The 72,089-nt window shown below is 48.1% G+C and overlaps 1 protein-coding gene across 1 annotated transcript; it reads left to right on the top strand.

Annotated features, from left to right (window-relative positions):
* Nucleotides 1–16,711: 16,711 nt before the first annotated feature.
* On the top strand, nucleotides 16,712–63,411 carry PGM2L1 (phosphoglucomutase 2 like 1). Its single transcript, XM_075851304.1, has 14 exons — nucleotides 16,712–16,968; nucleotides 29,026–29,193; nucleotides 40,086–40,192; nucleotides 41,213–41,297; nucleotides 41,842–41,925; nucleotides 42,838–43,031; nucleotides 43,377–43,566; nucleotides 44,513–44,610; nucleotides 45,078–45,255; nucleotides 45,879–45,972; nucleotides 47,126–47,255; nucleotides 54,009–54,198; nucleotides 55,694–55,827; nucleotides 57,457–63,411. The coding sequence occupies exons 1-14, from the start codon at nucleotides 16,864–16,866 to the stop codon at nucleotides 57,557–57,559; spliced, it is 1,860 nt and encodes a 619-aa protein (XP_075707419.1). The 5' UTR covers nucleotides 16,712–16,863; the 3' UTR covers nucleotides 57,560–63,411.
* The last annotated feature ends 8,678 nt before the right edge of the window (nucleotides 63,412–72,089 follow it).

Genomic DNA, 72,089 nt, shown 5'->3' with positions numbered 1-72,089 from the left:
CAAGTGAGCCCTAATCTAGAATAAAAAAAACGCCGTCATTGAAGTCCTCAAATCCGAAGTCCAACAACCGAACCTGTAAAAAAAACACAAACACACAAAAATAATCAGTAACACATAAAGAAGCAAAATTATTATTTTTACCTATCCTGGGTCCAGCGCTGGAGCCGCAATGTCAGCGAGCTGAGTCCTGTACCTAATCCAATCATGTGTGATACTGTCTGCTGGGCCCTGTATCTAATCCAATCATGTGTGATACTGTCTGCTGAGCTGTGCATCTAATCCAATCATGTGTGATACTGTCTGCTGAGCTGTGTATCTAATCCTATCATGTGTGATACTGTCTGCTGAGCAGTGTATCTAATCCTATCATGTGTGATACTGCCTTCTGAGCCACTGTATCTAATCCTATCATGTGTGGTACTGTCTGCTGAGCCACTGTATCTAATCCTATCATGTGTGGTACTGTCTGCTGAGCCACTGTATCTAATCCTATCATGTGTGATACTGTCTGCTGGGCCACTGTATCTAATCCTATCATGTGTGATACTGCCTTCTGAGCCACTGTATCTAATCCTATCATGTGTGATACTGTCTGCTGAGCCACTGTATCTCAGGGTATGTGCACACGTAGTGACCAAAAACGTCTGAAAATCCAGAGCTGTTTTCAAGGGAAAACAGACCCTGCTTTTCAGACGTTTTTTGACCAACTCGCATTTTTCGCGGCGTTTTTCGCGCCGTTTTCGCGGCGTTTTTTACATCAGTTTTTGGAGCTGTTTTCATTGGAGTCTATGAGAAAACAGCTCCAAAAACGTCCAAAAGAAGTGTCCTGCACTTCTTTTGACGAGGCTGTATTTTTACGCGTCGTCGTTTGACAGCTGTCAAACGACGACGCGTAAATAACAGGTCGTCTGCACAGTACGTCGGCAAACCCATTCAAATGAATGGGCAGATGTTTGCCGACGTATTGTAGCCCTATTTTCAGACGTAAAACGAGGCATAATACGCCTCGTTTACGTCTGAAAATAGGTCGTGTGAACACAGCCTCATCCTATCATGTGTGATATTGTCTGCTGAGCTGTGTATCTAATCCTATCATGTGTGATACTGTCTGCTGAGCCCTGTATCTAATCCTATCATGTGTGATACTGTCTGCTCAGCCACTGTATCTAATCCTATCATGTGTGATACTGTCTGCTGAGCCAATGTATCTAATCCTATCCATAGTTTATAGGGTCGTAGTGCTATAGATATGCTATGCTGTCTCCTATACACACTTTTTTTTGGGCGGACACATATGTATTGGGGCTATTTCCCCTGACATTTTAAGCCCTGAGGGTATGTTCACACGGCAGCGTCTGTTATGGCTGAAATTACGGTGCTGTTTTCAGGAGAAAAGAGCACCGTAATTTCAGCCGTCATGGCATGTTGAGGCGTCTTTCGCTGCGTCCATTACGGACGTAATTGGAGCTGTTTTTCTATGGAGTCCATGGAAAACGGCTCTATTTACGTCTGAAGAAGTGACAGGCACTTCTTTGACGCGGGCGTCTTTTTTACGCGCCACCTTTTGACAGCGGGGCGTAAAAAAAAATGACCGTCGGCACAGAACATCGTAAGACCCATTCAAATGAATGGGCAGATGTTTGCCAACGCTTTTGAGCCGCATTTTCGGACTTAATTCAATGCTAAAACGCCCGAATTACGTCCGCAAATAGGGTGTGTGAACCCAGCCTTAGTGACGCCCCGGCTGCTAGTGCTGCATTGTTGGGTCACTTAGGAGACCCAGCGATGCAGATGAAAGCTGCGGACCGTCGGCCATGAGAAGTTTGCGTGGGGGGGGGCCCAGTAAGAATATTGCATCGGGGCCCATGAGCCTTTAGCTACGCCCCTGGTAGTGAACAAGCCTAGTCAAACCAGGAGTGTACGAGGTACCAAACGCAGAGCAGAAGAGTAGTCAGTAAGCCAGAGTAAATATGAAGCAGGGTCAAATAGTTCAAGAAGCTGCAGCAGGGCCAGGAAACCAAACGAGAAGAATCACAAGCAAGGAGGAACAGGAAAGGCAGGTATAAATAGACAGAGGGCAGGAGCTAGCTCCGTCTGGCCAGGCTGTGATAGGCTCTCCCACTCCTAAGCCTGCCATCCTGAGTGGTGGAAGATGGAGTCAGTCTCACAGACATAGAAGCAGGTGCAGACTGATTACCTAAGGGCATAGACACAGAAGCTGAGCCTGGCAGATCCTTAACAAAATAGCAGTATTATGTGGGAACTATATGACAGTATTATGTGGGAACTATATGACAGTATTATGTGGGAACTATATGACAGTATTATGTGGGAACTATATGAAGGTATTATGTGGGAACTATATGGCAGTATTATGTGGGAACTATATTGCAGTATTCTGTGAGAACTATATGGCGGTATTATGTGGGAACTATATAGAAGTATTATGTGGGAACTATATAGCAGTATTATATGGGAACTATATTGCAGTATTATGTGGGAACTATATTTCGGTATTATGTGGGAACTATATATCGATATTATGAGGGAACTATATTGCAGTATTATGTGGGAACTATATTTCGGTATTATGTGGGAACTATATAGCAGTATTATGTGGGAACTATATTTCGATATTATGTGGGAACTATATGGAAGTATTATGTGGGAACTATATGGCAGTATTATGTGGGAACTATATAGCAGTATTATGCGGGAACTGTATGGCGGTATTATGTGGGAACTATATAGCAGTATTATGTGGGAACTATATGACAGTATTATGCGGAAACTATATAGCAGTTTTATGTGGGAGCTATATGGCAGTATTACGTGGGAACTATATGGCCGTATTATGCGGGAACTATATAGCAGTATTATGTGGGAACTATATGACAGTATTATGTGGGAACTATATGTCAGTATTATGTGGGAACCATATGTCAGTATTATGTGGGAGCTATATGCCAGTATTATGCGGGAACTATATAGCATTATTATGTGGGATCTGTATGTCAGTATTATGTGGGAACTATATGGCAGTACTACGTGCGAACTATATGGCAGTATTATGTGGGAACTATATAGCAGTATTATGTGGGAACTATATGAGAGAATTATGTGGGAACTATATGGCAGTATTATGTGGGAACTATATGACAGAATTATGTGGGAACTATATGAGAGAATTATGTGGGAACTATATGGCAGTATTAAGTGGGAACTATATGACAGTATTATGTGGGAACTATATGTCAGTATTATGTGGGAACTTTATGACAGTTTTATGTGGGAACTATATGGCGGTATTATGTGGGAACTATATGACAGTATTATGTGGGAACTATATGACAGTATTATGCAGGAACTATATAGCAGTATTATGTGGGAACTATATGGCAGTATTATGTGGGAACTATATGACAGTATTATGCGGGAACTATATAGCAGTATTATGAGGGAACTATATAGCAGTATTATGTGGGAACTATATAGCAGTATTAAGTGGGAACTACATGACAGTATTATTTGGCAACTATATGGCGGTATTATGTGGGGACTATATAGCGGTATTATGTGGGAACTATATAGCGGCTATAACGTGTATGGCCACGGTCTGTCGGTCTAACTTACCCCTTGAGGACCGCGGCCATGGACGTCCTGCTGCTGTGCTGCGTCGTCCCCCTGTGAGGCGCCGGCACTCACATCCGGCTATCGAGCCTGTGTCCCTTGGGGTGCGCGCAATCGTGCCTGCTCTTAGCGCGCGCACCTGAAAATCATTATCATCATCAACTCCTGAATTCCTGAACTATAAGAAGGTCACCGCCCTTCTTATCCTCGCCTGAGCGTTGTTGTTGTTTCCCTTAGTCTGTCTTGCAATTGGTCTCCTAAGTGTCTTCCAGCTTCCCAGTGTTCCCCGTTCCTATATCCTGTTTCCCGTGCTATCAGTACCATCCTGGTCTACTGCCGTGCTGAACGGTTGTCGTGTTGGGCTGCATTCCATGCCTGTTCTACTACTCCACGTCTGACATCTACCTGCTGCCTGGTCCCAGCCGAGCCTGCCTTGCTACTGTCTACATTGCCTCAGGTACCCTTTTCTGGACTATAGACTCAATACCTTACCTGTTTCGCCAGCTGCCATCCTGCTACGCGGTATGGCCCAGTGGGTCCACACTCCGCTTCGTGACAGTACGCTCAGGCCATGGACTCCGCTGGTCAATTTAAGGGCATGTCACCCTCCCAAGCCATGCAGGCGGACCTGCAGGATCTCCGAACAAGACAGGATCAATTTCTTGTGGCGGTGGACTCCATGGCGCAGCAGCTAGAGGTGCTAGCTGCTTCCATTCCTGCCTCTACAGTATACAAGTTCCTCTGACCGACCCTTCTGCTACATCTCCTGGCGGTTCCGGTTCGGATCCCCGGTTCTCGCAGCCATTACCTTCACGGATCCATGGAGACGCAAGTACGTGCAGGGGATTTCTGAACCAATGCTATATCCATTTTTCCTTGCACGCCCGAGCATTTCCGTCGGACGGAACCAAGATCGCCTTCATTATGTCTCTACTTGCTTGCAAGGCCCTGGCATGGGCGAACCCAATCTGGGAACAACAGGGACCCGAGACTCAAGACTTTTAGGGGTTCGTGCGGTTGTTCCGTACTGTTTTTGAGGAGCCAGGACATGTCTCGTCGGCAGCCACGGCTACCTTCAACCTTCGCCAAGAGGATACCTCCATGGGCGAATACACCATCCAGTTCCGGACCCTGGCAGGAGAGCTGTCCTGCAACAATGAGGCCTTGGTGGCATCCTTTTGGCATGGCCTGTCGCCCAGGATAAAGGACGAACTTGCTGCTCGAGACCTACCATCTGCCTTGGACAACCTGATTCTGCTAGCTACTCAGGTAGATATAAGGCTCAGGGAGAGGTCTCATGAGGTGCAACAGGAGAGATGACTTCCTAGATTGGCGCCCAATTTCCAGCAACCCCTCTTGCCTTCACCTACTGCTACGCCCAAGGTGCCGAAAAAACCCCAATGCCTAGGTTTGATTGGAGAGACAAAACTGGGCGCTACTGCCTTTAATCGTGAACTCTCTTCCAAACTGTTTATTTCCGTGACCATCGTCGCTGGCGAGAGGCTCCACCCGGTTTCTGCCTAACTGGACTCTGGCTCTGCAGCTAATTTCATTTGTCAAGACCTTGTGGATCTTCTCCAGTTGCCCACTGTCTGCCTGGAAAGGCCGTTGATCGTAGCCTCGGTTGATGGACTGCCTTTGCGTGACCCAGTTGTTTCCGTGACCAAGCCATTGAGACTTCAAGTGGGAGCTCTTCACACTGAGCCCATCTCCCTGTTTGTTCTGCCCAAGGCCGTCAACCCCGTGCTGCTGGGTTTGCCTTCGCTCCGTTTGCACGCCCCAGTCCTGGATTGGAACTCCAGAGAGGTTCTCCAGTGGGGTCCCAAGTGTCTCGACCGCTGTCTGGTTCATATGCATCCACCGCATCAGTCATTGGCAGGGTTGCCTCCTTCTTTCTCTCAGTTCGCTGATGTCTTCGACAAGAAGGAAGCTAAGACCTTGCCACCTCATCGTGCATATGATTGTCCGATCTACTTGGTTCCTGATTCATCCCCTCCTCGCGTTAGAGTATACCCTCTCTCCTTGCCAGAGACCCAGTCTATGTCGACCTACATTAAGGAGAATCTGGAGAGGGGCTTCATTCGTAAATCCTCATCACCGGCAGGAGCCGGGTTCTTCTTTGTCAAGAAGAAGGATGGATCCCTTCGTCCCTGCATTGACTACCGAGGTCTCAATCGGATCACGGTAAAGAACAGGTACCCTTTGCCTCTAATTTCTGAACTGTTTGATCGCATACAGGGGCAAAAGTTTTTTTCTAAACTGGACTTGCGGGGAACCTACTACCTGATTCGGATTCGTCAGGGTGACGAGTGGAAGACCGCATTTAATACTCGTGATGGGCACTATGAATAGCTAGTGATGCCCTTTGGCCTGTGTAACGCCCCCGCAGTGTTTCAAGAATTTGTCAATTACATTTTTCGTGATCTCCTCCATATTTGTGTTGTGGTGTATCTCGATCACATTTTGATTTTTTCCCCAGATCCAGTAACTCATCAGAGTCATGTCTGCCAGGTGTTGCTTCGTTTAAGGGAGAATCATCTTTACACCAAGCTGGAGAAGTGCATGTTTGAAAAAAGGTCTCTTCCCTTCCTGGGCAAAATCATCTCTGATCAGTGCCTCAAGATGGACCCTGAGAAGGTAAAGGCTGTCCTGGAGTGGCCACGCCCCCAAGGCTTAAGGGCCATAAAACGCTTCCTGGGATTCGCCAACTTCTCCCGGCTGTTCATCCCCAACTTCTCGTCATTGACAGCCCCCATCTCTTCTCTCCCAAAAAAGGGTATGAAGGCCAAAGTGTGGACTACGGAGGCTGAAGCCGCATTTGAGACCTTGAAAAAAGCCTTAATGTCAGCCTCTATTCTTCACCACCCTGATGTGTCCCTACAGTTTTCATTAGAGGTGGACACTTCCTCTGTTGGTGCTGGCGCACTTTTATTCCAGAGAGGTTCATTAGGCAAGACTGTGGTATGTGGCTACTATTCCAAACTGTTTTCTTCCGCAGAGCGCAACTACTCGATTGGGGGTCGGGAGTTACTGGTCATCAAGCTGGCCCTGCAGGAGTGGAGACATCTACTGGAAGGCGCAGTCCACCCTATCCTGGTCTTCATGGATCACAAGAATCTGACCTATTTACAGACGCTCAACGGTTGAATCCTCGTCAAGCCAGGTGGTCGTTATTCTTTGCTCGATTCCGGTTCGAACTCCACTAACGACAAGAATGTGAGGGCCAATGCCTTCTCTAGGTCTTACGAAACAGAGGACACTGTGGAGTCTCCACAGAATATTATTGATCCTTCCTGCATCTTCTCTGTGAACCCTCTGCAGGTTAGAGACATTCCCCCGGGAAGAACTTTTGTACGTTTAGCAGACAGAGGAAGAATCCTTCGCTGGGATCCCAGCTCCAAGCTGGCAGGTCATGCGGGTACTCATAAGACCAAAGACCTAATCGCCCCTCACTTCTGGTGGCCCACGCTGTCCAAAGACGTCATGGACTTCGTCTCCTCATGTATGGTATGCGCAGCAAATAAAGTTGCCCACTCCAAACCAGCTGGTCTGCTTCAGCCACTGCCTGTACCCGATGCCCCCTGGCAGCATGTTGCAATGGACTTTGTCACGAACCTCCCTCTCTCTGTGGGTTGCAGTGTGATATGGGTGGTGATTGATCGATTCTCTAAAATGGCTTATTTTGTTCTCCTCACTGGCTTGCCTTCTGCTGCTTGACTGGCTGAACTCTTCATACAACACATGTTCCGTCTGCACGGCTTGCCCCTGCATATTGTTTTGGATCGATGGGTCCAGTTCACTTCAAAGTATTGGAGAGCACTCTGTGGTCTACTTGGTGTAAAGTTGGACTTCTCTTCGGCCTATCATCCTCAGTCCAATGGACAAGTCGAGAGGATTAACCAAATTATGGAGAACTATCTGCGGCACTTTGTTTCCAGATGACATGATGACTGGGTGCAGCTGCTCCCATGGGCAGAATTCTCCTATAACAACCATACTAGTGAGTCCTCCACCTCCAGTCCATTCTTCATAGTCTACGGCCCACACCCTCGAATACCTCTTCCTGTCTCTAGTATGTCCCAGGTGCCTGCAGCTGACTCGACTTTCAGGGACTTTTTACAAATATGGCAACAGACCCGATCTTCTAGTTTGCATGAAGAGAAAAGCAGATACTAGAAGACGGGATCCTCCTCAGTTTCTTCCAGGTACGATGGTCTAGTTGTCCTCTAAGAATATCTGGCTGAGGGTGCCGTCCTGCAAATTTGCTCCCAGGTTCCTCGGACCCTTCGAGATCCTGCTACAAATTAACCCGGTGTCTTACAAACTGCGGCTGCATCCTACACTCAAGATCCCTAATTCCTTCCATGTATCCTTGCTGAAGCCCGTGGTTCTGAACCGCTACTCTAGAATTCCTAGTTCCACAGTGGGGACTTTCGAGGCAAGGGAGATTCTAGCCACCAAGAAGGTGGGAGGAAGGATGTTTTATTTGGTGCATTGGAGGGGATTCGGCCAAGAAGAGAGGTCTTGGGAGCCAGAGGAGAACATTGATGCCCCTGTCCTCATAAGGAAGTTTCTTTCCCGTTCTGGTCCCAAGAAGAGGGGGCGTAAGAGGGGGGATACTGTAACGTCTATGGCCATGGTCTGTCGGTCTAACTTACCCCTCGACGACCGTGGCCATGGACGTCCTGCTGCTGTGCCGCGTCGTCCCCCTGTGAGGCGCCGGCACTCACTTCCGGGTATTGAGCCTGTCTCCCGGAGGGTGCACCTGGAAATCATCATTATCTACTCCGGAATTCCTGGAATATAAGAGGGTCACCGCCCTTCTTATCCTCGCCTGAGCGTTGTTGTTGTTTTCCCTTAGTCTGTCTTGCAAATGGTCTCCTAGGTGTCTTCCAGCTTCCCAGTATTCCCTGTACCTGTATCTTGTATCCTGTTAACCGTGCTATCAGTACCATCCTGGTCTACTGCCGTGCTGAACGGTTGTCATGTTGGGCTGCATCTCCACGCCTGTTCTACTACTCCACGTCTGACATCTACCTGCTGCCTGGTCCCAGCCGAGCCTGCCTTGCTACTGTCTACATTGCCTCAGGTACCCTTTTCTGGACTATAGACTCTATACCTTACCTGTTTGGCCAGCTGCCATCCCGCTACTCGTGACAGCAGTATTATGTGGGAACTATATGGCGGTATTATGTGGGAACTATATAACGGTATTATGTAGGGACTTGTAATGCTGGGGGTAGGGAAACAGACAAGTGAGCCCTAATCTACCCACCACTTGCAACGACCCGCCCTAGGCGACGGGGTACAACTGGGCGACGGTCCCTACGCTCAATAAGTGCACGACAGACAAACAGACAAGGGTACACAGAAGCAAGGGAAAAGGGGCAGTTGCCCACGGCAACACCGTGAGCAACCAGAGTGGTGAACGAGCCGAGTCAAACCAGGAGTGTACGAGGTACCAAACGGAGAGCAGGAGAGTAGTCAGTAAGCCAGGGTCAATATGAAGCAAGGTCAAATACTTCAAGAAGCTGCAGCAGGGCCAGGAAACCAAACGAGAAGAATCACAAGCAAGGAGGAACAGGAAAGGCAGGTATAAATAGACAGAGGGCGGGAGCTAGCTCCGTCTGGCCAGGCTGTGATAGGCTCTCCCACTCCTAAGCCTGCCATCCTGAGTGGTGGAAGATGGAGTCAGTCTCACAGACATAGAAGCAGGTGCAGACGGATTACCTATGGGTGTTGACACAGAAGCTGTGCCTGGCAGATCCTTTACAGTACCCCCCCTTTTATGAGGGGCCACCGCACCCTTTCTAGATGGACCTGGTTTATTGGGGAAACGAAGGTGGAACCTCCTGACCAATACCCCAGCGTGAACATCCCGGGCGGGTACCCAAGTCCTCTCCTCAGGCCCGTATCCTCTCCAATGGACCAGGTACTGGAGGGAGCCTTGGACCATCTTGCTGTCCACAATCTTGGCCACCTTGAATTCTATCCCCTCAGGGCTGAGAACGGGGACAGGAGGTTTCCTCGAAGGAGCCAAGGACGGGGAGCAGCGTTTAAAGAGGGAGGCATGAAACACGTCGTGTACTCGAAAAGATGGGGGCAACTCCAGTCGGAAGGAGACAGGATTGAGGACTTCAATGACCTTGTACGGCCCTATAAACCGGGGAGCAAACTTCTTGGACGGGACTTTAAGGCGCAAGTTCTTTGACGATAGCCACACCAGATCCCCGACCATAAACAAGGGGTTAGCAGAACGTATTCTATCTGCCTGAAATTTTTGTACGCTCTGGGATGCCTCTAGGTTCTTCTGAACCTGGGCCCAGACTGTGCACAGTTCCCGATGAACGACCTCTACCTCGGGATTGTTGGAACTACCAGATGAAACGGAGGAGAACCGTGGATTAAACCCAAAATTACAGAAAAAGGGGGAGACCCTTGATGAGTTACTGACCCAGTTATTAAGGGAAAATTCAGCGAGGGGAATGAATGAGACCCAATCATATTGACAGTCAGAGATAAAACACCTTAAATATTGTTCTAGAGACTGATTAGTCCTCTCAGTTTGGCCATTAGTTTCAGGATGGAAGGCAGAGGAGAAGGACAGATCAATCTCCAACTTTTTACAGAAGGCTCTCCAAAACAATGAAACAAATTGTACCCCTCTGTCAGAAACAATATTGACAGGGACCCCATGGAGACGCAGGATGTGTTTGACAAACAAGATAGCTAACGTCTTAGCATTGGGTAGTTACTTGAGGGGCACAAAGTGGCACATCTTACTGAAGCGGTCTACTACAACCCACACCACCGACTTGCCTTGAGATGGAGGCAAATCGGTGATAAAATCCATGGAGATATGGGTCCAAGGTCTCTGGGGAATGGGCAAAGAACGTAGTAAGCCCGCAGGTCGGGACCTGGGAGTCTTGGACCTAGCACAAACCTCACAAGCGGCGACGTAGGCCTTAACGTCTTTAGGCAACTCAGGCCACCAATAGTTCCTGGCAATGAGGTGCTTGGTACCCAGGATGCCTGGATGACCAGATAGTGCGGAGTCATGATTTTCCCTAAGTACCCTTAGCCGGAATTGCAGGGGAACAAACAGCTTGTTCTCAGGAAGGTTCCCGGGAGCTGAACCTTGATCAGCAGCAATTTCAGAGACTAAATCAGAATCAATAGAGGAAATGATTATACCTGGAGGCAAAATACAAGCAGGATCTTCCTCCGAAGGAGGGCTGGCCATGAAGCTACGCGACAGTGCATCAGCCTTAATATTTTTAGACCCAGCCCTATAGGTAACCAAAAAGTTTAATCTGGTAAAAAATAACGCCCATCGAGCTTGTCTCGGGTTTAGCCTCCGGGCAGATTCTAGGAAAACCAGATTCTTGTCGTCGGTAAGGACCGTTACCTGGTGCCTAGCCCCCTCCAGGAAGTGGCGCCACTCTTCAAATGCCCATTTAATGGCTAAAAGTTCGCGGTTGCCAATATCATAGTTACTCTCAGTGGGCGAAAACTTCCTGGAGAAGTAGGCACAGGGACGGAGATGGGTGAGGGACCTGGTACCCTGGGACAAGACAGCCCCCACTCCCACTTCGGACGCGTCAACCTCCACGCTAAATGGCTCCATTTGGTTGGGCTGAACCAGCACCGAGGCCGAGATAAAGCACTTCTTAAGGACCTCAAAAGCCTGGACAGCCTCAGGAGGCCAGCGGAGGAGATCAGCACCCTTGCGAGTGAGATCCGTAAGAGGCTTAGCGATGACCGAGAAATTAGCAATAAAGCTCCTGTAATAACTAGCGAACCCCAAGAAGCACTGTAACGCCTTCAGGGAGGCAGGTTGGACCCATTCCGCCACAGCCTGGACCTTGGCGGGGTCCATGCGGAATTCATGAGGAGTGAGGATTTGCCCCAAAAATGGTATCTCCTGCACCCCAAACACACATTTTTCGGTCTTCGCAAACAGTTTGTTTTCCCGAAGGACCTGGAGCACCTTCCTGACATGCTCAATGTGGGAGGACCAGTCCTTGGAAAACACAAGTATGTCATCAAGGTACACTATAAGAAATACCCCCAGGTAATCTCTTAAAATCTCATTTATGAAATTCTGGAAGACCGCGGGAGCATTACACAACCCAAAGGGCATGACGAGGTATTCGAAATGACCTTCGGGCATTTTAAACGCAGTCTTCCACTCATCCCCCTCTTTGATGCGGATAAGGTTATACGCCCCCCGTAGATCAAACTTAGAGAACCATTGGGCCCCCTCAACCTGATTAAAGAGATCAGGAATCAAAGGAAGGGGATACTGGTTCCTTACAGTGACCTTATTCAAGTTACGGTAGTCAATGCATGGCCTAAGACCACCATCCTTCTTCCCTACGAAGAAGAAGCCAGCACCTACCGGAGAAGTAGAGGGGCGAATGTAAACCTTGGCCAGGCATTCCTGGATATACTCTCTCATGGCTTCACGTTCGGGACAAGAGAGATGAAATATCCTACCCTTAGGGAGCTTAGCTCTTGGTACCAAATCGATAGCACAATCTTATTCTCTATGAGGAGGTAACACTTCGGAGGCCTCCTTAGAGAAAACATCAGCGAAGTCCTGAACAAACTCAGGTAGCGTGTTCACCTCCTCAGGGGGAGAAATAGAATTAACAGAAAAACATGACGTCAAGCATTCATTACCCCATTTGGTAAGATCCCCAGTATTCCAGTCAAACGTGGGATTATGCAACTGCAACCAGGGAAGGCCTAAAACCAAATCGGACGATAATCCCTGCATCAACAGTACAGAGCACTGCTCCAAATGCATGGAGCCAACAAGGAGTTCAAAAACAGGGGTATGCTGTGTAAAATATCCATTAGCAAGAGGAGTGGAGTCGATACCCACTACCGGGACAGGTTTAGGCAAATCAATCAAAGGCATAGCTAGAGACATAGCAAATTCCACAGACATGATATTAGCAGAAGACCCTGAATCCACAAAGGCACTGCCGGCAGCAAACCTACCACCAAAAGAGACCTGAAAGGGAAGTAAGATTTTATTACGTTTCATATTTACGGGAAATACCTGTGCGCCCAAGTGACCTCCCCGATGATCACTTAGGCGCGGAAGTTTTCCGGCTGCTTATTCTTACGCCTAGGACAGCTGTTCACTTGATGCTTGTCATCCCCACAATAGAAGCAGAGACCATTCTTCCTGCGGAACTCTCTACGTTGTTGGGGGGACACGGAGGCCCCGAGTTGCATAGGTACCTCCGAGTCTTCCGTGGAAGAATGAAGCAACGGAACCTCGGGAGGCATCATGGGGGAGTCAGAGGAGAAAACACATAAACGTTCACGTTGTCGTTCCCTGAGACGTCGGTCAAGTCGTACCGCTAAAGCCATAACCTGGTCTAGGGAGTCAGAACAGGGATAGCTAACTAGCAGGTCTTTCAGGGCGTTCGACAGACCCAACCTAAACTGGCACCTTAAGGCAGGGTCATTCCACCGAGAAGTTACGCACCACTTCCTAAAGTCAGAGCAATACTCCTCAACAGGTCTCTTACCCTGACGTAAGGTCACCAGCTGACTCTCGGCAAAGGCAGTCCTGTCAGTCTCGTCATAAATGAGTCCGAGAGCAGAAAAGAAAAGATCAACGGAGGAAAGTTCAGGGGCGTCAGGAGCCAAGGAGAAGGCCCATTCTTTGGGCCCTTCCTGGCGCCGGGACATAATTATACCCACCCGCTGTTTCTCAGAACCTGAGGAGTGGGGCTTTAGGCGAAAATAGAGCCGACAACTCTCCCGAAAGGAGAGAAAAGTCTTCCGGTCCCCTGAGAACCGGTCAGGCAACTTGAGGTGGGGTTCAAGAGGTGAGGTGAGGGGCGCTACCATGGTGGCATCAGGCTGGTTGACCCTCTGAGCCAGGGCCTGGACCTGTAGGGAGAGACCCTGCATTTGCTGAGCCAGGGTCTCAAGGGTGTCCATAGTAGTGTGAGGGACCAGGGTAGACTAGGTATATGGGCTTGTGATTATGTAATGCTGGGTGTAGGGAAACAGAGAAGTGAGCCCAAATCTACCCGCCACTCAGTCACTGCCTACTTGCAACGACCCGCCCTAGGCGACGGGGTACAACTGGGCGACGGTCCCTACGCTCAATAAGTGCACGACAGACAAACAGACAAGGGTACACAGAAGCAAGGGAAAAGTGGCAGTTGCCCACGGCAACACCGTGAGCAACAAGAGTGGTGAACGAGCCGAGTCAAACCAGGAGTGTACGAGGTACCAAACGCAGAGCAGGAGAGTAGTCAGTAAGCCAGGGTCAATATGAAGCAGGGTCAAATAGTTCAAGAAGCTGCAGCAGGACCAGGAAACCAAACGAGAAGAATCACAAGCAAGGAGGAACAGGTATAAATAGACAGAGGGCGGGAGCTAGCTCCGTCTGGCCAGGCTGTGATAGACTCTCCCACTCCTAAGCCTGCCATCCTGGGTGGTAGAAGATGGAGTCAGTCTCCCAGACATAGAAGCAGGTGCAGACTGATTACCTATGGGTGTTGACACAGAAGCTGTGCCTGGCAGATCCTTTACAGGACTACTTAGCAATATTATGTGGGCTCTTTAAGAGAGTATTATTTGGATACTTCTTATAATTTGTGCACTGTATGGTGGTGTTATGGGGAATGTATATGGAAGTATTATCTTGGCACTATATGGCTGTATTTCGTGAGCTGAAATTTTGTGAAAAAAATCTGTTGGCAATCTGGTAGGGACGGGGACTGATGTGAATGATTACATGCTGTGTGCAGATATCACCCAAATATCTGCGTTGTGCGCACTTGACTTATTATGGTTATTCCCATATTTAATCTGTCACCGCTACCCAGCCACCATCCTGATCACCACTGCCTCAAATACAACTGAAAAACTTCATAAGGAAAGTAATGTGATATGTTGGCACGTATGCTGCCGCCGTGCCCTACGTTTCTCTCCTTCCCGCCATCTTAATAACCCTGATCCCTCCTTATGTCCTCAGGTTCAGTCGCTGAGATTTACCAGGAATTCCCTGGAGAAGAGTTATGTAAAGTCTAATGAGGATGATGAGTCATGAGGTGCTGACGGTCTGTTCCTAGACAGCGGCCGCCGCACTAACAACACAACCGTCTCAGAAGCTTCACTGTTCAGAGACGCAAAACCTGACGAGTCCTCCACCCAGTGGCGTAACTATAGGGGTCGCAATTACTGCCGGGCATCGAAACCCCCCCCCCCGGACCACATCAATGAAAAGTTACTATAGTAACTGTGGCCTATGTAATAAACTACACGGGTCCCTGTTACTATAGTAACTGACAGTAGTTACCCTCCCTCTTTCTAGCGGTGGTCCTGACGTCATGACGCTATGCGATGCGCACAACATCCCGACACTTCATGGAGTGAGGATCTCCGCTGCGGCCGAAGAGGGGGGTAAGATTAATATTACTTTAAAAAGCTGATGGGTCGGGGTACGACTCCCGGGACCCCCACCAATCAGCTGTTCTGAAAGGGGTACAGAGCTCGTTCGAGCGCTACTTCCCCTTCATTTCTCACACTAAATCTCCGACACGGAGGTGTCAGCGATTCACAGTGTGAGCAAGTGAGGGAAATGAAGGGGAAGCAGCGCTCGAACGAGCTCTGTACCCCCTTCAGAACAGCTGATTGGCGGGGATCCCGGGAGTCGTACCCCGACCATCAGCTATTGATGGCCTATCCCTGAGGTTAGGCCATCAATGTTTAGGGACTGGTCAAGCCCTCTAACGTGTGTTAGGCTTAGATACGGGGCCCCAGCTTATACTGTATAAGTTTACTGTCTACTGGACCCTGTATCTAAGCCTACCTTAGGCTTAGATACAGGGTCCAACAAACAGTATCCCACCTGTGCTCTGTATCTAAGGCCCTGTTCACATCACGGCTGCCCTTCCGTTGAGGGGTTCTGTCGGAGGCTTTCGTGGGGTTAACCCCTCAACGGAAAGGCAAACGGAAACTTTAGCTTCCGTTTCCCTCACCGTTGATCTCAATGGTGATGTAAACTTTGCTAATGGTTTCCGTTTGTCACCGTTGTGAACGGGTTCCGTTGTCTTGGCGGAATCAACAGCGCAGTCGACAATGCAAAACAACGGAATCCTGCCACAGCGGTGAAAACGGAAACCATTAGCAACGTTTCCTTCACCATGGAGATCAACGGTGAGGGAAACGGACGCGGAGGTTTCAGTTTGCCTTTCTGTTGAGGGGTCACCCGACGGAACCCCTCAACGGAAGAGCAGCGGTGATGGGAACGGGCCCTTACTAAGGTTTTATTTTGTGTTTTTTTACAGGTTCGGTCGTTGGACTACGTCGGATTCCAGGACTTCGATGACTTCTTTTTTATTCTCAATAAAATGGTTAATGAGGGTCGGGGGTTATTTCTATGTCTTTTTTCTATGTCTTTGTATTTTTTTTAACCTTTATCGCTTCTGACTTACTAATGGCCGCCGGCTGAATGACAGCTGCTCGGCCATGAAGCTCCGGGCGCGGATGTTAATACCAGGGGAGGTCTGTACTCTGCAGTTATGGAGTCAGCGGAGTGTTGGCGACATTTATGGGACAGCGCACACTATTATGGGGGCACTGAGATGGCACACAGTTTTCTTGGCTGTTTTTTTGCCCTTTGACAAGTTATTGGTAAAGTTTATTATATTCCATCATCTATAACCACATACTGGATGGAGATATTTAATAAGCACCTTAAAGGAATTTTCCAGGTATAACATAGGAAGCTGCTACAAAACAATCCAGACATAGCAACCTCTCCATGACGCAGTTGTTTTATTTGTTGCCTAGCAACAGCTCGATCTTGGTAACCACTCCCATGGAATGTGGAAAAGTATAATCACCCTTCTACAGTGTTTCCGCGCATGCGTCAAATACAGAGTGCTGTTGCCAAGTAAGGAATTTAGGCACATGCGCAGTGGTTAGTGAGAAGCACAGCGCATGCGTACATGTGTTTGGTATGTACTATTGCATTTACGATCAGTGCATGCGCAGTGGTTACCAGCGCGAACCTCGGCGCATGCGTATTGATGTTTGTGGTACAGGCTGGTAATCAACTCCAGCGCATGTCCCGTGGTGCTTGTGGATGAGTGAGGGAGCCGCGCTGTACGCATGCGCGGTGGTGATATTGCCTGTGGCGCAGTCCGCTGGCTGCTGTAGAGGGAGGGGGTGTAGCGGTAATCGGGTAAGAGGATGGAAGACCTAACGGGTGATATCAACTCCAACCTGACGATGCCGAGCTCCACCGGGGACTCGGAGCTGGACGCGGCCGTGTGGCAATGGCTGCATTGGGATCAGGTGAGAGACTTGTATGTGCGGTATATATATATGGACCTGTCTCTTGTGTTTCTATACTGGGCATGCTGGGAGTTGTAGTTGGGATCCACAGTCTGCAGATCACTGGTGATGGCCACATATATACTGTATCTATGGGGACAGGGGTATATAGCGAGGTATATAGCGAGGTATGGAGCCGCTGCTGCGCGGTTTTAGTCACATGACGCGTTTTTTGCGTTCGTATTTGTCATAATTAGTAGAGTTGGTCGCACACGTTTTGTATTGACTTCTCTGTAGTGCGCGGGTGTCGTCGTCTCGATGTCGCAGTTATTATTTTATTGATTCACTTTGCGGACTAATTTAGTTGCAGACATTATGGGGTCTAGACTGCCGTCATACGATGTCCCTGATCGCTACCGAAGGACACAGACCCTGGTGACAAAGACTGTACTCGGGGGTGGAGACTTATTATTATACTCCTGTATGGAGGCTGTACTCGGGGGTGGAGACATTATTATTATACTCCTGTATGGAGGCTGTACTCGGGGGTGGAGACATTATTATTATACTCCTGTATGGAGGCTGTACTCGGGGGTGGAGACATTATTATTATACTCCTGTATGGAGGCTGTACTCGGGGGTGGAGACATTATTATTATACTCCTGTATGGAGGCTGTACTCGGGGGAGGAGACATTATTATTATACTCCTGTATGGAGGCTGTACTCGGGGGAGGAGACATTATTATTATTATTCTCCTGTATGGAGGCTGTACTCGGGGGTGGAGACATTATTATTATTCTCCTGTATGGAGGCTGTACTCGGGGGAGGAGACATTATTATTATACTCCTGTATGGAGGCTGTACTCGGGGGTGGAGACATTATTATTATACTCCTGTATGGAGGCTGTACTCGGGGGAGGAGACATTATTATTATTATACTCCTGTATGGAGGCTGTACTCGGGGGTGGGGACATTATTATTATACTCCTGTATGGAGGCTGTACTCGGGGGTGGAGACATTATTATTATACTCCTGTGTGGAGGCTGTACTCGGGGGTGGAGACATTATTATTATACTCCTGTATGGAGGCTGTACTCGGGGGGTGGAGACATTATTATTATACTCCTGTATGGAGGCTGTACTCGGGGGTGGAGACATTATTATTATACTCCTGTATGGAGGCTGTACTCGGGGGAGGAGACATTATTATTATACTCCTGTATGGAGGCTGTACTCGGGGGAGGAGACATTATTATTATACTCCTGTATGGAGGCTGTACTCGGGGGTGGTGGAGACATTATTATTATACTCCTGTATGGAGGCTGTACTCGGGGGAGGAGACATTATTATTATTCTCCTGTATGGAGGCTGTACTCGGGGGAGGAGACATTATTATTATACTCCTGTATGGAGGCTGTACTCGGGGGTGGAGACATTATTATTATTCTCCTGTATGGAGGCTGTACTCGGGGGTGGAGACATTATTATTATACTCCTGTATGGAGGCTGTACTCGGGGGGTGGAGACATTATTATTATACTCCTGTGTGGAGGCTGTACTCGGGGGTGGAGACATTATTATTATACTCCTGTATGGAGACTGTACTCGGGGGAGGAGACATTATTATTATACTCCTGTATGGAGGCTGTACTCGGGGGTGGAGACATTATTATTATACTCCTGTATGGAGGCTGTACTCGGGGGTGGAGACATTATTATTATTCTCCTGTATGGAGGCTGTACTCGGGGGAGGAGACATTATTATTATACTCCTGTATGGAGGCTGTACTCGGGGGTGGAGACATTATTATTATACTCCTGTATGGAGGCTGTACTCGGGGGAGGAGACATTATTATTATACTCCTGTATGGAGGCTGTACTCGGGGGAGGAGACATTATTATTATACTCCTGTATGGAGACTGTACTCGGGGGTGGAGACATTATTATTATTCTCCTGTATGGAGGCTGTACTCGGGGGTGGAGACATTATTATTATACTCCTGTATGGAGGCTGTACTCGGGGGGTGGAGACATTATTATTATACTCCTGTATGGAGGCTGTACTCGGGGGTGGAGACATTATTATTATACTCCTGTATGGAGGCTGTACTCGGGGGTGGAGACATTATTATTATACTCCTGTATGGAGGCTGTACTCGGGGGAGGAGACATTATTATTATACTCCTGTATGGAGGCTGTACTCGGGGGAGGAGACATTATTATTATTATTCTCCTGTATGGAGGCTGTACTCGGGGGAGGAGACATTATTATTATACTCCTGTATGGAGGCTGTACTCGGGGGTGGAGACATTATTATTATACTCCTGTATGGAGGCTGTACTCGGGGGTGGAGACATTATTATTATTCTCCTGTATGGAGGCTGTACTCGGGGGTGGAGACATTATTATTATTCTCCTGTATGGAGGCTGTACTCGGGGGTGGAGACATTATTATTATACTCCTGTATGGAGGCTGTACTCGGGGGTGGAGACATTATTATTATACTCCTGTATGGAGGCTGTACTCGGGGGTGGAGACATTATTATTATTCTCCTGTATGGAGACTGTACTCGGGGGTGGAGACATTATTATTATACTCCTGTATGGAGGCTGTACTCGGGGGAGGAGACATTATTATTATACTCCTGTATGGAGGCTGTACTCGGGGGTGGAGACATTATTATTATTCTCCTGTATGGAGGCTGTACTCGGGGGTGGAGACATTATTATTATACTCCTGTATGGAGGCTGTACTCGGGGGAGGAGACATTATTATTATACTCCTGTATGGAGGCTGTACTCGGGGGTGGAGACATTATTATTATACTCCTGTATGGAGGCTGTACTCGGGGGAGGAGACATTATTATTATACTCCTGTATGGAGGCTGTACTCGGGGGTGGAGACATTATTATTATACTCCTGTATGGAGGCTGTACTCGGGGGTGGAGACATTATTATTATACTCCTGTATGGAGGCTGTACTCGGGGGAGGAGACATTATTATTATACTCCTGTATGGAGGCTGTACTCGGGGGTGGAGACATTATTATTATTCTCCTGTATGGAGGCTGTACTCGGGGGTGGAGACATTATTATTATACTCCTGTATGGAGGCTGTACTCGGGGGTGGAGACATTATTATTATACTCCTGTATGGAGGCTGTACTCGGGGGTGGAGACATTATTATTATACTCCTGTATGGAGGCTGTACTCGGGGGAGGAGACATTATTATTATACTCCTGTATGGAGGCTGTACTCGGGGGAGGAGACATTATTATTATACTCCTGTATGGAGGCTGTACTCGGGGGTGGAGACATTATTATTATTCTCCTGTATGGAGGCTGTACTCGGGGGTGGAGACTTATTATTATACTCCTGTATGGAGGCTGTACTCGGGGGTGGAGACATTATTATTATACTCCTGTATGGAGGCTGTACTCGGGGGTGGAGACATTATTATTATACTCCTGTATGGAGGCTGTACTCGGGGGAGGAGACATTATTATTATACTCCTGTATGGAGACTGTACTCGGGGGAGGAGACATTATTATTATACTCCTGTATGGAGGCTGTACTCGGGGGAGGAGACATTATTATTATTCTCCTGTATGGAGGCTGTACTCGGGGGAGGAGACATTATTATTATACTCCTGTATGGAGGCTGTACTCGGGGGAGGAGACATTATTATTATACTCCTGTATGGAGGCTGTACTCGGGGGTGGAGACATTATTATTATACTCCTGTATGGAGGCTGTACTCGGGGGTGGAGACATTATTATTATACTCCTGTATGGAGGCTGTACTCGGGGGTGGAGACATTATTATTATACTCCTGTATGGAGGCTGTACTCGGGGGAGGAGACATTATTATTATTCTCCTGTATGGAGGCTGTACTCGGGGGTGGAGACATTATTATTATACTCCTGTATGGAGGCTGTACTCGGGGGTGGAGACATTATTATTATACTCCTGTATGGAGGCTGTACTCGGGGGTGGAGACATTATTATTATTCTCCTGTATGGAGGCTGTACTCGGGGGAGGAGACATTATTATTATACTCCTGTATGGAGGCTGTACTCGGGGGAGGAGACATTATTATTATTATTCTCCTGTATGGAGGCTGTACTCGGGGGTGGAGACATTATTATTATACTCCTGTATGGAGACTGTACTCGGGGGAGGAGACATTATTATTATACTCCTGTATGGAGGCTGTACTCGGGGGAGGAGACATTATTATTATACTCCTGTATGGAGGCTGTACTCGGGGGTGGAGACATTATTATTATACTCCTGTATGGAGGCTGTACTCGGGGGTGGAGACATTATTATTATACTCCTGTATGGAGGCTGTACTCGGGGGTGGAGACATTATTATTATACTCCTGTATGGAGGCTGTACTCGGGGGTGGAGACATTATTATTATACTCCTGTATGGAGGCTGTACTCGGGGGAGGAGACATTATTATTATACTCCTGTATGGAGGCTGTACTCGGGGGTGGAGACATTATTATTATACTCCTGTATGGAGGCTGTACTCGGGGGTGGAGACATTATTATTATACTCCTGTATGGAGGCTGTACTCGGGGGTGGAGACATTATTATTATACTCCTGTATGGAGGCTGTACTCGGGGGTGGAGACATTATTATTATACTCCTGTATGGAGGCTGTACTCGGGGGTGGAGACATTATTATTATTCTCCTGTATGGAGGCTGTACTCGGGGGGTGGAGACATTATTATTATACTCCTGTATGGAGGCTGTACTCGGGGGGTGGAGACATTATTATTATACTCCTGTATGGAGGCTGTACTCGGGGGTGGAGACATTATTATTATACTCCTGTATGGAGGCTGTACTCGGGGGTGGAGACATTATTATTATACTCCTGTATGGAGGCTGTACTCGGGGGTGGAGACATTATTATTATACTCCTGTATGGAGGCTGTACTCGGGGGTGGAGACATTATTATTATACTCCTGTATGGAGGCTGTACTCGGGGGAGGAGACATTATTATTATACTCCTGTATGGAGGCTGTACTCGGGGGAGGAGACATTATTATTATACTCCTGTATGGAGGCTGTACTCGGGGGAGGAGACATTATTATTATTCTCCTGTTTGGAGGCTGTACTCGGGGGAGGAGACATTATTATTATACTCCTGTATGGAGGCTGTACTCGGGGGAGGAGACATTATTATTATACTCCTGTATGGAGGCTGTACTCGGGGGTGGAGACATTATTATTATACTCCTGTATGGAGGCTGTACTCGGGGGTGGAGACATTATTATTATACTCCTGTATGGAGGCTGTACTCGGGGGTGGTGGAGACATTATTATTATACTCCTGTATGGAGGCTGTACTCGGGGGTGGTGGAGACATTATTATTATACTCCTGTATGGAGGCTGTACTCGGGGGTGGAGACATTATTATACTCCTGTATGGAGGCTGTACTCGGGGGTGGAGACATTATTATTATACTCCTGTATGGAGGCTGTACTCGGGGGTGGAGACATTATTATTATACTCCTGTATGGAGGCTGTACTCGGGGGTGGAGACATTATTATTATACTCCTGTATGGAGACTGTACTCGGGTGGAGACATTATTATTATACTCCTGTATGGAGGCTGTACTCGGGGGTGGAGACATTATTATACTCCTGTATGGAGGCTGTACTCGGGGGTGGAGACATTATTATTATTATTCTCCTGTATGGAGACTGTACTCGGGTGGAGACATTATTATTATACTCCTGTATGGAGGCTGTACTCGGGGGTGGAGACATTATTATTATACTCCTGTATGGAGACTGTACTCGGGTGGAGACATTATTATTATACTCCTGTATGGAGGCTGTACTCGGGGGTGGAGACATTATTATTATACTCCTGTATGGAGGCTGTACTCGGGGGTGGAGACATTATTATTATACTCCTGTATGGAGGCTGTACTCGGGGGTGGAGACATTATTATTATACTCCTGTATGGAGGCTGTACTCGGGGGTGGAGACATTATTATTATTCTCCTGTATGGAGGCTGTACTCGGGGGTGGAGACATTATTATTATACTCCTGTATGGAGACTGTACTCGGGTGGAGACATTATTATTATACTCCTGTATGGAGGCTGTACTCGGGGGTGGAGACATTATTATTATACTCCTGTATGGAGGCTGTACTCGGGGGTGGAGACATTATTATTATACTCCTGTATGGAGGCTGTACTCGGGGGTGGAGACATTATTATTATACTCCTGTATGGAGACTGTACTCGGGTGGAGACATTATTATTATACTCCTGTATGGAGGCTGTACTCGGGGGAGGAGACATTATTATTATTCTCCTGTATGGAGGCTGTACTCGGGGGTGGAGACATTATTATTATACTCCTGTATGGAGGCTGTACTCGGGGGTGGAGACATTATTATTATACTCCTGTATGGAGGCTGTACTCGGGGGTGGAGACATTATTATTATTCTCCTGTATGGAGGCTGTACTCGGGGGCGGGGACATTATTATTATACTCCTGTATGGAGGCTGTACTCGGGGGAGGAGACATTATTATTATACTCCTGTATGGAGGCTGTACTCGGGGGTGGAGACATTATTATTATACTCCTGTATGGAGGCTGTACTCGGGGGTGGAGACATTATTATTATACTCCTGTATGGAGGCTGTACTCGGGGGTGGAGACATTATTATTATTCTCCTGTATGGAGGCTGTACTCGGGGGAGGAGACATTATTATTATACTCCTGTATGGAGGCTGTACTCGGGGGAGGAGACATTATTATTATACTCCTGTATGGAGGCTGTACTCGGGGGTGGAGACATTATTATTATACTCCTGTATGGAGGCTGTACTCGGGGGTGGAGACATTATTATTATACTCCTGTATGGAGGCTGTACTCGGGGGTGGAGACATTATTATTATTATACTCCTGTATGGAGGCTGTACTCGGGGGTGGAGACATTATTATTATTATACTCCTGTATGGAGGCTGTACTCGGGGGTGGAGACATTATTATTATACTCCTGTATGGAGGCTGTACTCGGGGGTGGAGACATTATTATTATACTCCTGTATGGAGGCTGTACTCGGGGGAGGAGACATTATTATTATTCTCCTGTATGGAGGCTGTACTCGGGGGAGGAGACATTATTATTATACTCCTGTATGGAGGCTGTACTCGGGGGTGGAGACATTATTATTATTCTCCTGTATGGAGGCTGTACTCGGGGGTGGAGACATTATTATTATACTCCTGTATGGAGACTGTACTCGGGGGAGGAGACATTATTATTATACTCCTGTATGGAGGCTGTACTCGGGGGGTGGAGACATTATTATTATACTCCTGTGTGGAGGCTGTACTCGGGGGAGGAGACATTATTATTATACTCCTGTGTGGAGGCTGTACTCGGGGGAGGAGACATTATTATTATACTCCTGTATGGAGGCTGTACTCGGGGGTGGAGACATTATTATTATACTCCTGTATGGAGGCTGTACTCGGGGGTGGAGACATTATTATTATACTCCTGTATGGAGGCTGTACTCGGGTGGAGACATTATTATTATACTCCTGTATGGAGGCTGTACTCGGGGGTGGAGACATTATTATTATACTCCTGTATGGAGGCTGTACTCGGGGGTGGAGACATTATTATTATACTCCTGTATGGAGGCTGTACTCGGGGGAGGAGACATTATTATTATACTCCTGTATGGAGGCTGTACTCGGGGGAGGAGACATTATTATTATACTCCTGTATGGAGGCTGTACTCTATTGCATGTATATATACATATAAATAATTTGTAGACGGGATGCAGCCAATACAACCAGAATGGGAACCTCCATTCTTTACACTGCAGGCTGCATCCAGGACTTGCATTACTTTGTCCTACATTCTTGTGTTTGACCCCTCCGCATAATGAAATTTGCTCAGTGAGCCAAGAACACGACCCCCGAACCGTAGTCCAGACAAGATCAATAAATGATCCAATATTCCTCCAAAGAAAACCCATGAACCGCAACCCCCCCCCCAAAAGGCACATTCTGCAGGGAGAGGAGGGGAGACCCTGTACATGCGGTAACGAGCCGCCCCCCACAAAGGCACATTCTGCAGGGAGAGGAGGGGAGACCCTGTACATGCGGTAACGAGCCGCCCCCCACAAAGGCACATTCTGCAGGGAGAGGAGTGGAGACCCTGTACATGCGGTAACGAGCCGCCCCCCACAAAGGCACATTCTGCAGGGTGAGGAGGGGAGACCCTGTACATGCTGTAACGAGCCGCCCCCCACAAAGGCACGTTCTGCAGGGAGAGGAGGGGAGACCCTGTACATGCGGTAACGAGCCGCCCCCCACAAAGGCACATTCTGCAGGGAGAGGAGGGGAGACCCTGTACATGGGGTAACGAGCCGCCCCCCACAAAGGCACATTCTGCAGGGAGAGGAGGGGAGACCCTGTACATGGGGTAACGAGCCGCCCCCCACAAAGGCACATTCTGCAGGGAGAGGAGGGGAGAGCCTGTACATGGGGTAACGAGCCGCCCCCCACAAAGGCACATTCTGCAGGGAGAGGAGGGGAGACCCTGTACATGCGGTAACGAGCCGCCCCCCACAAAGGCACATTCTGCAGGGAGAGGAGGGGAGACCCTGTACATGCGGTAACGAGCCGCCCCCCACAAAGGCACATTCTGCAGGGAGAGGAGGGGAGACCCTGTACATGCGGTAACGAGCCGCCCCCCACAAAGGCACATTCGGCAGGGAGAGGAGGGGAGACCCTGTACATGCTGTAACGAGCCGCCCCCCACAAAGGCACGTTCTGCAGGGAGAGGAGGGGAGACCCTGTACATGCGGTAACGAGCCGCCCCCCACAAAGGCACATTCTGCAGGCAGAGGAGGGGAGACCCTGCACATGCGGAAACGAGCCGCCCCCCACAAAGGCACATTCTGCAGGGAGAGGAGGGGAGACCCTGTACATGCGGTAACGAGCCGCCCCCCACAAAGGCACATTCTGCAGGGAGAGGAGGGGAGACCCTGTACATGCGGTAACGAGCCGCCCCCCACAAAGGCACATTCTGCAGGGAGAGGAGGGGAGACCCTGTACATGCGGAAACGAGCCGCCCCCCACAAAGGCACATTCTGCAGGGAGAGGAGGGGAGACCCTGTACATGCGGTAACGAGCTGCCCCCCACAAAGGCACATTCTGCAGGGAGAGGAGGGGAGACCCTGTACATGCGGTAACGAGCCGCCCCCCACAAAGGCACATTCTGCAGGGAGAGGAGGGGAGACCCTGTACATGCGGTAACGAGCCGCCCCCACAAAGGCACATTCTGCAGGGAGAGGAGGGGAGACCCTGTACATGCGGTAACGAGCCGGTTACTTATTAATCACAAACATAAACAATGTATCCAATCATACAATAAACCAATAGAAATGTATGTAACTGGTCGATACAAAGTAGCCATGTACCCCCTCTAGGGGCAGTATCGGGGTAAATGGGCTTTACAGAGTTGGTTTCATGGCTGAGGGGCCCCCGAGCTACATTTTTCCATGATTTTGCTGTAAGGCCTTGTTCACACGGCGTGCATTCGACGTGTTTTTGCCACATTTTACGCGCCAAAAATACACGTAAAAAACGCATTGTAGTGCATACGACGATAAAAAACGAAGTGTCAGGTCAATTCTGAAGCCGAAAACGCGCTTGTTTCTCGTTGTGAATGGGAGTCTTTATTACGCGCCCATAAAACGCGTCAAAAAGGCCTGTACTTTAAAAAGCGCTTTGCAAAAATGCTAGCGTTTGTGACGCGTTTACACATCGTTTTTTTTTTTAGCGCTGTGTACACAAGGCCTTAGCGTAATAATGAACTGCGATATAACCGCATCGGGTGATCGTACCCTGAGGATGCAGCAATTGTGCGTCAAGCAGCCGATAACCATTCAGGAATTGCGTCATATTGCGGTGGTTTGGCAATGCGATTTTTGGCCACGTGGCGAGTACATGTGTAGCACATGATTTTATACGTTATGCACTGAATAGACCATTAGTAACCGCACCAATAATACTCCCCACCCCCCCCCCACCTCCCGCCATCCTTCCTGTTTTCAGTGTCCTCATCTCACGTAGATGTGCCGACCTCAGCCGGACTCCGCGCACGACTTCCTCTAGAGAATAATAATCACGACACAAAAACGAAATCGTAACTACAGATCATGATGAGGAAAAACAATGGACAGGTCAGAGGTCGTTCCCGGGCTGGCGGGTCAGAGGTCGTTCCCGGGCTGGCGGGTCAGAGGTCGTTCCCGGGCTGGCGGGTCAGAGGTCGTCCCCGGGCTGGCGGGTCAGAGGTCGTCCCCGGGCTGGCGGGTCAGAGGTCGTCCCCGGGCTGGCGGGTCAGAGGTCGTCCCCGGGCTGGCGGGTCAGAGGTCGTTCCCGGGCTCCTGCTCTTGTAGTGTTCATGTTACCCTTAAGGCGCACCTTTCCGGTATATATATAGATAGAGATATATAGGAGGGGGATGCAGCTGCAGTTCTTTCTCTCTGTATGTGAGGCTGCATGCGGACAAAGGAGGGAGCAGCAGGGGGAGGAGACGTCTGATTGGCTTATAGCACATAGCACAGTTCTGACATCACACCAGGAAGGATCCGCCCACTCAGAAAGCACGGAGAGATACAATGTGCATGTACAGAAACCGGCAGAGGGGAAAAGAGACCCCAAATCTGCAGGCTGCACCCAACATTTCTGGCTACACCTAATACATCTATAGCTGCCTAAAAAACTCCCTGCTGTGGTCCTGGAGATCGGAGGGTCGGTGATTCGGGGATAAAACAGCCGCTCCTCTTACCTTTATTTTCCTGCAGTTATGTCTCAGGCTGCAGCTAGATTGATTTCTATTGAAATAGGAGAAGTTAGCTACTTCCTCCCTCACTGATGGGGTCATTCAGCTACACTTCCCAGCATTCCTTGTTTTTTTGTTTTATAAAACCCGTTTCTAGTTCCCTTCTAGAATATAATTGAGGGTGATGTCTCTGCTTTTTCTGACATATGGTCTTTTGGTCACTGATATCCGATCCACAGATACAATTAAATATGACTGTGCACAGCTAGAACAATGGGGTGGAGGAGGGAGAACTAGAGGGAGGAGCCTCTGTGTGACCATGTGACTTTAAGGCCTAATTGACACAAACGCGTTAAATGTCCGTGAGACGGCCGTTGAAACAGCGGCCGTGACACAGACCTATGTAATTCAATGTGGCCGTTCACATGAGGGTCCGTGGGAAAATAGGACATGTCCGTTCTTTTCACGCATCACGCATTCCTCCACAGACTCTCCACTATGGTGGATGCGAGACATCGCGTCCCTCAGCGCTGAGCACGGATGCACCTCGGCCGTGAAAAGCTAGTTTTTCACGCCCAAGGCTGCCCCCCCCCGGTGACTGCTCAGGGTGAAGAGACTGCCCCCCACGGTGACTGCTCAGGGTGAAGAGACTGCCCTCCCGGTGACTGCTCAGGGTGAAGAGACTGCCCCCCCCGGTGACTGCTCAGGGTGAAGAGACTGCCCCCCCCCCCCGGTGACTGCTCAGGGTGAAGAGACTGCCCCCCCCCCGGTGACTGCTCAGGGTGAAGAGACTGCCCCCCCCCCCCTCCGGTGACTGCTCAGGGTGAAGAGACTGCCCCCCCCTCCGGTGACTGCTCAGGGTGAAGAGACTGCCCCCCCCCTCCGGTGACTGCTCAGGGTTGAGACTGCCCCCCCCCTCCGGTGACTGCTCAGGGTGAAGAGACTGCCCCCCCCCCGGTGACTGCTCAGGGTGAAGAGACTGCCCCCCCCCCGGTGTCCGCTCAGGGTGAGGAGACTGCCCCCCCCGGTGTCCGCTCAGGGTGAGGAGACTGCCCCCAGTGGCTGGATTTGGCACCTTCATGCAGTGCGGTCGGTTCTCTCCCGTCGTCTCCATGTTGGTTTCTTTCCCCCTTGTAGTGACTGATTTCTCAGGTGAGGTCTTGGGGTGACCTGTGTTTTCCTCTCCCAACAGAACCCCAAAACCAGAGTTCAGATATTGTCGCTGCTCCAGGATGGGATGACCAAGGAGCTGCGGGAACGGCTGTGTTCCCGGTTGTCATTCGGCACGGCCGGGCTGCGCTCCGCCATGGGGGCCGGATTCTCCAGAATCAATGATCTGACCATCATACAGACCACCCAGGTGAGTGATTATCAGCCCTCCGGCCGCCCGGCTCTTCTTCTACTCAGGCGTTTCTCGGTTGTTTCTGGGAAAGCTGGGTGACAACCAATATGGCCTCCGGTACTGCTACTAAAAGGGTTGTCACCCAGCTTTTCCAGTCTCCTGATTGGCAGAGATATAGAAGTGGAGCGTTCTAAATAGTTGGATGCAGCAGTAAATGTGGGTGTAAAGGTCGTCACCCAGAGTCAAATATTGTATTTAATGAAGATTCAACAAGTAAAATAAAGAAAAAAACATAAAAAATAAATTGCTTTTCTATTTCTCCACTGATTTGAGTTATTTTGTTTATCTTTCTCTATTCACATCCAAAGCTGCTTTAGAAAAATCTACTGGTTGCCCTTAGAAGCAGAAAACAGTTTAGCTCCACCCCATTGTCACACGACCTCTAACTGGTATCAGGGCTCCCACAATGCACTGTTCTCTGGTAAAAGAAATCCTGCAGAATAGTGAGTGCAGCTCTGGAGTATAATACAGGATGTAACTCAGGATCAGTACAGGATAAGTAATGTAATATATGTCCACAGTGACTCCACCAGCAGAATAGTGAGTGCAGCTCTGGAGTATAATACAGGATGTATCTCAGGATCAGTACAGGATAAGTAAGGTAATGTATGTACACCGTGACTCCCCCAGCAGAATAGTGAGTGCAGCTCTGGAGTATAATACAGGATGTAACTCAGGATCAGTACAGGATAAGTAATGTAATGTATGTACACAGTGACTCCACCAGCAGAATAGTGAGTGCAGCTCTGGAGTATAATACAGGATGTAACTCAGGATCAGTACAAGATAAGTAATGTATGTACACAGTGACTCCACCAGCAGAATAGTGAGTGCAGCTCTGGAGTATAATACAGGATGTAACTCAGGATCAGTACAGGATAAGTAATGTATGTACACAGTGACTCCACCAGCAGAATAGTGAGTGCAGCTCTGGAGTATAATACAGGATGTAACTCAGGATCAGTACAGGATAAGTAATGTAATGTATGTACACAGTGACTCCTCCAGCAGAATAGTGAGTGCAGCTCTGGAGTATAATACAGGATGTAACTCAGGATCAGTACAGGATAAGTAATGTAATGTATGTACACAGTGACTACACCAGCAGAATAGTGAGTGCAGCTCTGGAGTATAACACAGGATGTAACTCAGTATCAGTACAGGATAAGTAATGTAATGTATGTACACAGTGACTCCACCAGCAGAATAGTGAGTGCAGCTCTGGAGTATAATACAGGATGTAACTCAGGATCAGTACAGGATAAGTAATGTATGTACACAGTGACTCCACCAGCAGAATAGTGAGTGCAGCTCTGGAGCATAATACAGGATGTAACTCAGGATCAGTACAGGATAAGTAATGTAATGTATGTACACAGTGACTCCACCAGCAGAATAGTGAGTGCAGCTCTGGAGTATAATACAGGATATAACTCAGGATCAGTACAGGATAAGTAATGTAATGTACACAGTGACTCCACCAGCAGAATAGTGAGTGCAGCTCTGGAGTATAATACAGGATATAACTCAGGATCAGTACAGGATAAGTAATGTAATGTATGTACACAGTGACTCCACCAGCAGAATAGTGAGTGCAGCTCTGGAGTATAATACAGGATATAACTCAGGATCACAACAGGATAAGTAATTTAATGTATGTACACAGTGACTCCACCAGCAGAATAGTGAGTGCAGCTCTGGAGTATAATACAGGATGTAACTCAGGATCAGTACAGGATAAGTAATGTAATGTATGTACACAGTGACTCCACCAGCAGAATAGTGAGTGCAGCTCTGGAGTATAATACAGGATATAACTCAGGATCACAACAGGATAAGTAATTTAATGTATGTACACAGTGACTCCACCAGCAGAATAGTGAGTGCAGCTCTGGAGTATAATACAGGATATAACTCCGGATCAGTACAGGATAAGTAATGTAATGTATGTACACAGTGACTCCACCAGCAGAATAGTGAGTACAGCTCTGGAGTATAATACAGGATGTAACTCAGGATCAGTACAGGATAAGTAATGTAATGTATGTACACAGTGACTCCACCAGCAGAATAGTGAGTGCAGCTCTGGAGTATAATACAGGATATAACTGAGGATCAGAAAAGGATAAGTAATGTAATGTACGTACACAGTGACTCCACCAGCAGAATAGTGAGTGCAGCTCTGGAGTATAATACAGGATGTAACTCAGGATCAGTACAGGATAAGTAATGTATGTACACAGTGACTCCCCCAGCAGAATAGTGAGTGCAGCTCTGGAGTATAATACAGGATGTAACTCAGGATCAGTACATGATAAGTAATGTAATGTATGTACACAGTGACTCCACCAGCAGAATAGTGAGTGCAGCTCTGGAGTATAATACAGGATGTAACTCAGGATCAGTACAGGATAAGTAATGTAATGTATGTACACAGTGACTCCACCAGCAGAATAGTGAGTGCAGCTCTGGAGTATAATACAGGATATAACTCAGGATCACAACAGGATAAGTAATTTAATGTATGTACACAGTGACTCCACCAGCAGAATAGTGAGTGCAGCTCTGGAGTATAATACAGGATGTAACTCAGGATCAGTACAGGATAAGTAATGTAATGTATGTACACAGTGACTCCACCAGCAGAATAGTGAGTGCAGCTCTGGAGTATAATACAGGATATAACTCAGGATCACAACAGGATAAGTAATTTAATGTATGTACACAGTGACTCCACCAGCAGAATAGTGAGTGCAGCTCTGGAGTATAATACAGGATATAACTCCGGATCAGTACAGGATAAGTAATGTAATGTATGTACACAGTGACTCCACCAGCAGAATAGTGAGTACAGCTCTGGAGTATAATACAGGATGTAACTCAGGATCAGTACAGGATAAGTAATGTAATGTATGTACACAGTGACTCCACCAGCAGAATAGTGAGTGCAGCTCTGGAGTATAATACAGGATATAACTGAGGATCAGAACAGGATAAGTAATGTAATGTACGTACACAGTGACTCCACCAGCAGAATAGTGAGTGCAGCTCTGGAGTATAATACAGGATGTAACTCAGGATCAGTACAGGATAAGTAATGTATGTACACAGTGACTCCCCCAGCAGAATAGTGAGTGCAGCTCTGGAGTATAATACAGGATGTAACTCAGGATCAGTACATGATAAGTAATGTAATGTATGTACACAGTGACTCCACCAGCAGAATAGTGAGTGCAGCTCTGGAGTATAATACAGGATGTAACTCAGGATCAGTACAGGATAAGTAATGTAATGTATGTACACAGTGACTCCACCAGCAGAATAGTGAGTGCAGCTCTGGAGTATAATACAGGATGTAACTCAGGATCAGTACAGGATAAGTAATGTAATGTATGTACACTGTGACTCCACCAGCAGAATAGTGAGTGCAGCTCTGGAGTATAATACAGGATGTAACTCAGGATCAGTACAGGATAAGTAATGTATGTACACAGTGACTCCACCAGCAGAATAGTGAGTGCAGCTCTGGAGTATAATACAGGATGTAACTCAGGATCAGTACAGGATAAGTAATGTAATGTATGTACACAGTGACTCCACCAGCAGAATAGTGAGTGCAGCTCTGGAGTATAATACAGGATGTAACTCAGGATCAGTACAGGATAAGTAATGTAATGTATGTACACTGTGACTCCACCAGCAGAATAGTGAGTGCAGCTCTGGAGTATAATACAGGATGTAACTCAGGATCAGTACAGGATAAGTAATGTAATGTATGTACACAGCGACTCCACCAGCAGAATAGTGAGTGCAGCTCTGGAGTATAATACAGGATGTAACTCAGGATCAGTACAGGATAAGTAATGTAATGTATGTACACAGTGACTCCACCAGCAGAATAGTGAGTGCAGCTCTGGAGTATAATACAGGATGTAACTCAGGATCAGTACAGGATAAGTAATGTCATGTATGTACACAGTGACTCCCCCAGCAGAATAGTGAGTGCAGCTCTGGAGTATAATTCAGGATATGTGAGGCATGTACACAGTGATTGTACTGTGTTTTTTTTTGTACCATGTATATGTGTATTAATACCGTATCCGCTACGTGTGTGGGTCCTCTCATCGTGACCATACACATTAAATAACCACTGGCAGTGTTTTATCTTTCGTGAGAACAAGGGACGTGACCTTTTGCGATCTGACATTTCTGATCCTTCTTTCCCTTGATTTTCCGCTGTCGGTGGAGAGTCAGGACACCCCCATACACATCGGATCGTTACCCTGGCGGGCTCCCCCGGGTTGTGTCTATTCTCCCCCATCAGTAAGGTGCCACTTTCTTTTCCTTGCCGGAGATGGATGTGGTCAGTGATCGCTTCCAGCTCCGTGAACGTGGCACTGGGTGAAAACACCTGAATGTATGGAGGGCAGAGCGCAGGTTTTAAGACACATTGGCAAAATAATCTACAACCCGCGATGTAGATTTATATATGTGGAGATGGACTTTGCGCTCAGGTTTGAAGCTTCGCTGTCTGTGTGTGTCCGTCTTATTCATGAAGCAGGCAGCTCTGGATGAGCGGAGCTCAGTGCAGATAGAGGATGACTACAATACATGGAAGTCTAATAGAAGTCTAAACCGTGAGATGATCCGTGGCGTAAGACGATCCCTGTGCCGCGTCTGGGACCCATGAGAGATCATTATCCACAGTCCCTAGTCGTGCCCCTCTTCAGATCCGGGCATGGCAGGCCCGGGCACATCTTACCCAGGTCTCAGAGCAATCAAGTACACAACCTGCAGACACCTTGGCATCGCCCAGAGATTATCAGTGTGCTGGAGGATGGCAGACGCCTCATGGTGCCCTCACAATACATTGCCCCTATTCCCTTTACTGTCCTACTGCGCCCTCTGCTGGTGGTCAGGAAGATAGGTGCATTCTCCACTGCTGCCTGTGCTGCACTATATGTGATCTAGAGAATGGGGGTGCAGTCGGCTATTGCGTGATGCCCCCTGCTGGCCGGTGTCATCCTCTGCAGGTACAGTTTAGGTTCTGCCAGGGACGGCCCAGCTCCGTGCATTCGTCAGTAAGTGGCTGCGAGAAGGACCTGGTCACCCTGTGTATATTGGCAGGCTGTGGGTGGTGGGGGCTGGGCCGTGCCTGCTTTGTCTTGGTGTCGCGGCTGCACGTTGTTGTCTTCGCTCCGTTGCCCTGTCTTTGGGGTAACCCCTGTAATAAATCTGATGTCCCCCCTCCAGGAACCCATATCGATCCCAGCTCCAGAAGTAGCATCGTTATTGATGGTGATCACAGGGTTAATTCGCTATCTGGAAAGACACTAAAGCTCTGTTCATCCTGAGCCTCCTGGTTCATGAATAGATATGTCAGAACTGCAGAGAGATGAAGCAGAGGTGGAGGGTTGTGACTCTGTATGACAATATCGATTTCTATGCCTTTCAGGATATGTGGAAAGCTGGGTGACAAACACTCTCCGCACTGTATGGCAGCCCTCATCATCCGCGAGTTAAAGGAATATTCCAGTTTCAGCAAATAAAAGTTGTACTAGTTTCCAATATACTTTCTTTATGAATTCCTCACCGTTTTCTAGACCTCTGCTTGCTGTCAAACACTAAGAACCTTCATTGCTTCCTTTCAGTGGATATGAATCTGTCCTGGTCATGTGATGGACGCACAGCAGCTCGTTAGTGTCAGTTATCAGAGCTGTGCCCCAAAGGAAGCAATAAAGGTTCCTAGTGAATGACAGCAAGCAGAGGTCTGGAAATGATACAGAAAATATACTGGAAAATTATAGAACTTCGTTTACAAGGAATAACGTTTATTGCTGAAATACTTCTTTAAAATATTGAGGGTTCACAGGAGATGAGGACTGTGGGAAATTACTTCTCACAGCTGGGGGTTTGTAACAATGTATCCAGTCTAGACAATCCTCTGTGAGTAAACAGCCTGGACTCCAGACTGATCCGTTTTACCTGCACAGATACATTGTAACAAACTATCAGGACTGGAGACAGATTAAGGTCTAGTTCACACTGAGATTTTTGGCGCGGAAACCGAAAAAATGGCCGAAATCGCCTCCCATTGATTTCAATGGGAGGTGGAAGCACTTTTTCCCCGCGAGCGGAAAAAAACGCTAGTGGGAAGTAGAAGCATTTTGCCCTTTCTTCAGACGTTTCCTTCTCTGACCTCCCATTGACATCAATGGGAGACAGAGAAATGGCCGAGGCTGAAAAACGCCAGGAAAAACGCGTCGGAGAACGCGGCAGGTGTTCTGCCGGTAGATTTTTCCGCCTGCAAAAAACTCCATGTGAACAGGGCTTTGTGCTGCTGTGTTTTGCTCACGATACAATGTAACTAACCCTCAGCTGTGAGAAGCATTGGAGCAGGATGGGTATTCAATCTGTGAATGTAAACAATGACTGTTTCCATTCACTGAAAGCAAACCGATCTTAAAAATGGTCTCCATTCCCTTAGTGTTTTTATGTAACACAACTTATCCTGTTGCTTTGAACATGCTGGGAGTTGTAGTTTCACACCAGCTGGAGAGGTGCAGGTTCAGCTGCGGCAGTACTTCGGCTCTACGCTCTGGTTGCTGCGAGAGCTGTATACACTGTGTGTGAGACTACGCTCTGGTTGTTGCGAGAGCTGTATACACTGTGTGTGAGACTCTACGCTCTGGTTGCTGCGAGAGCTGTATACACTGTGTGTGAGACTCTACGCTCTGGTTGCTGCGAGAGCTGTATACACTGTGTGTGAGACTCTACGCTCTGGTTGCTGCGAGAGCTGTATACACTGTGTGTGAGACTCTACGCTCTGGTTGCTGCGAGAGCTGTATACACTGTGTGTGAGACTCTACGCTCTGGTTGCTGCGAGAGCTGTATACACTGTGTGTGAGACTCTACGCTCTGGTTGCTGCGAGAGCTGTATACACTGTGTGTGAGGTCACGTGTCCACGCTGGCGTCCTGTGTTGTGCAGAGCTGACTCGTGTAGTTGTGATTGAAGTGGAGCAGTGCGAGCCGGGGCCTGCAGCCTGAGATCCTGTATAGTCTTCCCCGATCCCTGCACGGACCAGACGCTTATATTTAGCACTTGACCTTACAAGATTCTCCGGCGCGCAGCGCTACGTTATTATTCCTGGTAAAGCCACAGACAACCTGACAAAACGTATTCAAGTCGATGGGTTCCGTCGGCCGCCAGTGGTGTCCGGGGTGCGACGGAGGCGGCGCTTCCGGTTATCCCCATGTTCTTCTCTGAAGGAGCAATAACGAATGCAGGTGTGAACAGGGCCTTACATTGTGGAGTCACACCAGATATCTATATATCTATACCCAGCTCCGCTCTGGGACATATGGGGGGGGGGGGGGGTCACCTGGTCAGGTGGGTGCCGCATCCAGACAGAGAATGTATAGAGAGGGGTCCGCAGGCTCGGCTGTTTCCATTACTCCTATAGATCCGAATGGAGAGAGCTGCGCCACTAAATGGCTAACCTGGGAGAAACCGTGTAAAACCTTTTGCATGGCTAATCTGTAGATTTACGTCGGGAAAGAGATGGGGTCTGGAGGGGGACATTGTGAGGGAGCAGCGGGTTTGGAGGGGACTGTGGGATTTGAAGGGGACAATGGGGTCTGGTGGCGGCAGCGGGTTTTGGAGGGGGCAGTTGGGTGCGGAGAGGACTAGTGTTTGGAGGGGACAATGGGGACTAGTGGCGGCAGCGAGGTTTAGAGGGGTCTGGAGGGGGCAGCGGGGTTTGGAGGGGACTGGGGTCTGCAGGGGACAATGGGGTGTGGTGATGGCAGCAGGGTTTGGAGGGGTGTGGTGATGGCAGCGGGGTTTGGAGGGGTGTGGTGATGGCAGCGGGGTTTGGAGGGGTGTGGTGATGGCAGCAGGGTTTGGAGGGGTGTGGTGATGGCAGCAGGGTTTGGAGGGGTGTGGTGATGGCAGCAGGGTTTGGAGGGGTGTGGTGATGGCAGCAGGGTTTGGAGGGGTGTGGTGATGGCAGCAGGGTTTGGAGGGGTGTGGTGATGGCAGCAGGGTTTGGAGGGGTGTGGTGATGGCAGCAGGGTTTGGAGGGGTGTGGTGATGGCAGCAGGGTTTGGAGGGGTGTGGTGATGGCAGCAGGGTTTGGAGGGGTGTGGTGATGGCAGCAGGGTTTGGAGGGGTGTGGTGATGGCAGCAGGGTTTGGAGGGGTGTGGTGGTGGCAGCAGGGTTTGGAGGGGTGTGGTGGTGGCAGCAGGGTTTGGAGGGGTCTGGAGTGGGCAGTGGGGTCTGCAGGGGACAATGGAGTTTGGAGGGGCAGCGGGGTCCGGAGAGGACTGTGGGGTCTGGCAGCAGCTTGTCCCCCCCCCCCCCCTCACCATGCACAGGCGAGCCCATTTATGATAGTCGGGTGAATTAGCTGTTGGCCAAACAAGCATTTGACTAACAACGACCTCGTGTGCGGCCGGCTTTACTTTCCAGTGACATCCATATCTATCAGTAGGGAACGCAAATCCTCCAGGGGGCGCTGCAACAAGAAGAGGACTTATCCTTACACAGGAACCCCCAGTTATGACATTGGGACGCGCCATCATAGGGGCCGCAGCGATCACAGTGCAGGAGAAGATCGATCTCCTCGTCTCCCTCCACTGCTGATGATTTCCTGCAACCAGACACTTTCTCGCCTCTGCACCTCCAGGTTGGGTTAATTATTGATACTATTTCTATGCCGTGCGCCCTCAAACCGTTCAATACCGTTAATTCATGCAGTTCGATGCTAAGCTGTGCGGTCGCGGGGCTGTAACACGTGAATTCAGTCAGTAGCGGGATGTGATGTAGCCGGCGCTGCACTAATAAATGCCTGCGCCGGCCCTGAAGACCGAGAATACGGTGCGCGCACTGCAAAGCACCCCATGTTCTGTCTTCAGTGCCAGCGCCGCCGCTCATTGGTGCAGTGCCGGCCGCATCACCTAATTCTGACCGCGCGCACACTTGTCAGGAGCGGGGTAATGTATTACACAGCCGCAGCCCCGCTCTAACCGCGGACATCAGAGAAACCTCTCATCTCCACCGTTATTCCCTTGAATGCTGCGATCAAAGCTGAGCCCAACATTCAAGGGGTAAATGAGAAGGGGGACCCCTGTGACACGATCGAGGGACATACCATATATGGGCAGACATTTCTGGGTCCATTGAAGGTCCCCAGGACTGTGTGACCATGTTTCCTGTTAGGACATACGGAGGTAACAGCTGAGTGTGTGTGTGTGTGTGTGTGTGTGTGTGTGTGTACATACGGAGGTTCAAAATTCATCATCATCGCACCTCGCGCCTCACATCAGAAAATGGAAGAACTTTTTTTTTTTTTTTTTTTATTGTCAAAGTATCATTTTGGTATCGAGAATCACAATATTACACAAAGTATCGCTATTGAAGTCCAAGTTGCGGTATCGTGGCAACCCTCGTTCCAGGGACTGCTGGTTGTGGCCTCTCAGGTCTTTGGGCATTTATAGGGCAGAATTGGCACCAAGAACCGTTCGGCCGTTACCTAAATTCGAATTTTCCTATCCCGAAATACAGGAGGGGTGACCGGTACAATGCAAAGTACGACGACTTTATTAGATAGAAGATAAAATACAGAATATAAAGTGGAACGACAAACCCACGAGGCAGCGATCCCCACACGTAAATACGGAAGACCTCCTATAAAGAGAAGCGCAGCAGCCGCGTGGTGACAATCAGACAAGACCGGCACAAAAAGGGACAGAATACAGACCAAAAGGGGGGACCCCCATCCCAAACATCGCCACCTGCTTCATCCGGGGGTCGCAACACGTTTGGGGTCAGGGTCCCCCTCTTTTGGTCTGTATTCTGTCCCTTTTTGTGCCTGTCTAGTCTACGGGTACAACACGGTTACAATTCGGGTCAGTTCACACGTTGCGTAAATACTGCGGAATTAATACAGAGGCAGCAAAGTGGATGGAACAAGCCTCCTCCACGCGCTGCGCAAATACTGAGCGGAAAAAACGCTCCGACGTTGACCTGCGGGGCAGAGTTTTTATTCCGCAGCGCGTCATTTGTATTTACGTAAACGCTGTTTATTTGTTGCGGTTTTCCACATTGAATTCAATGTGGAGGTAAAACCCGCAACAAATCGCAATTGTTAAGTTTTTTTTTAAGCGGTTCGCAGCTGAAATTCCGCAGTATTTATGCAACGTGTGAACTGACCCGAATTGTAACGAGCCGTGCCCCAGTGTGTCCATCACATGACCAGAACAGATTTTTGTCCACTGGAAAAAAACAATAATGGTTGACTGAAAGCAAGCAGAGGTCTTGATAACCGGATCAGGAAGGTGTTTTGCATAATGTGCCAGGGGGGACCGTCGTCCTGGCACCCAGGTATGGATCCCATCCTCCTGCTGTCCTGGTACGGTACCTCCCGTCCTGGTATGATACCTGCCGTCCTGGTAAGGTGCCCATCATCCTGCTGCCTTTGTATGATACCTGCTGTCCTGGTAAGGTGCCCAACCTCCTGCTGCCCTGGTATGGTGCCTGTCCTCCTGGTATGGTGCCCATCCTCCTGCCTCCCTGGTATGGTGCCCATCTTCCTGCCGCCCTGGTATGGTGCCCATCTTCCTGCCGCCCTGGTATGGTGCCCATCAACCTGCCGCCCTGGTATGGTGCCCATCAACCTGCCGCCCTGGTATGGTGCCCATCAACCTGCCGCCCTGGTATGGTGCCCATCAACCTGCCGCCCTGGTATGGTCCCCATCTTCCTTCCACCCTGGTATGGTTCTGGTATGGTGCCCGTCATCCCCCATAGCTGTTGGTAGTTGACCTGTTCTGTGTGGTGTTTTATTCAGGGAATGTTCCAATATCTGAAGAGGAGCTTCCCTCACCTGAAGAGCCGGGGCGTTGTGGTGGGATACGACACACGGGAACAAGCCAGCAGCAACTGCAGCAGCCAGAGGTGAGAGCCCATTATACACAGCCCGCTACACGTATGACATCACAGCTCACCAAGTATCCGCAGAGGACATGTCATGGAAACGTCACCTCAATATAAACTCATATGTCAATCATTGCAGTCCCACCCACACTCAGCTGCTCAGCCTGGTAAACACTGGGCACACCACAGCACTGTTGCTTGGATTCTGTCCGCAGGAGGCCGCCCAGCATCAATCTTCTGTACAGGTTGTATTGTGTGTATATATAACACCACCCATAATGCACTGTGGCAAGCATCAGCCTTATCTAAACCCCTCCCGATAGTATTGTAATTGCTGCATCTCACACACCCAGAGCTGCGGTCTACATTCTGTTACTAGGAGATGTAGAGTTTACACCACGAGCTATGCAGTTATATGATATGGGATAATTTATAGATCATAGCTGAGCTGAGGCCACAAATAGCATCTGTATCAATGCAGCTCTGGTTGTGACTGGAGTATAATTCAATATACTGTAGGATAAGAAAAAAGTATTGGTCGGAGCCGCGATACTCGTGCCTGTTCCTGCCGCTACCAAACTGGAATGTGTTTTTAGACATTGTTATTTATTACTGCAATTCCTTCTTCTAGTCTGACGTTCTCCTTACTCCACATCTGCTGTAGTGCGATCACACAGATCATCGCCGTAGATTATATAGGCCTGATTAAGGCTTTCCCTCAGACTCCAGCTTCATTGGATTCTCTAAAAGTTAGCCTGTAATACATTTCCTGTCTCATCCACCTTGCTTTACACTGAAACACTTCTCCATTAGGGAAAAACTGATCAGTGACTCCAGCTGCATTGTGTTTTGGAGTTTGAGGTACTTGGTAATTCACCTCCTGTCTCATCAGCGGTTTAGGCTGTTGCTCTCTCTTTCCCCTATGCTTTACACAGCAGCTTTACTTTCTCGGATCGGCTGTTAGAGGACAGAATCGGCATAATCCTCCACACCCTGCATCTTTAGGAGGATTTACCCCTGTGGTGATTTGCTATGTTTCAGACTTGCTAAACTGACAGCGACGGTGCTCCTCAGCCGTGGCGTGCGGGTATACCTCTTCTCCAGATACGTGCCCACGCCATTCGTGGTAAGTGCCGACTTTGGGGGGAGGCGACGATGTCGATTACGCAGCAGTGGGAATCCATATTCACTAGACTATATATATTGGTAATCCAGTAGTGATGGGCTCACAAATATTCCCATGCCAGATTAACAGATGTTTATCTGATAGTCCGGTACCGGCAGATTACGACCGGTTTTACACTGCTGTCCCCTCTGTGTACATGATAGCGATCGGCGGGGGATGGTCCGGCATATCTGATAATCCAGCACTTTGACATTCCAATGGATTCCGGATTATCAGATTGTACTATTACCTCTACGAGGTCCATAATGGCCTCCGAGGTCCCGCTCCCCTCAGTCACACATGAGGTTTATTTCTATGGTAGCAACTAGACTGTCCCCCAAAGTCTGTCATCGGGCGAGATAAACCTATTGTATTCCCGAGATAAGCGGCGCCAGAACGAATTTTCGCCTCTTATCTCCCTGTCTCATAGGCTTGCCTCTCAGCTCTGTGCCACATGCGTTTCACTGTGTCAGTGTTAGTAATCGTCTGTTCCCCTCCCCCACAGCCGTACGCTGTCCAGAAGCTGAAAGCAGTGGCCGGGGTGATGATCACAGCGTCTCACAACCGCAAGGAAGACAATGGCTACAAGGTGAGGGCCTCTGGACTGCGGTAACGCACAGCTGTAGTGTCTTGTATGCTCCAATCACAACTAGAGCTGTATTCAGTTATGCTATGTCTTCTACTCCACTCACATCCAGAGCTGTATTTAATTATGTGATGTCTTTTACTCCAGTCACATCCAGAGCTGTATTTAATGATGTGATGTCTTTTACTCCAGTCACATCCAGAGCTGTATTTAATTATGTGATGTCTTTTACTCCAGACACATCCAGAGCTATCTTCAGTTATCTTTTACTCCAGTCACAACCAGAGCTGTATTTAATTATGTGATGTGTTCTACTCCATTCACATGCAGAGTTGTATTTAATTATGTAATGGCTTCTACTACAGTCCCATCCAAAGCTGTATTCACAGTCCTGTCTTCTTCTCCAGTCACACGCAGAGCTGTATTCAGTTATTTTATTTCTTTCGCACAGTGCATACGGGTTTCTTGTGGCAAACAATATCAGCTTTGGATGTGACTGGAGCATAAGACGTGATATAATTCGGTACAAAATAAGAAAAGATCTTTGCAAAGTTTCTCAACATTATGAAGACTCCACATTAATTTTGTAAATATTTTTACTGATTTGATGTCCTACTCCAGTCACATCTAGAGCTGCATTTACAGTTCTACAGGAAGCCATCAGTACGGCACTGACACGACTCTATTTAGATGAGATCCCATAATACATTTATCTGAGCTATATTTTTTTCTACATACACACAGGCTACTGATGTCAACGCTGCATCTCCCACAATGCAGCGCAGCCAGTTTTGCATTATATATAGACATCCAGGGGCAGGCATGACATGGGAGGTCAGGAATAATAGGAAAGCAGCAGGATAGTGAATGCAGCTTTGGATGTGATTGGAGTATAAGGTCTCATGTTCTTTTCAGGTGTACTGGGAGAATGGCGCTCAGATCACCGCACCCCATGACAAGGAGATCCTGAAATGCGTGGAGCAGTACCCGGTGCCCTGGCCGGACTCCTGGAACGTGAATCTAGTTGACACAAGCCCGCGCATGACGGACCCCCTGCAAGTAGTCAGCGAAAGCTACATGGAAGACCTCCGGGCAGTCTGCATCCACAGGTATCTCGCGTGACACGTGACCTGTCCCAGCCAATAAATAGATCCTTATAAATGTATAAACCTTATTCAGTCCTTTAATTCAGGACCATGATTCGGCACGGGGAGCTAGATTCTGACTCCTCCTATCCTGGGCGGGGCTTGTCACGATTTGTGGTAATGAAGTGACAAGCTCCGCCCACCTACCCATATATCCGGTAATTTTTCCAGTACTCCGCCATAAAGCATTATCATTAGAGGCGTGAGCAGGAATCATTAATAAGGGAGGTTTCCCTTTAAATAGCGTCAGGATTGGGGAGTGGTTAGAGGCGGAGCCTACAGCGGGTGATCTGTGTGTGTGATCTGCAGGGAGCTGAACCAGAAGACGCGGCTGCGGTTCGTCCACACGTCCTTCCATGGAGTCGCTCACGATTACGTCCAGTCGGCCTTCAGAGTCTTTGGGTTTAACCCTCCGATTCCCGTCCCCGAACAGAAGGACCCGGACCCTAATTTTTCCACTGTGAGATGTCCCAACCCTGAGGAAGGCGAGTGCGTGCTGGTAAATACTCCCATGGACCCATGGCTGCCATTAAACCCCGCCCAGGGTTGTGACCCAGCTTTCCTATGAACCAGAATGGAAAATGCGACTTAGTAGTGCAATGATACATCTCCTGCATGCCCTGCACCATAACTAGTCGGATTTGCCATTCTGGAGTCTGGGAAAGCTGGGTGGAACTCCCTATGGTGTGCGTGTTGGTTGTCACCCAGCTTTCCTATCCTCCCTAAATGACTAATCTACCTTGCAGCATAACTAGATGCATTTGCCATTCAGGAGCCTGGAAAAGCTGAATGACCCGCCCACCCCCCTTCTGTGGCATCTGTAATGGTGTTCTTGTATGTGGTAACCCAGCTTTCTCACTCAACCTGAATAGCAAATCTGCCTGGTCCAATATTGCAGCATAGCTAGACAGATTTGCCATTCAGAAGTCAGGAAAAGATGGGTAAAACCTCCTTTTGGTGTTCATATTGGTTGTCACTCAGCTTTCCTATCCCTCTTTAATGCCGAATCTTTCTTGTAGCATAACTAGATAGATTTAGCCTGGAAAAGCTGGGTGACCCCCATTCTGTGGCAGCTGTAATGGTCTACTTGTAGGTAGTAACCCAGCTTTCTTAACCTCCTGAATGGCAAATCTGACTTGTAATGCCTGGTTAAGTCTTGCTGAATAACTAGACAGTTTTGACTTTCAGACATCTGGGTAACCCCGAACCTCAACCCTGTGGCAGATGTAATGGTGTTGTATGTAGTAGCCCAGATTTCTTAACCTCCTGAATGGCAGATCTACTTAATAATGCCTGGTCCTGCATTGCAGCAGAACTAGACAGATTTGCATTCAGTAATCTGGAAAAGCTGGGTTTTGAGCCCTGTCGGAGCTTGGTGCGGCTGTATGTACAGAGGACTGGAGGCTGCTATAAAGGTGTAACGCTGTGCGCTCCGCTCGTCCTAGGAGCTGGCTCTCAGGTTGGCAGAGAAGGAGGGCGCCCGGGTGGTGCTGGCTACGGATCCGGATGGCGATCGCTTGGCCGTGGCAGAACTACAAGACTCGTAAGTGGTGAACATTTATAATATTTCATCCCCGTAGCGTAATATGGTAATGATTGTAATCAGGGGGGAGGCGCCAGACCGCACAGCAGACGGGTGACCAATCCCGAGGTCCGTACCGTCATCTACATCATGATTGGTCACTCGCATAGAGCAGAGTGGGGGGGGGGGGGTGTTAAAGGGGTATTCCCACCTTAGACATTATTGGCATATCCATAAATGTCAGATCGATGCGGTCCCAGCACTGGTGGCGGATGAGGATGTGTGATTCTACCGCTTTACCGGAAGGGGAGGAGCTCTTCATCTCATTAATACAAGCCGCATCCCAGTAATCACCGCACACTAAGGGAGGGTTAACAAAATAAGTGACCCCCCCCCCCCCCCCAGTGCTCCGAGACCGCAAAATAGTGATCTGGGGTGGAGAAGCGAAGTGTTAACCCTTGACTGACCGCGATCGCTTCCGTTCTCAGGGGCTGCTGGAAGGTGCTCACCGGGAACGAGCTGGCGGCCCTCCTCGGGTGGTGGATGTTCTTCTGCTGGGAAAAGTCCGGCTCCGCTGCCGAAGTGCGGGAGGTTTACATGCTGGCCACGACCGTCTCCTCCGCCATCCTGTGGGCGATCTCCTCCAAAGAAGGCTTCCGATACGAGGTGCGTCCGAATCGTGGGGTATTTAAAGGGAACCCATCACTAGGAATAGGGCTACTACGACGGGGTGGGTTGGGGGTGCTAATTCTTTTGCAAGGGGCAATACGTTTTTAACGGGGGAGGTGTCCAGGTCATCCATATATAAAACTTGTGTAATCATTGTGTAATGAATAGTTCTGCAGCTTTCTAATATACTTTGTTTTTTATGATCTCTGCTTGCTATCAGTGAATGGACACACAGACCTAATACTTCTTACAGCTGAGGGGTTGTTACAATTGTATCCGGTCTAGACAATACTGTGCTAGGTATGGAGCCTAGCACAGTATCCGGTCTGATACATTTTTATCTGCACTGCTACATTGCAACAAACTGTCAGGACAGTAGAGAGATGTGTCTAGCCTGGATACAACGGTAACAAACCCTCAGCTGTGAGAAGTATTCGGTCAGGATGGGTTTTCAGACTCTGGATGTAAACAAGAATGTTCTCGTTCACTGACAGCAAGCGGAGCTCTTAAAATGGTGAGGATTTGAAGTATATAAACTTTTTATTTCATGATGACGCTGAAGTGGAAACCCTGATAGTAATGTGGAGGTTTCTATAGGATCGGTCTCTCTTCTCTTACAGGAAACTCTGCCGGGATTCAAATGGATCGGGAATCGAGTGAAATCCCTCCTGGATCAAAATAAAACGGTCCTGTTTGCCTTTGAGGAATCTATAGGTCAGTGCTCGGTCCACAATGCAGGTGAATGAACCGCCTCTTATAATAAATCATAGAGAATAGAAGGTTTCCTCGTTCGGGATCCTCATCGATCAGTCTGAGCAGCTTCAAAGAGCGTCTCCTGCTCTGGAGGACCCGGGATGTCGGTGCATTACGTGGGCCGCACATTGATTTCAATGAGATCGGTGTAATGCTTCATACTTCCTGTGGGGGAGCTGCAGGGAAATTAAACCCCTTAGCGATTGCCAATAGACCTTTTTTATGGCGCTCTCTAAGGGGCCTTATACTGAAATATGTATCGGAATAAGCGTCGGTCCCCAATCTCGGCCGTTTAACCCCTTAGATGCTGCGGTCAATAGCTCCCCCTGTCATCCATCCATCGGTGGTACGGAAATGCAATGGCGGCTGCCAACGGGGTGCCATAAAACAAACTATGCATATGGGGTATTGCCGTAATCGTATCCGCCCAAAGATTAAACGTAACGTATTATTTATGCCGGACGGTGAACACCGTAAAAATAATGGCGGAGTTGCTGTTTTAAAAAAAAAAAAATTCCAACCCCTCCCCCCCAAAAAGTTCATTAAAGGTGAACAAACGGAAACAAATAGTGTGGTCATTATAGGGTTAAACACTTGCTGCCAGGTTTCCCCCCAGATCACAGCTGATCGTTGACGATCCCAGGACACCAGGTGATCATCTTATTGTTGGGTGACCCTTATAACAAAAAGGGCTTGTCCAAAGCGGAGAACCCCTTTAAAGGGGAGCGCCATTCCGTCCCCCACTTCAGACCGGGATCAGGTGAAGGTGTTTTTTTAAAGGGGCCACTGGGATCTAGTGAGGAACGTCTTCTGGAAGATCAAACCTCCCGATGTGGACGATGTCCTAGATCTTCACCGTTTCTTCACCCTGCGGCGGCTGCTACGAGTTCTCATTGGTGCCTGCTCCTACCACTAGGGGGAGATCTGTATACAGGTCGCCCCCTAGTGGTATCCGGAGGCAGCATTGTGTGGGGGGATGGTAGAAATGAGGAAATCGCTCCAGATCGCCGCTGGTTTGTAGAATAAATCCTTAGATGAGATGCGGTGTTGGCGCTGTGTGTACGTCCCCACAATCTGTCATATAACACGGACATTCTCTACAATTTCCATCAAGGCTTCATGTGCGGAACGGCCGTGCTGGACAAAGACGGAGTGAGCGCGGCCGCGGTTGTTGCAGAAATGGCGACTTATCTGGACAGCGTCAATACGAACTTGGAGCGGCAGCTCGTCCAGATATACGAAAAGTAAGCTGCGCGGGCCCGTGTCTGCAGGGGCTTCTCTTAAAGGGCCGGAAGTCTTAAAGCTTGAAGGGTTCTGCCCGTCGGTGACATTTCTGGTCTATCATCCCCGGGATAAATATCTGATCGATGCCGGCCCCGGCTCCCCCGCACATGCCAGGCCTCGTCTTCATTCATTCCCCACCTTCGCGCCTGAGAGCTGGCACCCGCATCTACCCGACACCTCCCCCGTGCCCGGGAAGAATCCCTCAATTATATAATGAAGTTCTGCCGCATTGACAAAGGGCTTTACGGCAGTTTTCTGGTTGAGTATTCCGGAGTTTGCCAAATTGCGCAATAATTTGTGACTTTTTACCGTTTCCTTTGCTCACGGCACTAGACCGGGTGAGGAGCGCCCGCTGTAAATTTACGGCGTGGGTTTAAGCTCGCTGTAATGTCGGGTGCCCGGTAATCGGAGGCTGCCAGTGACTAGAGAGGGGACGGACGTGCTTCTTACCGCTTCTGTCTTCTCTGAACTCGTGTACGCCGCGGTTTCTATTAATCGCGCTGTATACGTCACTGATCACATGATCGCCGGGATGTCGGCAGTAGGAGGCTTATGCCGGCTCTAACTAAACGAGTCCCTAATACAGAGAAAATTGTCCCTGAAAAAGTCGGTTCAGTTTTTTTTTACCTCTTCAACAGGCAAAGGGGAAAAAGCGTGTAAAAAAAACTGCGCCAAAAAACAGGCACGTCCGTTCGCATTGTTTTTTTTTTCTGTCTCCCATTGACTTCGATGGGGTTTTTGGGGCAGAAAAACGCCTCAAGGAAGGTCATGTCGCCTTTTTTTACCGTGAGCGGACAAAAACCGCTTCTGACTCCCATTGAAATCAATGGGAGGAGATTTGGGGTGTTTTTTGGCTCTGATTCCGATGCTGTTTCTGTGTCAAAACGCCAAAAAAACCGTGTGTGAACGGGGCCTAAGAGGGCTGATCTCCCTCCTGTGCAGCGCCAGTTAGGCCGTGTTCACACAGGTTTTTGCAGGTGGAAGTTCTGCATCAAAATTCCGTTTGGAAGTTTGAGGCAGATTTTCCTCTCCCTGCACGCCGATTTTCGTGGAGTTTTTCGCCTGTGGCCATTGAGCTCCGCGGGCATAAAACACCGCGAAATACGCTTTCTCCTGCCTCCCATTGATGTGAATGGGAGGTCAGAGGCATAAACACCCGAAGATGGGGCATGTCCCTTCTTTCTCCTCCACCTCCCCATTGAAATCAATGGGAGGCGTTTTCGGCCTGTTTTTGACGAGTTTTGCGGCGCGGTTTCCGTGTGAACATAGCCTTAGAGTATGTTCACACACCGTTTTTTTGTAGGCAGGAAAAATCCTCCTTGAAATTTCCTTTTCGGCCGCAGCCATTGAGCGCCGCTGGCAAAAAACGCCGTAAAAAACGCTATCTCCGCCTCCCATTGATTTAAAAAACAGGTCAGAGGTGGAACCCCGTGAAGGCGGTTTTGGAATTTTTTGGCGCAGTTTCCAATGCGGTTTCTGCATCACAGACCGTGCCTCTGTGTGAACTAGCCCTTACCGAGGAAATGTATAATGCAAAAAAGGGACAGAAATAAAAAAAATAAAAGTACATTTAAAAAAAAAAACAATTACTTAAGATCCCCCCCCAAACAACGCTCCCCCCCAACAATGTGTCGTAACGCCGGCCCTGCCCCAATTACCCTAAAATAGACGTGTAATATATCAAAGTTTACGGTAGACAATGCCGATCACAGATAAGTCTATTTAAGGCCTCATTCGCACGAATGTGCTTTTGCAGCCGCAATTCCCCTGAAAATCCACAGGAGAATTGCGGCCCCATTCATTCCTATGGGGCCATGCAGACGACCGTGCTTTTCGCAGTCCGCGCATGGCCCAGGAGCCCGAACCGCAGAAAAAACGGACAAGTCTTATTACGGCCGTGTTCTGCGGTCCCGGCTCATTGTAAATAATGGCCGCGGCCGTGTGCACAGCCTGTGATTTGCAGGCGGCTCGCGGGTGACACTCTGCTGCCGGCCGACCCGAAAATCATGGCCGTGCACATGGCTACGGTCGTGTGCATGAGGCCTTAGGGTAACACTAAATTATTACCAGAAAAAATGTGCTGATTTTTTTACTATTTTTTTTAATTCTAATTAAAAGCCTAAAAATGCTAAAAAAAACAAAACACAAAAAGGATGTGTAAAAAAAACCTGTCCTGTTCACGAAAAAAAGTCGCAAAAATCACGCCGCCAGCCCAAGACATAAAAAAGTTCTAGCCGTGGTAAAAATGGCTAAATGGTGCCTCATCCTAAATCGGTTCAAAAAGTGGGTGGGGTTAAGTGGAAAGGGGCGGGGACACATTTACTATCATGTGCGCCATCAACTGTTGTAAATGAAAGCGGAGATCTTTGTCGGCTCGCAGCTGGTGTAGGTTTCTCTTTCTGGCGCGCACGGCGGAAAATGCAACAAATGTTTAGAGAGGCTGCGAGTATTAATGAATCAGCCAATCAGCCGCCTCTTACTCCTGCGGGCGTCAGACTAAGGCTCCGTTCACACGCTAAAGTAAAAATGGCTTTTAAATACGGAGCGGTTTTCAAGGGAAAATGCGTTTTTTATGCATCGTGTTTTTTGCGGCGGTTTTTGGTGCCGTTTTTCTACTGACACAATGAAAAATGAGTCCAGAAGTGACGACGTGCGTTTCCTTTTTTTACGGGGCTTTTTTTTAACGCCCCATTTTTACAAACAGCCGCGTAAAAAAAACGCCCGGTGGGAATGAAACGCCGTTTTTCCTATTGAAATCAATGGGCAGATGTTTGGAGGCGTTCAGTCTCCGTATTTTTAGCACTTTTTCAAGGTGTTTTGCGGCCCAAAAAACGGCTGAAAATGAGCCGTGTGAACAAAGCCTAAGACTGGCCAGTCGTCATAAACCTGCCCCAAAGTGTTTTCCATTCTTCACCGTTTTTAAAATCTCTGCTTGCTTTAACCCTTTCCCGACCCATGACAAAAATGACCGTCATGGAGCGGAGAGGGGGGGGGTGTGATATTTGGAGCGGGTTTCGTGCTGAGCCCACTCCATACGCTGCAGGTGTCAGCTGTGTATCGCCTTGTTCCAGGCCGTTTAACTAGTTAAATGCCGCGGTCAATAGCGTAAGTGGCATTTAAACCGTTAAGAGGAGGCAGCCCCTCCGACAGCCCCTCGCAACACGATCGAGGGGCGCCAATGGTTGTCATGGCAGCCCGGGAGCCTAATGAAGGCCCCCAAGTCTGCCTTCTGCCTGCCTCAGGCAGGGCTTAGCAGGAGCCTGTAGAAATGACCATATACTGCAATACATTAGTATAGCAGTGTATTGTACCAGCGATCTAAACATCGCTGGTTCAAGTTCTATTAATTTTTTTTGTAGCATAAAAAAAATATTAAAAGTTACAAAAAAAAAACCTTTACTGATTTTATTTATTTATTTATTTTTTTCTCCCCGCCCCCCAGCACCATTTAAAAAAATAAACAAAATTGGTATCGCTGCGTCCGTAAAAGTACGAACTATTCCAATATAACATCAGCGTTGTGAGAAACTGGACCTGGACCGCACAATCCACAATATATACGTTGATCTGAGCCGCTGGGCAGAATTTATACACAATATAACTTTATTTAAGTCGCACAGTGAACGAAAAAAATTAAAAATTAAAACGCCAGAATCGCAGTTTTTTGGTCACCCGAGCGCCAAAAAATTTAACAAGTGATCAAAAAGTCGTATGTACCAAAAAATGGTGCCAATAAAAACTATAGCCGGTCCCGCAAAAAATAAGCCCTCCCAGCGCTCAATCTACGGAAAAATAAAAACGTTCTGCCTCTCACAATGCGGTGAAACAAAACAATTTTTCTTGTTCAACAAATAGTTTTTTTCTTTGTAAAAGAAGAAAAAATATTTAAAAAACTCTATAAATTTGGTATCCGCGTAATCGTATTGAGCCGCAGAATAAAGTTACGTTGCCGTTTTTACCGCACGGTGAAAACTGTAAAAACAAAACCCAAAAAACAATGGAGGAAATTCGGTTTTTTTCCGATCACACCCCACAAATAATTTTTTTCACATTTCCGAGTACATTAAACGGTACTTTAAATAGTGGCAACAGAAAGTAGAACTCCTCCCGCAAGAAATAAGCCCCACCCACCGCTCCACTGACGGGAAAAGGAAAACGTTACGGCTCCTGGAAGGCGGAAAGTGAAAAAATAAAACGTAAAAACGAAAAATGTCTGGCTCTTTAAAGGGTTAAGTGGCACTTTTGTTTAGATCCAGAGGCTGAATGACTTGGTGCAGAAGACCCTTCAGTGGATAATCTGTACAGACAACAGCGACACCTGGTGGTCAGAACTTAGAATTACAAAAATAATTAACTTTTTTTTTTTTTTTTCGTAGTTTCTGGAAAGATTAGAAAGTTGGAATAGGAATCCCCTCCCCCTCCAACCCCGCCGTTTATTATTGCGTAATTCCTGCATTTCTTGACTATCGCCTTCCCCCCCCCCCCAACCTCTGTCCTGCACTTGGGCACTATGTACGATGGTGGCAACTAGCCGGCAGTGGATCCGAGTCTGATATTTGTGATTGTGCTGGTTACACCGTAAGGCTGAAAACCTCACCCAATACTTCTCACTGCTGAGGCTTTGCTACAGTTGTTTCCAGTCTAGTTGATATATTACAATGTATCGGTGTGGAGTCCAGGCTGTTTACCTCACAGAGGATTTTCTAGTCTTGATGCAACTGTGTAACAAAGCTTCAGCTGCCAGAAGTATTAAGGATGTAAACAAATTTTAACCATTCACTGACTGCAAGCAGAGATATTTGAAACAGAAAGAGAATTAAAACACAAAGTTGAAGCTTTTTTCATTATACAATGATTCAATGAGTTTTCCGAGGCTGCAGGGTTGATGGCATAGCCTTAGGATATCTGATTGGTGGGGGTCCGACTCCTGGCACCATCGCCGATCAACTGTATGAACGGGCCACGGCTGAGCATCGCGTACCCTTCATTGTTTACCCTGACGCAGCGCCCGTACATTAAGCTCACAGCAGCCCTGTCCCATTCAAGTATATTGGGCTGAGCAGCAGTACCGGGCACAGCCACTACTAAGTGTGCGGCGCTGTTCCTGAGTAAGTGAAGGGGACGCCACGCTCGCTGCAGCCCCGTCATACCGCTGAACAGACGTGGGACTCCACTAATCGCATATTCTAAGGGCAGGTGTCCATATTACAGCCCAGAAAAAAACCTAAAACCTTTAACCTTTTCGCTGCCAGGAGTTTTTGGACATTTTGCGTCTTTAGTAGCTGGGACAATTTTCACATTTTTGACATGAACAAATGAAACCTGAATTACACAATCATACTAAACCCTCACACCTGTATATTTTCTGAAAGTAGTCGCAAAAAAAAACCCATAGAAATTGATTATTTTGGGCTAAACGTTTGACCCAAACACAAAAAATCTGATCCAAAATCCAAAAATAAAAGTTCAGGATGTGCAGAGTTCACACACAACATGAATGTCGCACAAATCTTCATAAAATCACCAGAACTGGAGAGACCAAAAATCTGGAAATTAAAAAAAGTAGCGACCTATAAAATACAGAAACCCTATATATTACCTGAAAGCAGACAACCCGACCATTGCGGATGTTCTGACGGGCTGTAGGCAGCCGTGGCCACCTTCACGTAACTTTGTAACCAAGAGGAATTGTTTGTACCTAGTGTCAGGCTTATGGTGGCAAAGGCCCTTACTATGGTGCCGTATCCCCATTGAATGTGTACAAAAATCTTTTCCATCCATCAGAAATGTATTGGACATTCCTCTAGTGATAATCGTTATCGCTATGACTGCGATGTGTAACCGGTGTCGTTAGAGCGGCGGTCAACGGATTTTAAGCTAAAGATCCGGTACGGACAGGATAGGGATAGTTTTTGCTCGATGGAACTTTTTTGATGCTGTGATCCGGAAGCTGTTGTGGAGCCATTAAACCACCTTATTAACCATCTTCTCGCTCCTTTTGACAATCATATACTCTCTGATTCACAAGGGGGTGATAACATGAACAAAAGTTTGTTACACCTCCACTTGGGTCATCTACAGCCATACAGGGACAGGAGAAGGATCACTGCTTCTCTTCCTCTCCCTGCATGCTGCCAGTTTGTCCTCCGCTGCGCCTCCCTCTCCTCCACACAGGCTGAGAAGGTTAGAGCTGCAAATATATGCAGGTCCCACTTCAACCTGGCTAGGTCTCGGCTCTAGCTGCAATCTAAGTCTTGTTTTTAAGATTCTTGGTTTTAAAACAGCCTGAGCTAGAGCCTTTATAAGCACAGGCTTAGGTGAGAGCTGCAAATATATGCAGCTCTCGCTTCAACCTGCCCTAGCTCTGGCTAGATCGCAGCTAGAGTCCATTTTCAAAGACCAGAATCTTCGCTTTCAAACAAGACTTAGATTGCAGCTCCAGCTACGACCTTGCTCACTTCAGAGCCATTTGTTTCAAGAACGTATTAGATACATCTTTGGCTACTGAAATGTCTTTCTGGCAGGACATATGAAAACTTCACCAGCCCTTTAAGGCTAGGGCCAGTCGTCTCCATTTTATACCCCCCAAACTCCCATCATGCTCCTCTGGTGGGGGGAGGTTCTTGTGTCTAGATTCTATAGGATATATAGATCAGTCATGTTTTCCCATCATTCCCCGGACTCATCTCTGTATTGTTCCCACCCATTTCCAGATACGGTTATCACATTTCAAAGACCTCCTACTTCCTGTGCTACGATCCGCCCACCATTAAGAGGATATTTGAACGACTGCGGAATTACAACGGCCCTAAGCAGTACCCACAGTGTTGCGGGACGTACGGCATCCGTTATGTGCGGGACGTAACCGTGGGCTACGACAGCAGTCAGCCGAATAAGAAATGTGTAAGAGCTGCGCACAACACACAAAATCTCCCAGCATTCCCTGCTTATTCAGTGTCTGCACAAAGCTTCTCTAGTGATTTTATTCTGCAAACTGTTGTCTTTAAACCAGGTACTGTAAAGTTATGTGTAGAAAAACTAGCTGCCCCCACAAGCGTGCTGACTTTTTCCAGTAACAACCAGCAGAATAGTGAGCGCAGCTCTGGAGTATAATACAGGATGTAACTCAGGAGCAGTACAGGATAAGTAATATAATGTATGTACACAGTGACTCCACCAGCAGAATAGCGAGTGCAGCTCTGGAGTATAATACAGGATGTAACTCAGGATCAGTACAGGATAAGTAATGTAATGTATGTACACAGTGACTCCACCAGCAGAATAGTGATTGTAGCTCTGGAGTATAATACAGGATATAACTCAGGATCAGTACAGGATAAGTAATGTATGTGCACAGTGACTCCACCAGCAGAATAGTGAGTGCAGCTCTGGAGTATAATACAGGATATAACTCAGGAGCAGTACAGGATAAGTAATGTAATATGTGTACACAGTGACTCCACCAGCAAAATAGTGAGTGCAGCTCTGGAGTATAATACAGGATGTAACTCAGGATCAGTACAGGATAAGTAATGTATGTACACGGTGACTCCACCAGCAGAATAGTGAGTGCAGCTCTGGAGTATAATACAGGATGTAACTCAGGATCAGTACAGGATAAGTAATGTAATGTATGTACACAGTGACTCCACCAGCAGAATAGTGAGTGCAGCTCTGGAGTATAATACAGGATGTAACTCAGGATCAGTACAGGATAAGTAATGTAATGTATGTACACAGTGACTCCACCAGCAGAATAGTGAGTGCAGCTCTGGAGTATAATACAGGATATAACTCAGGATCAGTACAGGATAAGTAATGTAATGTATGTACACAGTGACTCCACCAGCAGAATAGTGACTGCAGCTCTGGAGTATAATACAGGATATAACTCAGGATCAGTACAGGATAAGTAATGTAATGTATGTACACAGTGACTCCACCAGCAGAATAGTGAGTGCAGCTCTGGAGTATAATACAGGATGTAACTCAGGATCAGTACAGGATAAGTAATGTATGTACACAGTGACTCCACCAGCAGAATAGTGAGTGCAGCTCTGGAGTATAATCCAGGATAAGTATAGGATCTCTAATGTATGTGCACAGTGACTCCGCTGTTTCTGCAGACTCGTTCTAGATGTATATTTTGATTACAGAGCTGGGACGTGGTGCTGAGGTGTGTGTGTATGTGATGCTTCCTCCACTGTAAAAGTTAATGTATAAAACTAAACTTGATACTAAATGGCGTCTGTATACCGCTGCGCTGGTTATATATCTGGGGCCATGCTGCCTGTATATAGGATGCATAGTCTCGGTTCTGGTGGGCAGGTATAGCAGTCCAGCATACACTCCATATATACATTGAGTCTCCTACTAATCAGAGCAACGTCTCCTGCAGCTTCTTCCCGCCAGTAAGAACAGTCAGATGATCACTTTCACCTTTCTGAACGGCTGCGTGACCACCATGAGAACCAGCGGGACAGAACCAAAGATCAAGTACTATGCCGAGATGTGCGGGATCCCCGGGCAGGGGTAAGTCTTGTTCCTTATTCAGCTCTCGGTCTGGAATATTAGCTACTTTTTTCCATAGTCCCTAGGACCCGCATGGGTCTCTTGTTGCCCCTTGTATTTTCATGGGTCTTTTGTTTTGCCCCCTGGACTTTCATGGGTTATTTGTTGCCACACATGAAGCTTTAGTTGCACCCTTGGACCCACGTGGGTCCTTTTGGTTGCCCCTTGGACCCACGTGGGTCCTTTTGGTTGCCCCTTGGACCCACGTGGGTCCTTTTGGTTGCCCCTTGGACCCACGTGGGTCCTTTTGGTTGCCCCTTGGACCCACGTGGGTCCTTTTGGTTGCCCCTTGGACCCACGTGGGTCCCTTTTGGTTGCCCCTTGGACCCACGTGGGTCCCTTTTGGTTGCCCCTTGGACCCACGTGGGTCCTTTTTGGTTGCCCCTTGGACCCACGTGGGTCCTTTTTGGTTGCCCCTTGGACCCACGTGGGTCCTTTTTGGTTGCCCCTTGGACCCACGTGGGTCCTTTTTGGTTGCCCCTTGGACCCACGTGGGTCCTTTTTGGTTGCCCCTTGGACCCACGTGGGTCCTTTTTGGTTGCCCCTTGGACCCACGTGGGTCCTTTTTGGTTGCCCCTTGGACCCACGTGGGTCCTTTTTGGTTGCCCCTTGGACCCACGTGGGTCCTTTTTGGTTGCCCCTTGGACCCACGTGGGTCCTTTTTGGTTGCCCCTTGGACCCACGTGGGTCCTTTTTGGTTGCCCCTTGGACCCACGTGGGTCCTTTTTGGTTGCCCCTTGGACCCACGTGGGTCCTTTTTGGTTGCCCCTTGGACCCACGTGGGTCCTTTTTGGTTGCCCCTTGGACCCACGTGGGTCCTTTTTGGTTGCCCCTTGGACCCACGTGGGTCCTTTTTGGTTGCCCCTTGGACCCACGTGGGTCCTTTTTGGTTGCCCCTTGGACCCACGTGGGTCCTTTTTGGTTGCCCCTTGGACCCACGTGGGTCCTTTTTGGTTGCCCCTTGGACCCACGTGGGTCCTTTTTGGTTGCCCCTTGGACCCACGTGGGTCCTTTTTGGTTGCCCCTTGGACCCACGTGGGTCCTTTTTGGTTGCCCCTTGGACCCACGTGGGTCCTTTTTGGTTGCCCCTTGGACCCACGTGGGTCCTTTTTGGTTGCCCCTTGGACCCACGTGGGTCCTTTTTGGTTGCCCCTTGGACCCACGTGGGTCCTTTTTGGTTGCCCCTTGGACCCACGTGGGTCCTTTTTGGTTGCCCCTTGGACCCACGTGGGTCCTTTTTGGTTGCCCCTTGGACCCACGTGGGTCCTTTTTGGTTGCCCCTTGGACCCACGTGGGTCCTTTTTGGTTGCCCCTTGGACCCACGTGGGTCCTTTTTGGTTGCCCCTTGGACCCACGTGGGTCCTTTTTGGTTGCCCCTTGGACCCACGTGGGTCCTTTTTGGTTGCCCCTTGGACCCACGTGGGTCCTTTTTGGTTGCCCCTTTGATCCTCTCAATCCTTTGCCCCCTCCATAATATCAGGAGTTCTACAAGTGCTCAGTCGTTGTACCCTTATATCATACACCATCAGGGATTGCAGCCCTTTCACATCCTCTGCAGCGCCCCCTACTGACGCCTCTGTGTCTCTGCAGTGACAGATCATTCCTGGAGGAGGAGCTGAAGAAGGTCGTCCAGGCTTTAGTGGAGGAGTTCCTGGAACCCAGCAAGAACGGCCTGATCTGGAGGACCCTGTGAGGACGTCCGGCACCTCCAGCCCTAATGCTCTTCTGTGCGGCCGCCACGTTACGGGTCAGCGGCACGCAGCGCATATCGGCTGGAATGGCGGAAAAATAATCAACGTAAAACTGTCCAGACATTTTCAATGCAAAGCACTTACACGTGTGTGGTCCTGCTGCAAAGCATCGTGGGGGTGTCTGGTAATCGTACACCTTACCAACACGACGCTTACACTGCCGCTGCAGCAATCTCCGCACTGAATGATACGTTGGACGAGCCGTTGCTCGTGAGGTATTCTTACACTATGGAGGCATTTCTTAAAGGGATAGTACACAGTCCCCCCTCCCCCTCCAGTTTAAGGTTTATCTGTTTGTCATGGTTTGTCTTTTAGTTTGCTTTCGACCAAATGACTTTTTATGTTTGTGGGTGAGAGAAGAGGCCGGCCAGTCCTTAGAGGGTCCCTGTCCTGGGATTGGTCCCCTTTAACTGAGGAGATCTGTAATATCCCACATCAATGCTTAACGATTGGTTGGCCACTGAATATCCCCATCAGGGTGCAAGAAACTGATCCGGTCGTCGACTTCTGTCTGATCTCTAATAATTTATTTTCAATGGTAATGAGTTTTTGAAAATCCCCCATAAAACTTTTTGGTTTGTGGATTCAGGACTAGGGAGGTTAAATATCGGTCAGCCCTGGGGGTGTTCAGTGGGCCGCGGTGTCACCATTAGTTAAGCTTTGATTGGAAGCCGGTACTAGCAAACGGTTCCTTCGTGGCGGCTGCCGTTGTGAAGGGGCGGAGCTTATATGAATGAGTTCTATTTATGCATCAGGGACTAGTGACCCCACAATTGGCGCCTCTAGCCTGGGCGGTCTTCCCGGTGAATCGATAGGCCTTGTTCTTCGGCCGTGGTGGCTCAGAACGTCCTTGTGTGTAGATGACGCGGCCACTTAAGATGGAAAAACTTGAGGAGTTGTTACTTTTATGTTCTTTTTGTTACTTTGATAACTTATTTTGTGTTTTCCTGGTGCGCGTGCTGTGGGCGGAGGCGACGTACGCTTCAGGGCCGTGGCTGGATGTTCTCGTGGCGTCTTCCGTCCTGTGTTGTCACCGTTCTGCTTTTGACTTTTTCGTTGCGTTGAGGTTTTCTGGGAGTCGATGCCAGATAAAGGAACGGTCTTTTGAGAATCTTAAAGGGGTATTCCCACTATTTAAAGGACTCGTCCAGCTTTGCAGAACTTTCCATAATACAATAATCTACACAAACAGGCTTTGTGTTTCCATTACTCATCATTTTCACCATCTCTGCTTGCTCTCAGTGACTGAGAGCATTTTTATTACCATTCAGATGTTAAAAATGAGTCCTGACCTCGTCCTGCTCGCAGAGATTTTTTGTTACAATGTATCAACGTGGGCAATCCTCTCTGATGTAAACATGGCAATAACACTAAACGCTTGCTCCCCTCTCCTGGACTTTGGCTTGAGCGCAATTCATGCTTTAATGTCAGTGAATGGAAACCTGCATTGTTTTAATGCAGAGGCTTACAAAACAAATATTTAGGCCTAGCATTGATCGTACAGCTGACGGTTTGCTACAATGTATCGGTCTAGACAATCCTTTTGTGAACAGGACAAATTTCTCTTCTATCCTGAAGCTTTGCTACAATGTTTCAGCCTGGAGTCCAAGCTGTTAACTCGCATAGATCAATACATTATAACAAACCCTCAGCTGTGAGAAGTGGTGTCAGGACAGGTATTTAGACTGGATGTAAATAAGAATGTTTCCATTCACTGACAGCAAGCCATGAAGCACACTCAGCCCAGAGCATTGCCCACACTGACACATTGTAACAAATCTTTCAGCTGGGTGAGCAGGACCGGTTTCATCAAGAATGTTTCCAGTCAAGCAGAGATCTTGACATTGGTGAGGAATTGACACACAGACGCCCACATTTATTAGCGATTTACTCATAAATCCATCTCAACAAGTCGTGAATAACGGCGCGCACCATTTTTTGCGCAAAAACTTGCGACTTTTCCAGCCATTTGTCTATTTAGAAAAGTGATGAGAAAAGTAGGTGTGGCTTACTGGAAGTGGGCGTGGCCTAAACATTCTATAGATTTATTAATATTAAAGCCAGAAAATGGCGCTAATTGTAGGTTTCATTTTCTGACTTTAAATTCCCCCAATTTGTTATGGGCTGAGGTTCCTTCTAATAAATGTGCCGCAATTCTGTCCAGCGATCATTTTATTTTAGACGGGCGCATGAAACCGGAGTCTAAATAACGGAGGGCTGAAGATTATCAGGAAGGTGAGAACTTCCCGTTATACGATGATTCCGTGCTATTTACAGGAGTACCGGCCCTTTAACATCTTCCACTTTTAGGCCGGGTTCATACTGAGTTTTTTGCAGGCGGAAATTGTACCTCAAAATTCCGTTTGGAAGTTTGAGGCAGATTTTCCTGTCCCTGCACCCCGATTTTCGCTGCGTTTTTCGCCCGCGGCCATTGAGTGTCGCGGGCATTAAAACTCCGCGAAATACGCTTTTTCTGCCTCCCATGGATGTCAATGGGAGGTCAGAGACGTAAACGCCTGAAGATAGGCCATGTCCCTTCTTTCTCCCGCGAGACGGGAAAAAGACGCCTCCGTCTCCCATTGAAATCCTTTGGAGGCTTTTTCGGATGGTTTTTGACGAGTTTTGCGGCGCTATTTCCGCGTCTAAAAACGTTAAACTCAGTGTGAACATAGCCTTAGCGTCCGTTCGCTCTCTCTGTGAGTTTTCCCCTATGTATATTGTGGACCTCCCACTCGCACGTAACCCGCTGTAGTGTCTACACGGACGTCTTACTTGTGAGACCACTGAATTTGCGTCTGGTCGCTTTGTCCATCACATTGATCAGATATTGCTGCACTTTTCACCCCTCCCCCGGCCGCCGCTCTGTACATACCAGCTGGAGGCAGGACCCCCCCCCCCCCCCCCCCCCTACGGAGTTCATCTCAATTCTTTCCAAAATATAAAGCTGCTGCGTCAGTCCACGAGTCACAGCTTATACTCCTGTTACATCCAGAGCTGCATTTACATTTATACCCTAGTCTCATTCAGAGCTGCATTCCCATTATGTCTTATACTCCAGTCCCATCCAGATCTGCATTCACATTTATGCCCAGTCACATTCAGAGCTGCATTCACATTGTCACACTCCAGTCACATCCAGAGCTGCATTCACATTGTCTTATATTCCAGTCCCACCTAGAGCTGCATTCACATTGTTTTATACCCCAGTTACATCCAGAACTGTATTCAGTCACAGGCCTTATACTCCAGTCACATCCAGAGCTGCATTCAGTCACATCATGTTTTATACTCCTGTAACATCCACAATTTTTAATAATCCAATCTAGCACCCCCCTCCCCCGCCTCCAAGGGTACTCAGCGGTTGTTGTACGCAATGCTATGCTGCATTGCACTGTGGAAGTTGTAGAGCTCACGCCAGACACTGTACATGGTTGTAGAATATGCCATTGTGGGAGCGCAGCCAGGCTGTTTAGGTTTTGTTCAGCATCACAATGCCGGAAGATTTTGAATGCAGCTCTTGATGTAACCGGAGCACAAAGCAATTGGAAATGTCACTGAATATAATATGCGGATTTGATCTGTACATTGATGTACCAAACCGGAGATACAATTGAACACCCAGTTCATTGTTGGGTCTGCAGAGCGCGGCTCAGGGGGATGACGTCTTGGTGGAGTGTCTGTCCGGTGTGCTGCCATCTGCTGGAAGCCTGTAGTTAGTCGCTGACCGCCGGGTGTGCAGCTCAGGTGAGTCCTGCAGTAAAGTGACCGGGCTCCGTGTGTTCCTATTGAAGTTTGTTGCACTCTGATTCGTGGCTTCCCCGGGGTCTGACTGTCCTGGTCAGTACGGGGTTACTTATATTGCACTATGTCTTATTGCACTGCTCTCGTGTCTGTCCTGCAATAGATCACCATATATCGATCCAGTGTCCTCTAGGGGGCGCTACGATGGGCAGCCGGATTGCTATTTGGGCTGCTGTAGAGGAGGGGAGGTCGTTACAATGTGCCTCGGCCACACATATGAATAAGACAGACCCCCCTCTCCGAGTGTTTATACTAAATATGTTACCAAAGTGCCCAGATCCCGTCTCGCCCTTTTTGCTTTGACCTGTGGTGTTGCCTTGTTTTTCTAGGATGCCGCTCCTCTGTACCCATTACATTGTCATAGAGGAGGTCCGGCCAGTGGCGAGTATGGAACTCCAAGCCCAGCCACAAACCTCTCGAGGTGTAGATGATTAGAAAATGACCACCTTACTTTACACTGCAACCAGAAAAAAGCGTCAGCAGTGGACTTCACCGCCATCTAGATGATCAGCTTGAGGGGCTGTATGGTTGGTCTAACCTCATCTCACCATGTATGTGGACTGTGGAGCTGACTGTGTACTTGAAGGGTAGGAGCCACTAGCAGACATAGAAGGGGCAATCACCCAGTTGGGATACCATCTATAAGCACAAAGTTCTCTCCCATGTGCCCTCTTGGTCTCTCAAAACCATTGAGAAGTCCGACATGTCCATGTTACTTCTTGATTTTTCTTTGGCCTCTTGCTTTGGCTGCTTTATATTTTATCCACCTCCCCTATGGTTGGCAGTTCAGGGGGTCGTTAGATGACTACCAGGGGTGTGCCCATTGGTTCAGCTTTGGTAGAACGTCTCACCGATGGTCCAGTAGAGACCGTTCCTGGTTCAGGGTTCTTCCAATACCAGTGGGTGCTCCATGTCATATGAGGTTTAACCAGTTATTCGAGACCCCATTGCAGTGGCATCAACAGAGGTTTCCATTGAGTTCTATGACCCTGGAGTGATGGGTCACAAGTTGGTAACCACCTTCTGAAATGTTCTTGGAAGAGATGTTAAAACTCTTTGTATATCGTACATAAACTAGGCCAATATATGGAGAGGTGAGGCTTGTTTATCGCTTGTTCTTGAGCGGACTGGGTGCAGTAAAGTCCTTTATGTCTGTTTTTTCTCCGTGGTTCGGAGGTGTTCAAGGCTTTAATATTTTGTGGTTGCTCGTATTTTGGCTTTTGCCTTGTTTATCCAACTTGTAATTTATTTAATCTCATTCAAGGATAGACGCTGAGCAGAACAGGTCATATATGGTAAGGTGTAGCTTGCCAAACCTGAGTATTGGACTTTTGCCCCCACTACAGTCTCTTCCTGACGACTCCAAATTTTTAAGACTTCTTCCTCTCAAAGTGGACGGACTATCCGCACTGTAACGTTCTCACAGGGTTACTTACCGGGGACGCTGACGTTCCCACCAGGTTCCTCCGTTTTATTCTCAATGCTTATCTGCATTTGTCTGAAGCAGAAGACCGGTGATGGTTGGGTAGAAGACACATGGACAACCGGCGGTTCTTCTAATTGTTCTTCGTCCAAGTAACTTTTTGAGACCTATTTATTTTAGAAGCGAGATCCAGATCCTGAACAGTCAGAGATGATGTCCCCCAGCACATGGTCAATAAAACTTCTAGTCAAAGAGGTTGTCCCATGAAGACCCCAGCTGTCCAAATCCTGATTCATCACTCTGTATCAGGCTGAGCTTGGTTGTGGGGGTAAATCCAGTCTATCGTTATACAAGGTCACGCTGCTAATGACCTTCAGTTATAGGATTATCATAAAAGAGAGATAAAGCTGTATGGACTTGTTCACGTTGACTCGTAATTTCGGGTTTACCTCAGAGTGATGGTTGTTTTCTACAGAATACTTTTGCCGTAAGCAAATTGTATTTTTTTTTCTATTGTGGTGATATATCGTGTAACTGGCGGTCAAATAAACTCCGGTTATAATATAACAATGTGATGAGTATTTTTGCAATCGTTCTATAATCATCCTTAAGGCTTTGGGGAAAAGCAAAGAGCTTGCAGCTCCTGCCAGGGTCACCCATGGCAGAAAGTTCTTCACCCACCACCTACTTATATTTGGCAGCAGAAGCTACAAACTCTACTGTAGAGGGTCGATTAGCAGAGGTGATGCCAAAGAAAGCTGCTCCGAGAAAGGCAATGGTTAACCGAAATGCAGTGGAATGATCGGTGAGATGGTCCCAGAAGAAGGGTAAGAGGGTCCCTTCTTCTCCAGAAGAAGGGACCCTCCTGTTGGAAGATGGACTACACGAAACTGAGGAGAAGTCAAGGATCCCTCAGAGTACAGCTGAAATAAAGTTGTATCTGACGCCACCACTAGGGGAGCAGTGGAGCTTAATGAAGACTGATTGATTTATTTACCATAGACAAGAGATTGGCAGATTCAGTGAATTGGTGTGGGATCTGCCAAAAATAAAGTAGTTGTCTTATCGTAGCGGGTTCAAAAACTCTAACTAGCTTTATAAATGTGAGGTCTCTTCAGAGGCTTCAACAATAAGCCGTGTTAGTCTTGGAAATAAATGATCTTTTTATATCATGTATGTATTCCAGGAACTGGTGGATCAGCTGACAATTTAAATCTGCAATATACATGCTATACTGTATATACAGTACCCTAAATGGTCACTATTGGGTGTTTCTACAATGGAGAAGGATTTAGGTGTAATTATTGATGATCAACTAAATTATAGCACTCAATGCCAGTCTGCTGCATCAAACGCTAACATAATAAAGTCTTGCATTCGTAAAGGCATGGCTTCTACACCGTGTTCCAAATTATTATGCACATTGGATTTAAGTGTCAAACATTTAATTATTGGTTTTTCAATGAAACTCATGGATGGTCTTGTGTCTTAGGGCTCTTTGGATCATTGTAATCAATCTCAGACACCTGTGATAATTAGTTTGCCAGGTGTGCCCAATCAAAGCAAAACTACTTAAGAAGGACGTTCCACATTATTAAGCAGCCACAGGTTTCAAGCAATATGGGAAAGAAAAGGATCTCTCTGCTGCCGAAAAGTGTGAAATCGTGCAATACCTTGGACAAGGTATGAAAACATTGGATATTTCAAGAAAACGTAAGCGTGATCATCGTACTGTGAAAAGATTTGTGGCTAATTCAGAGCACAGACGGGTTCGTTCAGATAAAGGCATAATGAGGAAGGTTTCTGGCAGACAAATTAATAGGATTAGGAGAGAAGCTGCTAAAATGCCATTGCAAAGCAGCAAACAGGTATTTGAAGCCGCCGGTGCCTCTGGAGTCCCGCGAACCTCAAGGTGTAGGATCCTCCAGAGGTTTGCAAGTGTGCATAAAGCTATTATTCGGCCACCCCTAAACAATGCTCACAAGCAGAAACCGTTGCAGTGGGCTCAAATACATGAAGACTAATTTTCAAACCATGTGGTTTACTGATGAGTGCCGTGCAACCCTGGATGGTCCAGATGGATGGAGTAGTGGATGGTTGGTGAAGGGCCACCATGTCCCAACAAGGCTGCGACGTCAGCAAGGAGGTGGCGGTGTCATGTTTTGGGCTGGAATCATGGGGAGAGAGCTGGTAGGCCCCTTTAGGGTCCTTGGCGGTGTGAAAATTACCTCTGCAAAGTACGCAGAGTTTATGACTGACCACTTTCTTCCGTGGTACAAAAAGAAGAACCGTGCCTTCCGTAGCAAAATTATCTTCATGCATGACAATGCACCATCTCATGCTGCAAAGAATACCTCTGTGTCATTGGCTGCTATGGGCATAAAAGGAGAGAAACGCATGGTGTGGCCCCCATGTTCCCCTCACCTCAACCCTATTGAGAACCTTTGGAGCATCCTCAAGCAAAATATCTACGCGGGTGGGAGGCAGTTCACATCAAAACAGAAGCTCTGGGAAGCGATTCTTACATCCTGCAAAGATATTCAAGCAGAAACTGTCCAAATACTCACAAATTCAATGGATGCAAGAATTGTGAAGGTGATATCAGAGAAGGGGTCCTATGTTAACCTGTAACTTGACCTGGTAAGTTTTTTTTTTTATTTGAAAGAGCTTTTGATTTCTGTAAATATGACCTGATGCTGAAAATGCAACAAATTACCATTTTAGTCTCTTTACAACCTTTAAAATGTTTTGATCTCTGTTGTGCATAATAATTTGAAACCGTGCATTTTGAGTTTTTTACTTCTAAAAAAAAATCTGTTATCATTAGGAGATTTGTTCAATAAAATTTGCATTATACTCCAACGGTTGATGGCTTGAAGATTATACTGACTGTCATTTGCATCGACTATTTAGGAAAATCAGCGAAAAATAACATTTGCATAATAATTTGGAATGCGGTGTTGAGAAGCGAGCATTGTTTTTCCCACTTTATAAAGCACTCGTGTTGCTGCATCTTAGATAAGAAGCCCAGTTTTGGGCACCAGTCCTTTAAAAAAGATACCAAAATCAAAGAATGCAAGATCTCGGCTATGAAGAAAGGTTGTCACAACGTATTTACCCTAGAGAGGAGAAAGCCGAGGGATGATAGGGTTTCTTTATTTGAATATTCCAATGGGCCCAATGCAACAACTTCCACAGAGAACACGGGGTCACGGCATGCGGCTGGGGAACGAGGGATTTAATCTCAATGCTTGAAAGCATTACTGTCTGAACTATAACGTTATGGACCGGGTCCCACATGGCTGATGATGTGGACGGATGTAAGAAAGGGTTAAGCATCTTCCCTGGAAAATTATATACAGGGTTACTGGTACTAATGTCGATCTAAGCATCAATTCGATCACCATTTGTCATCGGGGAGGAATTTTTTGCCTTTATGGCAAATTGGAATATGCCTGTGTCATGATCACAGGGTATGTGGACCCACTAGGCCGCTCTGCCGTAGCGGAGAGGCAGCTGACCAGGTCACAGTCTATACGAAAGTCAGTAATAGTAACGCTTAGGTACCTGAACTAGTCCAGACGGTGGCTGTGGCTTCAGCACGGAAGGAGGCCGGTGCAGCAGGTAGCGCCAGACGTGGCGGGCAGTATCCGATGTTGCAGAAGACACTGGACGTGGCAGAAAACACATTGCACGTGGCAGAACACACTAGACATGGCAGAAGACACTGGACGTGGCAAACGACAGCAGGTGCAGTAGACACGATTCCAACACTAGTAGGCACAGGAACAAGAACAGCACGGGATACAGGTAACGGCACGGGTAACAACTGGAAGGGGAAACACTAAGGGACCATTTGCAAGACAGACTGGGAAAACTAACAACGCTCAGGCAAGGATCAGAAGGGCTCGGGCCTTCTTATAGACCAGAAAATCATGGTCCGTTGATGATGATTTCCTGATGTTCCTACGGGACACAGCAGAACGGAGCGGAAGTGAGCGCTGGCGTCTCCTAGGAAGGAGATGGGGTCAAGCGCTTACGGATCCATGGCTGCAGGCGTCGGGAGGTGAGTAAACCTGATGGACGCTACAGTATCCCCCCTCTTACGCCCCTCTTCTTGGGGCCAGAGCTAGAGAGGAATTTTTTAATAAGAGCAGGAGCACTGGGGTTCTCATCAAGCTCCCAGGACCTCTCCTCAGGACCAAACCCTCTCCAGTCCACCAAATAGAAAGTCCTTCCTCCTACCCTTTTGCAGTCCAGGATCTCCCTCACCTCGAATATATCAGAAGAACCGCTGGGAGCAACTGTGGAACTAGAAGTCTTGCTGTAGCAGTTTAGGACCACTGGTTTCAGGAGGGACACATGGAAGGAGTTGGGGATTCTGAGGGTAGGAGGCAGCCGCAGCTTATAGGAGACAGGGTTTATCTGTTGCAGAATCTCGAAAGGACCGAGGAAGCTGGGAGCAAACTTGTATGAGGGCACCTTCAAACGAATGTTCCGAGAGGACAGCCAGACTTTAGTACCCAGAAGATACTGAGGCGACTCTCTTCACTTTGTATCTGCCTTTTGCTTCATGTGATCGACTTCCAGCAAAATAGAGGACCGGGTTTGTTGCCAGATTTGCAGAAAGTCCCCATATGCAGAGTCAGCAGTGGGTACCTGAGATGAAGTCGACACTGGAAGAGGGACTTTAGGCAGTTGACTGTACACAATGTGAAATGGAGTGGAAGTGGTGGATTCACTTGTGTGGGTGTTGAATGAGAACTCGGCCCATGGAAGAAGCTGTACCCAGTTATCGTGCTGTGAAGAGATGAAGTGGCGGAGATAATTCTGAGGAAAAGTCCAATCTCACATCCAGGAGTTTACAGAGGGCTCTCCAGAACTTTGAGGTAAACTGAAACCCCTGGTCGGACACCATGTGAAGAGGCAAGCCATGCAAGCGAAAGATGTGTAGAATGAAGAGACTCGTCAGTCGGGGAGCAGATGGTAGGCCGGTCAGCAGGATAAAATGTGCCATCTTAGAGAACCGGTCCACCACCACCCAGACCGTGTTGCATCCTGCTGAGGGGGGAAGGTCTGTGACAAAGTACATTGCAATGTGCTTCCAGGGGGTATTGGGTACAGGCAGAGGTTGAAGCAGGCCGGCCGGCTTGGAGTGAGTAACTTTTATAAGCACACACCGTGCAAGAAGAGACCAAGTCCAGAAAATCTTTAGATAGTGTGGGCCACCAGAATTGACGAGCAATCAGGTCTCAGGCTTTATAGACACCAGCGTGCCCAGCTAGTTTAGAGCTGTGTCCCCAGTGGAGAATTCCTCTCCTGTCTGCCAACCAAACAAAAGTCCTCCCGGAGGGATGTCTCTAACCTGCAGAGGATTAGCAATGACAATGCAGGACAGGTCTATGATATTCTGAAGCGACTCCATCGTGTCGTCCGTCTCAAACGATCTGGACAGGGCATCGGCCCTCACATTCTTGTCAGCGGGATGGTAGTGGAGCAGAAATTGGAAACGGGTGAAGAACAGCGACCACCTAGCTTGATGGGGATTCAGTCTTTGAGCGGACTGAAGGTAGGTAAGGTTCTTGGGGTCGGTGTAGATCAAGATGGGGTGAGCTGCGCCCTCTAAAAGATGTCTCCACTCCTCCAGAGCCAATTTGATGGCCAGTAGCTCCCGATCTCCAATAGAGTAATTGCGCTCAGTAGAAGAAAAAAGTCTAGAATAGTAGCCACATACTAATGCCTTTCCTTTTGGAGCTCCTCTGGAACAGAAGTGCACCAGTACCAACAGAGGAAGCGTCCACCTCCAATGAGAACTGCCGAGATACGTCAGGATGATGGAGGATCGAAGCTGAAGTGAAGGCTTTACTTGAGGCTAATGAATGCGTACTCTGCCTCTGGAGCCAACACCTTGGAATTCACACCCTTCTTGGTAAGGGTAGAGATGGGAGCCGTCAGAGATGAGAAGTTCGGAATAAACTGCCGGTAGAAATTGGCGAATCCCAGAACCGCTGTATGGCCCTTAGGCATTGAGGACGTGGCCACTCCAGAACAGACTTTAGTTTCTCAGGATCTATTTTAAGACCTTGATCCGAGATTATGTAGCCCAGGAAGGGCAAAGACTTCTTTTCAAAGACGCACTTCTCCAAATTGGCATATAAGCGATTCACTCTTAGTCGCAGAAGAACTTGACGGACATGCCTCCGATGGGTCATCAGATCTGGGGAGAAAATCAAAATATAGAGATAAACTGCAACACACATATAGAGGAGATCTCGGAAAAAATCACTGACGAATTCCTGAAACACTGCGGGAGCGTTACACTGTCCGAAGGGCATCACTAGGTATTCGTAGTGCCCATCACGGGTGTTAAATGCCGTCTTCCATTCGTCACCCCTGCGAATCCGGATTAGGTTGTAAGCCCCCCGCAGATCCAGCTTAGAAAATTTTTTGGCTCCTCGTATGCGATCAAACAGCTCGGATATAAGTGGCAATGAGTATTTGTTCTTGACCGTGATCTGGTTGAGACCACGGTAGTCAATGCAGGGTCGAAGAGATCCATCTCTCTTCTTAACGAAGAAGAAGCCGGCCCCAGCCGGGGAGGAAGGTTTTTGAGTAAAACCCCTCTCCAAATTCTCCTTGATATAGGCAGACATAGATAAAGTCTCGGACAAGGAGAGAAGATATACCCGTCCACGGGGAAGAGAAGGATTAGGAACCAGTTCAATGGGATAGTCATAATTCCGATGTGGAGGCAACGTCTCAGCTTCTCGTTTGCAGAAGACATCCGCAAAACTGGCATACTGAGATGGTAGACCGGAAAGTGATTGAGGCAGAGGGGGCACAACAGGACGGACTTGTGACAGGCAATGGCTGTGACATCTAGAACCCCATTAAAGAACCTCTCGAACTCCAGTCAAGAACTGGGGCGTGTAGGCAGAACCATTGCAGATCCAGCAGGATAGGATTGATAGCTTTAGGTAGTAGGTGATCTGCTCCGAGTAAAGAGCTCCGACCCATAGTGTCAATGGCTCTGTGAAGAGTATAATTGGATCGGGCAATGGTAGACCATTCACAGAGGCAACAGCCAGGGGTCTCTCCAGACGGACTGTGGGTAGACGTAAACGGTCCACTAGATCCTGCTGGATGAAATTACCAGCCGCTCCACAGTCAAGATAGGCGGAGGAAGGATGTGACAGCAGGTGCAGTAGACACGACTCCAACAGTAGTGGGCACAGGAACAAGAACAGCACAGGATACAGGAATAGGTAATACGGCACGGGTAACAATTGAAAGGGGAAACACTAAGGGACCATTGTGCTAAGAATCGATGAAGAGGACGACCAGCGACAAGATAAGAGACCATCACAGAAATCCGAAAGATGTTATTGAGAAGACTGAAGAACTAAAGTGAATGTCCACAGTTATCACCATGTCAATTTTAGGTCCAACATTCTGCTCTGATTAATTTCTTAATATATCAGGTTTTCTGATACAGAGCTCCAAATCCCCTGCATAGACAGTTACAATGTAAAATTCTGTCTTCCTGCAGCCACCACTAGGGGGAGCTCACTGCATCATAATGAAAATTACAGCAGATTGTGTTATCTCCTGAGCTCCCTCTAGTGATGGCTGCAGGCAGACAGATTTTATCATGTTACTCTATGTCTATACACAGGATTTGGAGCTCTGTAGCAGAAAAACTGATCTCCGACCGCTATAAAGATGTATTAAGAAATTAATCCGCACAGAATTATGGATGTGTTGATGGTAAAAATGATATCCGAAGGCAGACGTTCACTTCTCAACAGCCACATTCTGGAGAAACCCTAATACCAGGTATATGGTAAATGAATGTTTGATCTTTCCACACCATTTTGCTTAATAATCATCATCAACTTTTATTACTACATTTTACATATTAATTGAATGGCGCTCATAGATGATGCACGTAAAAATAAAAACATTTAAAGGCATATTCACCAACATTTAACCTTCATCATCTGGTGGAAGTAGAAATAATATATATGTATAATATATACACTGATCAGGCATAACATTACAACCACCCCCCTAATAATGTGTAGTCGCCCTCGTATAGCTGTGACCCATCGTCATGGACTCCACCAGACGTGTGAATGTTCCTGTGGTCTCCGGCACAAGACGTTGGCAGCAGATCTTGTAAGGTGGGATTGAGATCTGGAGAATTTGGAAATGACATATTTAAGTCTTTGTCATGTTCCTGGACAATGCCGGCATTATCCTGCAGTGTGGCGGGGCGTTATCCTGCAGTGTGGCGGGGCACTATCCTGCAGTGTGGCGGAGGCGTTATCCTGCAGTGTGGCGGGGGCATTATCCTGCAGTGTGGCGGGGGCACTATCCTGCAGTGTGGCGGGGGCGTTATCCTGCAGCGTGGCGGGGGTGTTATCCTGCAGCGTGGCGGGGGCGTTATCCTGCAGAGTGTCGGGGGCGTTCTGCAGAGTGGCGGGGGCGTTATCCTGCAGCGTGGTGGGGGGAGGAGTTCTCCTGCAGTGTGGCGGGGGCATTATCCTGCAGTGTGGCGGGGGCACTATCCTGCAGTGTGGCGAGGGCGTTATCCTGCAGCGTGGCGGGGGCGTTATCCTGCAGAGTGGCGGGGGCGTTATCCTGCAGCGTGGTGGGGGGAGGAGTTCTCCTGCAGTGTGGCGGGGGGCGTTATCCTGCAGCGTGGTGGGGGGAGGAGTTCTCCTGCAGCGTGGATGGGAGCGTTATCCTGCAGCGTGGCGGGGGCACTATCCTGCAGCGTGGCGGGGGCACTCTCCTGCTGACAGGGGGCACTGCCATTAGGGAATACGCTGTCATGATGAGGGGTCTGCAGCAATGTTTAGGTCGGGGGTACGGGTCACGTCCACATGAATGTCAGGACACAAGGTTTCCCAGCAGAACATTGTCCAGACCACCACCCGGCCCCCGCCTGCTTGTCGTCTTCCTATAATGCATCCTGGTGCTATCTCTTCTCCAGGTAAGTGATGCACCCGGCCGTCCACATGATGTAACACGTGAGTCATCAGACCAGGCGTCTTCTTCCATTGCCCCAGTTCTGAAGATCACGTGCGCATTGTAGACACTTTTGGTGGATGACCGGGGTCGGCATAGGCGCTTTGACCAATCTGCTGGTACACGGCCCCATATACAGCAAGCTGCGAGGTTCTGCATGTCCTGACACCTTTCTACCATAGTCAGCAGTAACTTTATCGGTGATTTATGCTCCA

This window comes from Rhinoderma darwinii, chromosome 2, assembly GCF_050947455.1.
Source record: "Rhinoderma darwinii isolate aRhiDar2 chromosome 2, aRhiDar2.hap1, whole genome shotgun sequence".
Lineage (NCBI taxonomy): Eukaryota > Metazoa > Chordata > Amphibia > Anura > Rhinodermatidae > Rhinoderma > Rhinoderma darwinii.
The sequence above is the reverse complement of the archived record's forward strand: the minus strand, read 5'-3'. Positions and strand labels throughout refer to the sequence as shown.

Excerpts from the sequence above, each read along its gene's own strand:
- PGM2L1 (XM_075851304.1), top strand. The coding sequence starts at position 16,864 with ATGGAAGACCTAACGGGTGATATCAACTCCAACCTGACGATGCCGAGC. Across the intron at positions 44,611-45,077 it reads GTGGCAGAACTACAAGACTC|GGGCTGCTGGAAGGTGCTCA; the intron begins GTAAGTGGTGAA and ends TTCCGTTCTCAG. Across the intron at positions 55,828-57,456 it reads TGCGGGATCCCCGGGCAGGG|TGACAGATCATTCCTGGAGG; the intron begins GTAAGTCTTGTT and ends GTGTCTCTGCAG.